Source organism: Rhea pennata, chromosome 8 (assembly GCF_028389875.1).
Source record: "Rhea pennata isolate bPtePen1 chromosome 8, bPtePen1.pri, whole genome shotgun sequence".
NCBI lineage: Eukaryota > Metazoa > Chordata > Aves > Rheiformes > Rheidae > Rhea > Rhea pennata.
The window spans coordinates 36,698,075-36,768,672 of record NC_084670.1 but is presented as its reverse complement, the minus strand read 5'-3'; the positions used below and the strand labels follow the sequence as shown (position 1 = coordinate 36,768,672).

Genomic DNA, 70,598 nt, shown 5'->3' with positions numbered 1-70,598 from the left:
TTGTTGACGAACCAGCTGTACCTGAAAAGCATGTGATGTGCAATATTCTTGTAAATGTTTTGCTTTCAGCGGAGTTGGGAGAAGCTAAGACATTTTGTTCAGGGCCGTCTTCTTCTCCCACACAAGGAGCTACATCTACATGTGCTCGGTCACAAAGCCCTGTCGGCAAAAGACCAAACAGGTTGGTGGGCGTACAGCTAGTGACAGCTCTTGTTTATCGGCAGTGGTGTCACTCCCAGCACCGAGTAATGGAACAACCGTAACCCTTGTAACCGTGCCAGCCCGACCTCAGTGTAGAGGCGGCAAGATTCTTTTCTTTGGGAGAGGTGATCCTCAGCCTTAGAGAGACTTCCACTAGCCAGCAGTTTTCAGGAAGGCATGCTTTGGGGGCCAGTGATGAGACGATTCTGGAGGGAGTGGCTGAGATTCTGCAGCTGAAATCATAGAATCACAGAATCAGTAATGTTGGAAGGGCCCTCCAGAGATCATCTAGTCCAACCTCCCCGCTCAGCAGGTCACCTAGAGCATGTAACCCTTGTGTTCTGCACTTGAAGCCAGAATCCCCTTCCAGAAACCGTCACTAGACGATTTCATTGTGAAGTACAGAAATGATTTTCTTGACGCATGTAGGCAACTTACTTAGAGGGAGAGTCTGTGGATAAATGTTCATGTATTTTTAGTTGCTTCTGGCACAGGATTCAAAGTAGCTTCATTTCATTCAACATACAAGTGGAGGTGAGTTCTTGTTCCTATGGGAAATTCCACACAGCTGTGTTCTGCTTAGTGTAAATGAAGATGTTGGGAGCAATTGTGATTGTAAAGACAGCGCTGGCTATGATGCTCCGTATTCCCATGGTCCGTAGGGCATTAAATCGTCTGTATTTGTATCCAGTTTTGAATGCTGCCCGTTGTGTAGTCTGCGCTGATTTTAAAGAAGACTGAGAACTTATGTCTAGATAGTCTTTTCCGTCGGCAGGCTGCTTGACGCAGGCGGTCCAGCCTGCTGAAAGCTCTGCATTTGCTTTCCAAGCTCTGCGTGACGCTGCGTGGTCTGCCTATGGCAGGGGGCAGAAGTCTACGGGAAGCAAAGGCAGGTGTGCTGGCCAGTCATGCTGGCCATTCCTTGTGCGGCTGCTTTGGGCAGCAGCTTTGAACATTAAGTGCAGAGGAAAGCAGGGGGCATAAGGGGGGCACTCCTAGACTATGGTGACTTTGCACTGCTCTGGCAAGCCATATGAAAATAAATCAGACTTGTTAGAAGCACTGTGGTGGGGGTTTTTCAGTCACTCAACTCCTGACACGTCTTTCCTCTTGGAACTGAGATCACTAGTTCTGCCTGGAAGCGTTCCAAAACAAGGAAGCTTCCCAACCAAGTGTTCATGGCCTTATTGCTGACAAAGGCTCCTTGGATTCTGTGAGCAGCTAGAGCACAGAGAATGACGGCTATTGCTGGGTCTGAGCACTTAGGGATGTAAAAATGATCACTCAGCTAGTCTAATGCCACACAGGCCCACCCGTCTTTCTTTACTCTTGGCTATTGAAGACAAATCAATTCCCATGACTATTTTACTTTCTGGGAAGTTTATGCAAGTTTGTAAGTGCTCCTGCCCTCCCTTGCCAACATGAAAGAAACCGGAATCCCTCCAGCTGCATGTTCATTCAGAAGACGCCTTTCCCTTTCTCCTTCATTCACACCAGGTGTCTTCCCCAGAACTCTGGGGGAAAGGGATTTGAGAGAAATGGCAAGGATCCAAAGAAAACTGGAACAGATGTGGCTGATCCAGTCGATCCAGTGCAAATAGATGGCTCAGTAAGTATTTGTCACTTATGGCTTTGGTGGGGACTTTTCCAGGGCTGATGAAATCTTTGCGTGCTGGGCTGTCTATGGCTGCCTCGGGTCACAGTTTTCTCTGAAGGAACTTCAAAGCTGTCCTCAGCATCTCCTTTCTGCTGGCAGATGACAATTTCTGATGAAGCCTTTCCTCGGGGGCAGCTTTCTCTAACCTACGAACTGTGTTCTGTTGAATTTCTCTTCAGGTGTGGTTTGATGGCGTGGGGGGTCTCTCTGACCACATTTCAGCTTTGAAAGAGATGGTCATTTTCCCGTTACTTTATCCGGAGTTCTTTGAGAGATTCAAACTGCGACCCCCAAGTTGGAATCTTGCAGGTGTGCTGGCAAAGACGTATCAATAAGCATTATTAATCAGTAATTGATCACTAGATCAAAGATTCCCTCCTCCTCCTGCTCCCCTGCCATTATACACAGACACATACACAAAACAAAAAAAACCACCCTCACCCCACCCCACCCCACCCCCCAAAAAAAAGAAACCCAGCACATGGTCATTGAATCATTGCACTGGCAGCTTGCCTCCAGAGCCTGTAATTGAGTTACTGAAGGCCTGACTCTGCTCTCTGGTTGCCCAGCAGCTGTGCAAATTCCTGGAGCCATCTGTTCCCAGGAGCAGTCACAGCTGCTTGGCGCAGGCTGCTGGCTTCTGTTACTTGTGCCACTTACCCCTTTGTCTCAGAGAGCAGAGGTCCCTGATGGTGCTCTGAAAGTCCAGGGCTGGTGACTTTGCAGCCACAGTGTTTTTTCATGCCTGTCCCCTTTGAGTAGTGCTGTGTTCTACCTAGGCCACAGTTGCAGTGTCTGCACTTTCCTTCCAGGCCTACAAGATGCGGCCTTCAATTATTTTCTTTGATGAGATAGATGGTCTTGCCCCTGTGCGGTCCAGTCGCCAGGATCAAATTCATAGGTATGGCACTTTTCTTTCTTCTTTTCTCTTTCTTTTCTTCTGCATTTACACACAATCTGTTTGATTTCTGCAAAAAGAAGACCAGCCTGGTGCCTTTACATGACACACTAATTCATGCTGAAATCTTAGAGCACCATGATGCTCAGCCTCAGGTGATTTTACACACCAGAGCTGAAAAGCACGTGCTAAGCTGGGTGTCAGCACAAGGTCTCTGGTTACCCTGTGTGCTGTTTGTTTGTCTTGACGTGAGTCCTTCCACTAACCAACATCTCATCCAGAAGAGCTTATCCTTTGGAGTGGCCACTGGAGAAAGTCATGCCGAATGGAGCAGCACTTCCCAAACCAGTGAATCAACCCTTGTTCTTTTGTTAGTTCTCTTGTCACAACGCTTCTGGCGCTTATGGATGGCTTAGAGAGCAGAGGAGAGATTGTGGTCATTGGAGCCACCAACAGACTCGACTCCCTAGACCCTGCTTTGCGGAGGCCGGGTCGTTTTGACAGAGAGTTCCTTTTCGCCTTGCCCAATAAAGAGGTAAGACCCCGTTTAGTCACCCTCCTGCTAATGTGGCCAAGTCTTTCTTTGCAAGACAACCGTGCACCCACGCAGTACCACAGAGCAGGGAAGAAGGGAAGAAATGGTGCCCACGTGTTTGTCTGCTCTCATGAGCAGCAGAGAGGGTAGCATGAAACAGAGTTATCGTATGATTCGCTCCTGTAGAAGTCATCTCAAAATCCCTCCTGTGATTAGTCCTTGTAGCAGGGAACACTTGAGTGCATCTCTGGCAAAGATCGGAGGTGAAACACAGGCAAAGCCTGACATTTTCTGGGCTAGCGCTTTGAGCCACAGTTTTCGTTCCTCTTGGTAGGACTTGTAGCAACTTGAAAGGGAGCGCTGGCACTACTTTGCAAAACAACCTGTGAGAACGGCAGACTTGATTAACTGATGAGTCCGTCACCATGAAGTTTTGCTGAATTGGAGAGGGTCTTCTCTGAGGATTTGAGAATCTTCTCTGAGGAATCTCTTTCTACCTAAGCTTTAGACTACCTTTTTTTCCCCAAGAGCATTCAGTCTCATACCTGTGGAGACTCGCTTCTTTACAGATGCCGGAAATGCCTTTCGTTTGCTTCCTGCCCCTCACAAAGAGCTGAACATGGCAAACTGAGAATCACTGAACTTGGGAGAGCAAGCAGTGCGTTAAGAGAACTCTAAAGTTCCTGCCTTTCTAGCAGTGTAAAACTGGCAGTTATATGAATGGGAGGGTGTTTGTGGGGTTGTTTGTTTGTTTTTCCCTGAGAGACGAACGTAAAGCAAAACGCCATCATTTTGTATGTAGGCTCGAAAAGAGATTCTCAAGATCCACACGAGAGCCTGGAGCCCTAAGCCGCTGGATGCATTTCTTGAGGAGCTGGCTGAAAAATGTGTTGGTAAGATCAAAAATGCATTGAGCACCTGCACGTGACTGCATGCTGAAAGAGTCCAAGCTTGTACCAGGCAGTAAGCAAGCCCCTGTGCCTTGCCACAGAATTTGCCCCTGAGCCGGCTGGCAGGACTTGGTTGCTACCACGGTGGCAGGTTCCTGTCCACTTGCCTTGTTTTGTCTCTCAGAACACCAAAGGGTTTGGGGGGCATCTTCCTCAGCAGCAAAAAGTTTGCTCTCACAGGGGCTTCCTAAGCACAGGATATCCAGCTGCAAACCCCATAAAGGAACTGCTCTGCAGAGCGGTAACTCTTTTCAAATCACCCGCTGAACAGTTCCTGTTTGGGCCGCAGACAGAGACTTGACAAGCTGCCCTTTGGCAGCCATGTCCCTGACTTCTTTGTGCTGCCTGAGACTGACATGACACTGCATTCTTGTCTTGCTCATTAGGATACTGTGGAGCTGACATTCAGTCTCTCTGTGCTGAAGCTGCCCTCTGTGCTTTGCGCCGACACTACCCACGGATATACACGAGTCGACAGAAGCTGCAGATAGACATCGCTGCCATTGAAGTAGCAGCAAGAGATTTTGCGGAGGCTCTGCGGAAGATTGCACCAGCTTCGCAGAGGGCTGTGGCTTCGCCCACGCAACCGCTGTCAGCTGTTTGTAAGCCACTGCTTCAGAGGACTCTGGAGAGACTCCTAAAAGCGTTACAGAGAGTGTTTCCCCAGGCAGCGCTTGCACTAAAGAAGGACCAGCAGCCAGGTAGAACAGTAACATCACTGCCTTCAAATTCTGCCACAGCAAACACTTCCAGCTGGTGCAGGCAGCAGAAACCAATCTTTCAGTCATGGTGGGATTTTGCTCAAACGGTAGAAACTTCTCATTTGCCTATGCATGCCTTTACCTCATGAATATCTGGAACAGAGTGCTGCCTAGCTTGTACTGCGGCTTCTGAAGCGCTCCATGCTTTGATCAATGGAGGTCGCTGACTGGTTCTATGCTGATTGCTTGAGGCTGTCCTACCGCTACTATGAACTAGTGGAACTAAGGAGAGCTGCTAGATTCTTTCCTCTGGGTAAAAGAGAGGCAGAAAAGCACTGAGGAAAGGCAGGTGGAGAGGCGAGGGGGTTGGCAGAAACATGCCGCCTGAGTTGTCCACCTTCCGCTACCTCCTCCTCGAGTGACCTTTGAGAGGCTGCATTTAGAAGACACCCTGGTCTCTATATGCCAGCTCTGCAGTCCTCGGACAAATGGGCGTTTGCTGCCGCCCCGTTCCCTTAGTTGCCACTCGCTTACTGTGGGCTCCGGCTCCAGAAAGAAGTGACCTTGTTGGGTGCTTTAGGTGTCTAGCGTTCAGTGTGTGCCCGCCCAATGAAGGAAGACAAGACCCTGGCTTTCAGCACTCATTTCAAAGCTGTAGGAGTGCAAGGGAGGCAGGTGTGGGCTCTTCTGGACAGTTAACAAACCTCTCTTGTCTTTCAGACGGTGCAAATCCTATCTTAGGAAACGGCTGCATGTATAGTCATGAGGCGTCACCTTCAGGTTTTGCAGAGGAGCTGTTTCATCAAACGGCCAGTCCTCAAAAGGAAACGTTCCTTCACTTGAACAGGTAAATGTCTGTGTGCTTTGGATTGCAGTTCTTTGGCTTGCTGCGTCCTTGCCGGCGGTCTCGGCTGTGGAACTGGGAGGGGGGTAGACCCAAATGCTTCTGACAGGCGTGTTTCGTAAGAATAAAGCAAGAATCACTAACAGCCCATGGGGGAAGGGGTGCCTCAATGAGAATAACTGAATTAAAAAAGTGTCTTGCAGTTCCATGTCCTTCCTGATCACAGAGCAGTTTCTCACCTCCTGTAGTGTGGAGAGTATTTGAGGAGGAAAAAGCAAAAAGCAAGGAAAAAGGAGGAGGGACTGAACAGCTGTGTCTTTACTGATTACTTTGTTTTCAGAGTGCTTGCTTTCTTCTTGTTGTTCTAGAGATGCTTACTGCCAGCCCACGTGTTACAGGCCAAGGTTCTTAATAGCTGGAGAGCCCGGATGCGGGCAAAGTTCTCACCTGGCTCCTGCAGTAATACACGCGCTGGAGGAGTTTGCAGCTTACACGCTGGACCTGCCGGCTCTCTTTGTTAGTAGCACGTCGCCTGAAGAAGGCAGAAAGTTCTTTGAGGACTTGCTTTTAAATCAAGCTGCTCAACCTGCTGCCTACAAAAGGAAAGCAAGTGAGGAGCGTTTACAAGGAGGGCTTTGCTTACTGTTATGGGAGCAGCCATTTGGCATTTGTCTGGGCAACAGATTGTCGAGCAATAACTTTTAGAAGGCTTGCATGCTTTAGTGTGCTTTGAGTACTGCTGTCTAAAACACCTTCTGGCTGACTGCAGCTTGTCAGGAACAGGGCGTACAGCCTGCAGCATCTCCACCGGAGCCTCGACTGCCAGCAGAGAAGCAAATGAAACAGTTTGAGGAGCAAGCAGAGGAGACATTGCCAGCGGGGCCTCTACCTTCCCATACACCCTTCCCAAGTGGCAAGTGGCATTTTTTTTTGCCTTTCCTGCATAAGCTGCTAATGCCATTGCTACCCTCCCTGTTCTCACTGCAAACTCCCTCTTTCCCATGATGCTTTTGCTTCCTTTTCCTCTTCCTTTCCTTCCGACCTGCCTCCCCTGCGCCCAGACAGAGAGCAGTGTCTCGCCCTGTGATTTCCAGTTCAAAGGATTAGACCTGCCAACTCAAGTGGCAAAAAGAGGGGAGCAAGAGTAATAACTATCTGAAGACAAGACCATTGTTTCTTCCCTGCCCTCTGCTTTTCCCATGAGAAGGACAGCAGGGAACAAGGGGCTGGGCTTTCTCCCCGCTAAGGCCCAGGGTATGACATTGTGTGACAGCTCCTTATCCTGCTGGCAGGACTGGGAATTCCGTCACTGGTTTCATCCATGAGTTTTGGGCAATGTTCAGTGAATGCCAGCATTGGTGTCTTATCCTGGAAGGCATAAGCACAAGGTTGGTTGTAAAGCAAGTGAATTGAATCTGCAAGCATACATACGAGCAGTAAGTGCTTAAGGAGCATTTCCCCTTCTCCAGCAAGTATTCCCTTAAGACTGCCTCTTTAACTCTTCCCACCGTTGAAAAAGAGCTTGCGTGCAGTGGCTCTTCAGCTTCTCCTCTACATTAGTTCCTGCAGTAAGACAGTAAGCAACCTGTCCTGCTGAGATAAGCTTCCTTTGTGGTATAGCGTTCTGCCTGAAGTTTGAGTTGTGCATAAAATCCTGCAGCTGACTATTCTGTGAATGACATTCTGTAATCCGTTCCTCTTCTTTTAAAATCAAAAGGCCAAATGACCCCCTTCCCTTGCTCCCCCTTCTTTCTCAAGGTGCCTATGTAGTGGGACAGCACAGGGCTACTTCAGTGCCCTTGGTCCCTCTCCTGGTACTCCACGTCAGGTGACGATGCTAGAATTGAAGGAAGGACTGCATCGGTAATGTTTTGGTTTGTGCTTTCTGATGTCCCTGTGCAGCCGTATCAAGCAGAAAACGCAGAAGCAACGCATCACCGTCAGTCAGCGTAGCAGAGAAGAGGAGGAGATTCCCATCCAGCGAGGAGAATGAGACTCATGTCTGTTTAAGCGTAGGTTGGAGCTGACCGCTCTGCCTTTGCTTCCTGATCTGCTTCAGACACTTGAGCTGTTCTGCCAGCACGGCTGTACACATGTAGGCAGCTCCTGGGTCAAGAGAAGGAGCTGGGGAGGCTCCTGTTTGCAGCTGTCCGCAGCATTTCCAGGAGACCTGTGGCCTCTCTCCCAAACAGTGCCTCGTACTGCAGCAGTACGATCTAATCAAATGCAGTCGTGACTTTGCTGCGGCAGCCTCTACCCCTTACTGTGCACTGGGCCACAGCAGTTGCTGCTGTTCTGGAAGAAGTTGCTTTGCCGTTAGGATCGTTCATGGGATAGACTGGGAAGTAACACAATGCTAGGCTTGTAACACAGCCTAAGGCTTGCTTTTTCCCTCGGAGGTAGGACCAATTCACCCATTTCTTTCCCCCCAAAATCCAGTGCAATCTGTAGTTTTGTTCTTGAAGTTTCACTCGTATTGTATTTTGCAGAAAAAGAAAGCAGGATGCGAGTTGTGTTAGACTGTCCTGGTTTAGTTACTGACGACACCCAGAGCCTGTTTGAAAGAGCTCATGCGCTCTTGCACTTGTCTTGTCTCCCTTCCTCCTTCAGCAACTGCTGAGTGCTGCTGCTGGGATAACAAAGAAGTTCAGCATCTTTCACCGGGAAAAACTACATGTTATGCTCAGCCAGTGTATTTACCGGCATCGACAAGACGACGACAAGACTCAGTTAATAGAGGTAGTATTTCTCACGGCACTTCCGATCGCTGTTACACCGCTCCTGCACGGGTACAGTGTGGGTATCGTGTCTTCATCTCAATCTTTGTCTCTTTACCGCATAGTAGTCCGTGTAATATCGGAGTGGTTCATCTCTGCCTGGGAGAACTCGGTGCATGCTGCAAAGCCGTTGTTGCGTTTGGCATGGCTGTTAGCAGTTTCAGCAGGGCTAAGACCGAGCCGGAAGACAAGGGATTGCACGCACACAGCCCTTTCAAAGCAGTTCACCCTGGAGTCTGTGAACAGCTTTTCTGTCGGGCCTCTCCTTGGGGAGGGGGCTGTGAAAGAAGGGCCCTGGTCTCCGTTTGTCACTACCCCTTCCTCCCCTTGCAGGCAGGCAAGCATGGTAAGGAGCTGGGAAGAGATTTTTCTTTAGTGCCGCCACCATAACTCTTCTAGACTAGCACGTGCGAGCATCTTGAATTGCGCACAAAGGGAGATTTCTGCCTCGGCTGGTGCTAGATAGGCCAGAAATTCCGGCTTCACATTCAAGAGCCAGGAGGCAAAATTGGTTGTGCCTCTGCAGTTTGCCTTGAGAAGAGGAGGTCCCTTCTCCTAAGCCCTGCTCGTCTCCATCCCGTCTCGCACACCTGACAAAGAGGATGTCTCTCTTCAGCACACTTTTTGCAAGCACTGCTGATCCAGGCTCCCTCTCTTCCTCTGCTTGGGACACGTGGGGGTGCCTCTAAAGCCAGAGGGGCTAAAAAGACATTGTGATGGTTTCAGCACACCTAGTTGCCCTGTATTCTTTCCTTTTTAGGAAATGAAGAAGGAAATTGGAACGTTCCTTGGTGCCAACTAGTGTGAGCTTCTGAAGACTGACTCCAGCTCCGTGATGTTTTGTTTTAGTTGTATGCTGCCTGCTTCTCTGGGCCTGATTCTGTCACGAGAGCTTTGGCTCCATCTGAACATAAGGAAAGACTTGTTTATTGTGAGGGCATCAGCACACTGGAGCAGATTGCCCAGAGACGTTGCGTAGTCTCTACCCTTGAAGCTGTCTGGATGGGGTGCAGGGCAACGTGCCTGGTGTGACCCTGCTTGAGCAGGGGGGTTGGACTAGCTGATCTCCAGAGGTCCCTTCCAACCGCAACCACTCTGTGCTGCAGTGATTCTGTTTATATATATATATATAACATGTATATATGTATGTGTGTGTTTGTATGTCCAACTTTCACCAGTGTATCTCCTATTACTTACAAAGTCTAATTTATTAAAAGGGGTTGGTAACATTTATATTCGTAAAGGTGTGTCCTACCTTCAAAGTGATAAATAGGAACTCTAGAACATCACTGTGTATACGCAATACATTGTACAGTCAAAATAGTCCTCTTTTGACGGAAATGTAGACAAATAACTTGTTGCTGGGAGACTAGCTCTGTGTGAATACTGAGTAATGTAAAATCAGCTAGTCTAAGGAAAATAAAAATAATCTGGAACAAGCCCAATACGTGAAATGTGTGATCCTAGAAGGTATTCTAAAGGACTGTACCTATTCTCAGACAAACTTCATTGCTTTAAAACTGGAATTTTATGTGCTAGAATAAAAGAGCAGAAGAACCTCTGGAGAGCAGTAGTGGATTATGGTAGGGACTATGAGCCCCTGTTGTACCGGTGGAAAAGCAAGCACGTGCATTAGCACAGGACCTTAGCAATGTTTTGCCTGAAATGCACTGTGCAATACTAATCATCTAGACTCCGGTTTGCAAAACTCCAGCACATGAGCTGAGAGTGACTCCTAGCATAGTCTTGCTTTCACCAATCTATGATGCAGACAAACTTTGTCCTTTTAGTTTAGAAAGACAAGAGTTAAGATGGGATATGCCTATTATCAATCAATATATCAGCGGCTGAAGAGAAGAGCTGAAATTTAAAATATGCAAAAGATCAGCAGATGCTTCAGTTTAAAATGTAACCTGCAGATGTAGTGATTGAAGTAGTGGGAAATAAGTGATGGTTTCAAACATTTGAGAAAAGCCTGGATTTACTCATTAATGAGCTGCTGAAAGACCGCCCGGAGGAGAACTGTTCTGAGAGAGCAAGTCTATCCTGCACCTTTTAAAGACAGCCATTTTCCTTTAAAATGTGCCTCTAAAATGGAGCGCCAAGAGGGAGGGAAGACTGTTCATTTCCCCCTGTTTATCTACCTGTTTAATTTCTTTTTTTAATCTCGTGATGTATCCTTTTATCAAAGATTGATTTACCTCGAGAGGTAGGAAGGCCCAGCGTTGCTAATACGTGTACATATGACTAGGCGCAGGCTGAGAAGACTCAACACAGTTGCGGTTCTTACAAACATACACTGATTTTTCTAATGGTGTTGAGACACTGAAGTTCAGCTTCCACTGAAATGTTTTTGAAATTTATATTAATAATTTAAAATAGAGAGAACTCTAAATATGGAACCATAAAACACAGATAAATAGAAGACCATTACATTAGCCATATTTGGAAGGTTATGTAGAGAGCACAAAACTCTAATCACAACAAAATCTAACTGTTTCAATGCTGTTTTGAAGCATATATTTCATATAACCTCAATGCTATCAAAAAGGCTGCCACAAGATGGCACCACAGTATTTTGGGTGATGACATTACCGTGTCATAATAATGATTTTTTTTCTTCGTGTAAGTATAAAATAAAATAGCTGTGGATATAAGAAATGACCTTATTTGAAGACAATGTGTACAAGAAAGAATCTTTAATGCATTTTACTTATGGATTTTCTGCATTTCTATACAATTAAATACTTCATTCTGGACGAAGCTCTAGCCTGGGATGTGTTTCATTCTGTCGTTTCTCTTTCTGTGGTGTGGACTACTTACAAAGGATTGTTTTCTTGGATACGTTCATCAGAATAATTTTGATTTATATTTAAATCAAATAAGGTTGACTTCAAGTACCAATACATGAGGAACAAGAATTGTGTTTCAGTGAGGACAGTAAAATATGAGTTTGTTCCAATTTCAATCTATTTTAATAGGGGAGGAACCCAACTTTTGTTAAGAAACTAAACTTTTTATTTTAATCGTTACTGAATTGAGTTCGGCCAGGAACCCCCAAAGCACCCTTACTTAGCCAGGCATCCCAGCCAGAGCTCCTGGGGTTTCAGTCAGCGCGCAACCGACGGATGAGACAGTAATCTGAAATTGAGACTTGTCAGTGGCTTTCCAGGGCTGCCAAGAAACTAGGTGGGCAAGCCAGCATGAAACGGGCAAACGTCCAGGGAAAACCTGCCTGACAAGTCAGGCTCTTGCATAGCCTGCCTGGGCTCTCCAGAATTTTTTTAACATCTGCCTCTGCAGTATTTTTCAGTTTTACAGGTCTACATTCTCCGAAGAAAAACTGTGAAGTCAGGGAGTCTTTGGAGCGTGCTTCATCCCTAGGAATATTAAATAATAGCAAATAACAAATAAACTCTCTGCGACATGGCTTCCTTGCTATTTAGAACAGCTTTGAGTCTAGGTCTGTAAGACACAAGATCTGGAAATAAGTTATAAAGCTCTTGTACTGTAAAAGGAATGATAAAGAGTACATAATGTTTACAAGCTTATTTTCCTTTTTCGTTGGTATTGGTTTTTTGTGACAGGGTAATTTCACATTTATTTCCAAATACTGTAAGAAGTCTGTTGCTGAAAATGGGTTGTGCCACGCACCAGGCGTATATTTCACTGGGAATGGGAAAATCACACTCCGCAAGATCAATGTTTTAGATAATTCCATCAGATTATAAATGGCCAACTCAAGAAACACACTGGGTATGGAAATATATATACATATATATATACATAGCTGATTTTACATTACTCAGTATTCACACAGAGCTAGTCTCCCAGCAACAAGTTATTTGTCTACATTTCCGTCAAAAGAGGACTATTTTGACTGTACAATGTATTGCGTATACACAGTGATGTTCTAGAGTTCCTATTTATCACTTTGAAGGTAGGACACACCTTTACGAATATAAATGTTACCAACCCCTTTTAATAAATTAGACTTTGTAAGTAATAGGAGATACACTGGTGAAAGTTGGACATACAAACACACACATACATATATACATGTTATATATATATATAAACAGAATCGCTGCAGCACAGAGTGGTTGCGGTTGGAAGGGACCTCTGGAGATCAGCTAGTCCAACCCCCCTGCTCAAGCAGGGTCACACCAGGCACGTTGCCCTGCACCCCATCCAGACAGCTTCAAGGGTAGAGACTACGCAACGTCTCTGGGCAATCTGCTCCAGTGTGCTGATGCCCTCACAATAAACAAGTCTTTCCTTATGTTCAGATGGAGCCAAAGCTCTCGTGACAGAATCAGGCCCAGAGAAGCAGGCAGCATACAACTAAAACAAAACATCACGGAGCTGGAGTCAGTCTTCAGAAGCTCACACTAGTTGGCACCAAGGAACGTTCCAATTTCCTTCTTCATTTCCTAAAAAGGAAAGAATACAGGGCAACTAGGTGTGCTGAAACCATCACAATGTCTTTTTAGCCCCTCTGGCTTTAGAGGCACCCCCACGTGTCCCAAGCAGAGGAAGAGAGGGAGCCTGGATCAGCAGTGCTTGCAAAAAGTGTGCTGAAGAGAGACATCCTCTTTGTCAGGTGTGCGAGACGGGATGGAGACGAGCAGGGCTTAGGAGAAGGGACCTCCTCTTCTCAAGGCAAACTGCAGAGGCACAACCAATTTTGCCTCCTGGCTCTTGAATGTGAAGCCGGAATTTCTGGCCTATCTAGCACCAGCCGAGGCAGAAATCTCCCTTTGTGCGCAATTCAAGACGCTCGCACGTGCTAGTCTAGAAGAGTTATGGTGGTGGCACTAAAGAAAAATCTCTTCCCAGCTCCTTACCATGCTTGCCTGCCTGCAAGGGGAGGAAGGGGTAGTGACAAACGGAGACCAGGGCCCTTCTTTCACAGCCCCCTCCCCAAGGAGAGGCCCGACAGAAAAGCTGTTCACAGACTCCAGGGTGAACTGCTTTGAAAGGGCTGTGTGCGTGCAATCCCTTGTCTTCCGGCTCGGTCTTAGCCCTGCTGAAACTGCCAACAGCCATGCCAAACGCAACAACGGCTTTGCAGCATGCACCGAGTTCTCCCAGGCAGAGATGAACCACTCCGATATTACACGGACTACTATGCGGTAAAGAGACGAAGATTGAGATGAAGACACGATACCCACACTGTACCCGTGCAGGAGCGGTGTAACAGCGATCGGAAGTGCCGTGAGAAATACTACCTCTATTAACTGAGTCTTGTCGTCGTCTTGTCGATGCCGGTAAATACACTGGCTGAGCATAACATGTAGTTTTTCCCGGTGAAAGATGCTGAACTTCTTTGTTATCCCAGCAGCAGCACTCAGCAGTTGCTGAAGGAGGAAGGGAGACAAGACAAGTGCAAGAGCGCATGAGCTCTTTCAAACAGGCTCTGGGTGTCGTCAGTAACTAAACCAGGACAGTCTAACACAACTCGCATCCTGCTTTCTTTTTCTGCAAAATACAATACGAGTGAAACTTCAAGAACAAAACTACAGATTGCACTGGATTTTGGGGGGAAAGAAATGGGTGAATTGGTCCTACCTCCGAGGGAAAAAGCAAGCCTTAGGCTGTGTTACAAGCCTAGCATTGTGTTACTTCCCAGTCTATCCCATGAACGATCCTAACGGCAAAGCAACTTCTTCCAGAACAGCAGCAACTGCTGTGGCCCAGTGCACAGTAAGGGGTAGAGGCTGCCGCAGCAAAGTCACGACTGCATTTGATTAGATCGTACTGCTGCAGTACGAGGCACTGTTTGGGAGAGAGGCCACAGGTCTCCTGGAAATGCTGCGGACAGCTGCAAACAGGAGCCTCCCCAGCTCCTTCTCTTGACCCAGGAGCTGCCTACATGTGTACAGCCGTGCTGGCAGAACAGCTCAAGTGTCTGAAGCAGATCAGGAAGCAAAGGCAGAGCGGTCAGCTCCAACCTACGCTTAAACAGACATGAGTCTCATTCTCCTCGCTGGATGGGAATCTCCTCCTCTTCTCTGCTACGCTGACTGACGGTGATGCGTTGCTTCTGCGTTTTCTGCTTGATACGGCTGCACAGGGACATCAGAAAGCACAAACCAAAACATTACCGATGCAGTCCTTCCTTCAATTCTAGCATCGTCACCTGACGTGGAGTACCAGGAGAGGGACCAAGGGCACTGAAGTAGCCCTGTGCTGTCCCACTACATAGGCACCTTGAGAAAGAAGGGGGAGCAAGGGAAGGGGGTCATTTGGCCTTTTGATTTTAAAAGAAGAGGAATGGATTACAGAATGTCATTCACAGAATAGTCAGCTGCAGGATTTTATGCACAACTCAAACTTCAGGCAGAACGCTATACCACAAAGGAAGCTTATCTCAGCAGGACAGGTTGCTTACTGTCTTACTGCAGGAACTAATGTAGAGGAGAAGCTGAAGAGCCACTGCACGCAAGCTCTTTTTCAACGGTGGGAAGAGTTAAAGAGGCAGTCTTAAGGGAATACTTGCTGGAGAAGGGGAAATGCTCCTTAAGCACTTACTGCTCGTATGCTTGCAGATTCAGTTCACTTGCTTTACAACCAACCTTGTGCTTATGCCTTCCAGGATAAGACACCAATGCTGGCATTCACTGAACATTGCCCAAAACTCATGGATGAAACCAGTGACGGAATTCCCAGTCCTGCCAGCAGGATAAGGAGCTGTCACACAATGTCATACCCTGGGCCTTAGCGGGGAGAAAGCCCAGCCCCTTGTTCCCTGCTGTCCTTCTCATGGGAAAAGCAGAGGGCAGGGAAGAAACAATGGTCTTGTCTTCAGATAGTTATTACTCTTGCTCCCCTCTTTTTGCCACTTGAGTTGGCAGGTCTAATCCTTTGAACTGGAAATCACAGGGCGAGACACTGCTCTCTGTCTGGGCGCAGGGGAGGCAGGTCGGAAGGAAAGGAAGAGGAAAAGGAAGCAAAAGCATCATGGGAAAGAGGGAGTTTGCAGTGAGAACAGGGAGGGTAGCAATGGCATTAGCAGCTTATGCAGGAAAGGCAAAAAAAAATGCCACTTGCCACTTGGGAAGGGTGTATGGGAAGGTAGAGGCCCCGCTGGCAATGTCTCCTCTGCTTGCTCCTCAAACTGTTTCATTTGCTCCTCTGCTGGCAGTCGAGGCTCCGGTGGAGATGCTGCAGGCTGTACGCCCTGTTCCTGACAAGCTGCAGTCAGCCAGAAGGTGTTTTAGACAGCAGTACTCAAAGCACACTAAAGCATGCAAGCCTTCTAAAAGTTATTGCTCGACAATCTGTTGCCCAGACAAATGCCAAATGGCTGCTCCCGTAACAGTAAGCAAAGCCCTCCTTGTAAACGCTCCTCACCTGCTTTCCTTTTGGAGGCAGCAGGTTGAGCAGCTTGATTTAAAAGCAAGTCCTCAAAGAACTTTCTGCCTTCTTCCTCGTCCGGCAACTGGACATGGAAAACTTCTCCATAAGCCTCAGAAAATAAATCTCGAACCTTAGGTGGGAGGAGGAAAGACATTGCAGGCCATAGGGGTGGAGAAGGCTGGGTCAAAGGGAAGCTCTTGACTTCAAAAGTCTGGTAGACAAACATGTTCAGTCGTGATTACTGCCTAAGCAAATTTCCAAAGATTCAGGCAGGCTGCCCTGGTAACATCAGGATCCCTCTGCTCTGGGCAGCGCAGTAGCCAGGTGCTTACTGGAGAGGCAAGTTCCACCGAGACAGAAAAAAGCAGGAAAAGCAGCAATCGAAATACCTCTTGGGCGAGCTCTGCGTGACGTACATCTGACGTTGCAAGCAACAAAACTGGAGCATATGCTGGAATGTTCTCCAATAACGTTGTAAACATAGCTCTCAGTGTGACACCAGCAGCCTCCCACCATACGTGGATACGAGGCACATAAAGGATGCTTGGCGCTGTCCTCTGGGCTTCTCGGATCAACTAGTAAAATGGGAGTTTGCATAAGAATTCTGAACCACACAGAATAAGCTGCTAAGAAGCAACACCGTTATCAGTCAACACATGCTACAAAATACCAGTGCCTGATGGGAAAAGGTCGGAAGAAAGCCACAAGACTAGAAAGAGACCTGATTTCCAAGCTGCTTAGACGTAAGGTGACTCCTTACAGCCCAGTCCACGTGGCAGTGCATCTACCCCATGAACAGAGCGGCAAGCATCCTTTCTGGGCTTGAATACCTTTGGGCACCTGATCAGGTGACCAGCACTCAGGCAGTTGCTGTTCCAGGATGGAACGCACCAGCAGTATATCCGGGCACTAGTTAGGCACTGCGGCTCGGTGGCCACGGATGCCAGTGTCACATAACCCAGAAGGAGATGTTGCCTTTCTGTGACTGATGAGCCCCCAGCCACGGAACACGTCTATTCTCCCTTGCACGGTTCTCAAGTGCTTCTGCTAAGGGTTAACCTGTGAAAATACAGCGATGCCAAACAACAGAGTCGGCTCCCTGCCCAAGAGGCAAAAGGAATAAAACGGCACTCAGCCTGTATGTTGCATTCTACTCTCACCTTGAGCTAAACACAACTAACTCTAGCTCAGTTTCTCCAGGTAAACAAAAGACACAGGTGTCGGAGCCCTGTGTCGGGGCCCTGGCTATTTTACAGGAGTATGAAGAGCTGAAATAAGCAACAGGCTGTTCAAGGTTACCGAAGAAGAAGTCCTTGAAGGCAAGAAGAGTGAGAAACCAAGATAAGCAGAAGTATGTGCACCTGGGAAGGGAGTCAACACAGCAGCCTATTCAGAACTGAGCAGATGCGCGTGGACAATACTAGAAAACCAATAGAAATGCTTTGTGAGGCAGATGGACGCATGAGCTTGCTGGAAAGGTTATATAAGCTAGATAGGCAGAATAATAAAGTGGATTGAACTTGCATCACATTGATGTGTGTGTTCTTTCCCGTCTTGCCAAGAATGGGCTGCAGCATCTGGTGACCCCGACGTGATCCTCAGAGACCAACTGGGGTAGGAGTGGAGCCGTAAGCGGGCAAGGATCCTGCATAGCCAGCGACCGTAGCTGGGCGCCCGAAGAAAGGTGGATTGTGGCCACGACTGACCGGTGAGTCAGGGAAGCAGGATGGGGGTCGCTGCATCAGCGGTAGAGCAAGCAGTAATAGAGAGCCTGTTGAGATTGGCTCGGAAAACAGACACACAGATAACGAAGTCGGACTTAACTGATATGTTACTGTGGTGTCGAAGAAAAGGGCTTATAGTAGAAGCCCCGCAAGTATACAAGCTGGAAGTATGGGAACGAGTCGGAAAGGAACAGTGGGAGAGCGTGCAAGTGGGATCTAAGGAGGCGTGGTCGTTAGCAAAGATTTACCGACCGGTTCGACTGATGCTGGAACAGCTGCACGGGCAAGCGGCTGTTGCTGCTGCCATTCGCAGTGCCGTACAAAGTACTGACGAGGAGCAGGAGGGCTCGGGAGACTCAGAATGGACAGCTGTGAGTGGCTCGGGACCTCAGTATGAGGGGGTGCCTGACAATGATAACCTCAAGTGTTCCCTGCGTGCCTGTCCTGTCTCCATAGCCGAAAAGGAGGCTTGGGGGGGAATAGACGATGATCTGCCACCCTGGGAAGGGGAGGAGCGTTCGGCACCTACCGCTCCCCTGGCAGATATGGACATTGATCCAGTAAAGGTCCCGCTGCTGGATGATGAGTCAGGGGACCAAGAGCAGCTGAGAGAGATTCGTCAAGAGTTCCGCGGCCAAGCCAACAGGATGACTGCCTTGTTGGACCAGATGAAGCGTCTCGATTGGGGATCGAGACGAAGGGACATACAAGCAGCGTATAAGGCTGCCCATAACTCAATCGTAAAGGGGGTAGAGAACATTGAACGACAGATTGACAAATTTGAGTCGGGTCGGGCGGTCGGCTGTGGGGTGGGCTGCGGGACAAAAGGGATAAATCTGGACGGGGTGAATCGGCAGAAACGTTGGTTGCGAAGAATGGTAGAGGAGGGAGAAATGACGCTGAATGAGGCACAGAATTATTTGCAATCTAAGCTCGGGGCGGATGGGTGTTTCAGCGGGCAGGAAAGAGAAGAAATGCTTGAGATACAGCGGCAGCTTGGAGGCACGGGGGAGGAGGCCCAAGAAGGCGAAGGGGTGTCGTCATGGTTGCAATCGGTGGTGCGTGGCAAGGAGAGGGAACTGTTCGGCTCTGCAGGAAAGGGAGGCAAAGATGAGGGTGCGGCGCCACCTCATGACCCAAATTTTAACCCTGTTACGAGTTACAAGGGCCTTATAGAGAATGCTAAATTGGAGGGAGAGTTTCTGTTCACTCCTATAGCCATGCCAGTTATACAAAGAGCGGACGGACCAACATGGGAACCAATAGATTGGAAACTAGTTCAGAGGCTGCAGGAAACAGTTTTGAAATATGGGCATGAGAATAAGTTAGTAAGAAATCAAATCACTGTGCTGTTTAAGTATACCACACTTGTGCCGGCAGACACCAGAGCAATGATGGAGCTTATTTTGTCATCAACCACTTTCATGTTGTGGATAGCAAAATGGCAGGAAAAGCTGGAGGAAAAGCAAATGAATAATTTGGACCTACAAGGAGATGATCCTCTGCGGGCTGCCAGCTTGGATCAATTAATGGGAAATGGTCAATATAGGGATCCAGCAGCGCAGGCGGCTTTACATCCTAGAATCTTGCAGCAATCTAAGAACGCGGCCTTGGCGGCATTCTTAGCACTGCCACAAGTGGGTACCCCGCAACTACCATACACTAAGATTACGCAGAAACCTGATGAGGCGTTTTTTGGATTTGTTGATCGTTTGAAGGATGCTCTTGACCTCGCGCCAAATGTTCCCCCAGACATGAAAATGCTGTTGGTAAAAGAATTGGCGGTGCAGAATGCCAATAGGGCATGTAAGCAGTTGCTTGCGGCATTGCCCCCTGGGGCATCCATCACTCAGATGATAGAGACCTGTGCCAGAGCACCATTAGTCGAAGAAGAGCAAAAGGCAAAAATACATGCCACTGCATTAGCAGCAGCATTGAAAGAAGGAAGAGTGATGGGTAGGGGAGGCAGGAGCCCAAAAGGTGCTTGTTATCAGTGCGGGAAAGTGGGTCATGTGAAGAGAAACTGTCCTAAAAGATCAAAAGGCCATGGTGGAGTGCAGACCGGGAGCCCAAAGGGATTTAATGGGAACTGCGGCAGATGCCAAAAATTTGGGCACAAGGCAATTGAGTGCCATTCTAAGTTTAAAAAGGATGGAACTCCGTTGCAGGGAAACGGGAGCAGCCGCATAGTGAGGGACGCGGCAAACAAATATCCCCCGCCCTACCAGACCATGGCTGCCTCCACGAGCTGGCCTCAGCCACAAGAGGCAGCGCAGGAGTCGATCTGGCCATGGCAGAATCCACAGTAATTAAAGATGAAGGGGTGCACGTATTAAGATCAACGTGCAACGGGCCACTCGGGGGTGGGTTATCACCTTTGCTAATTGGTCGATCATCGGCATCAAGGATGGGAATTTTTGTTTTACCAGGATGCATTGATGCAGATTATATGGGAAATATTGGAATTATGGTGAAGGTGTTTGCACCCCCAATCACCATACCAGCATTAAGTAAAATTGCTCAGTTGATTCCGTTTCAGGCCGCAGTTTTCAATCCCGGACAGGCAAACCGTGACATGGGAGGATTTGGTTCAACCGGGATGCCTCAGGTTGCGTTTTGTGAAAAGATTACCGCTCAGTGTCCAAAAAGGACCGTGAGTATAAGAGGGCCTGGGAATATTTGTATTCAAAATGTTGAAATGTTGTTGGACACAGGGTCAGATCTTACCATAATACCACAAACCTGTTGGCCGATAAGCTGGGATCTACAGGAAGTGTCAACACCTGTAACAGGTATTGGAGGGCAGTCAGCAATCAAGGTTAGTCAATCATTTGTAACAATTACTGACAAAGAAGGGAACGCGGCACAGGTACGGCCTTATATAATGTGTACACCATTGTGGATTTTGGGGAGAGATGTCCTTAGTCAATGGGGCGTGGTGATGCAGTCACATTTCTGATAGCGGCCATGGTCGGCAGCTCTCACCCAACACTAAAATTAAAGTGGAAAACTAAAAATCAGGTATGGATTGACCAATGGCCGCTGACAGAAGAGAAGCTGCAACACGTCAAGGAGCTGGTAAAGGAGCAATTAAGGGAGGGTCACATTAAACCTTCTACTAGCCCTTGGAATACGCCTATTTTCACTATTCAGAAAAAATCAGGGAAGTGGAGATTATTGCATGACCTTAGGACGGTGAATGCCTGTATGGAGGATATGGGTCCATTACAGCCTGGTTTGCCGTCACCAGTAATGCTACCACGAAATTGGAATTTACTCGTGGTTGATCTTAAAGATTGTTTTTTTACAATACCGCTACATCCTGAGGACAGTGAGAAGTTTGCTTTTACAGTACCCTCCATTAATAGGGCCGCCCCAGCTCAACGCTTTGAGTGGGTAGTCTTACCTCAGGGAATGAAAAATTCCCCCACCATCTGCCAATGGTTTGTAGACCTAGCTCTGCAACCGTGGCGGAGGAGGCATCCAGAATTGCTCACATATCATTATATGGACAATATCTTAGTCGCGAGCAAAGAGCCCTTGAGGGACAATCAAGAGCAGGAACTAATGGGACTTTTGCATCATTATGGTCTGGTAATAGCTCCTGAAAAAATTCAGAGGCAGTCTCCATGGAATTATTTGGGCGTGACCGTTATGGAGTCGAGAATTCATCCCCAAAAGTTAAAAATTAGAGCCGACATCAAAACAGTGAATTCTGTACAGAAGTTGGTAGGGGATATCCAATGGATTTGGAATTTCTGCGGTATTACTAATGAGGACATGGAACCCCTATTTGGCCTGTTAAAAGGCGCAACAGAGCCGACAGAAGAGAGGTTAGTGACCCCGGAAGTGAAAAAAGCCATAAAAAGGATAGAACAGAAGATAGCCAGCACTGGGGCTTATCGGTACCAAGAAAATCTACCAGTGAGTATAGTTGTTTATAACAAGCATAGGGAGGTCGCAGCCATTATAGCGCAGGTGAATGATCAGGGTCACTTACAGATTCTAGAATGGGTATTTTCAGCAAGCCATCTGAGAAACACCATTACACAAAGGTTTGAAGCTATAGGAACTATCTTGCTTAAGGCCAGGAAGCATCTTTGCACCATAGCAGGCAGGGAACCGGATAGGATTGTGTTGCCAGTGAAGTCCTTAGAATTAATGGAAGAATGGTGTCAAGAAAGTGTAGTGTTTGCACTATCAACAGTAGGAATACCTGTGGATAATCATTATCCAAAACATCCACTGTTTAACACAGCCCTAGTAATGGAGGAAAGAACCCTGATTAGTCAGGAGCCTTTGAAAGGAGCAGTGACTGTCTTTACAGATGCTAGTAGCAAAACGGGGAAATACAGGTATGCGATAAGGAAGAAAGAGCAGTGGGAAACCCAGGTAAGATGGGAACAAGCCTCAGCACAATTATTAGAATTGAAAGCAGTGATCTGGGCATTTGTGGAATTTGATGAGCAGGAAATTAACATCATAGCAGACTCACTCTATGTCGTGGGAGTTGTCACACGCATTTCGAGGTCCATTATTGGCCAAATAACAAACGAGGCCCTGCAGGGATGTTTTATCCAACTGTGGAACCTAGTGCAGCAGCGTAGACACCGATTCTGGTGCACGCACATTCGAAGTCACACCACATTACCAGGACCAATAACAGAGGGCAATGCTATTATTGATGGGGCCGTATCAGCGGTTTGTGAGTCGAACCCCTTTTTGGAAAAAAGGGCTGCAGAATCGCACAATTTTTTTCATCAGTCTGCACGCACACTACAAAGAGAATTCAAGTTGCCCTGGTCTACAGTGAGGGCCATCATTGCCGCTTGTCCCGACTGTGCAAAATTAGTACCCCTTCAGGTGGAGGGAGTTAATCCACGAGGCCTTCAACCCAGACAGGTTTGGCAGACAGACGTAACTGAATTTTCGCCTTTTGGGCGACTGAAATTTTTGCATGTCACAGTAGACACGTGCTCTAAGGCCATTTGGGCAACCCTGGCCACTTCAACCAGTGCTAAGGCCGCAATTCATCATTGGGCGCAGGCCATTGCTGTATTAGGGCGACCAAATACGATAAAAACGGATAATGCACCTGGATATAAAAGTGTAGTGTGCCAAAGGTTTTTCCAACAGTGGGATATAACCCACATCACCGGGATACCGCACAATTCAGGCGGACAAGCAATAATTGAATGACATCATCAGGACTTAAAACGCCTTTTGGCTGTTTTGAAAAAAGAGGGGGAGTTCAGCCCCTATGATGTAACCTGTAAAGCATGTTATGTTCTAAACTGGCTGAACCCCCGTACAGATGACAAAATACCCATTTTTGCACATTTTTCCGAAAATACCACTGATTTTTCGGAAAAACAGGTTCCGGTGGAGGTTTTCAATTCGCAGACGCAACAATGGGAAGGTCCCAGGGAATTCGTAACCTGGGGAAGGGGATATGCTTGTGTCATTGCAGGGGATAGAACTACGTGGATACCAGCCAAGTGGGTGTGGCCGTGGCTGACAAAGGAGAGAGCTGAGACAACAAAGGCATTACAGGGTGCTGAGGGAAATCCAGAAGTGTTGCCTATAGAAAAATGAAGGCGCAGTGGGCTTGGTGGTTGGGATTAATTGGCGTGATTCATGTGTGGTCGTTAACGAATATCAATGGGAGAGAAAACTTATGGGTAACCGTAGCTAATACAAGAGGTCTGACATTCTAGATCAATTATCTCAAGACGTAGCCAGCGTAAATCATGCAGTATTACAAAATAGAGTAGCTATAGATTTTTTATTATTAGCGCATGGGCATGGGTGTGAAGAGTTTGAGGGAACGTGTTGTATGAATTTGTCTGATCATTCGGAATCGATTCATAAGAGAATAAAGGATCTAAAGGATGGGATGAGTAAACTGAAGAAGGAGAGTTGGGGCTTGGAAAGTTGGTTAAAATCGCTAGGCTTAAGCTCTTGGCTTGTTTCTCTTGTTCATCAATTTATTACTGTGGGGTTAGTTGTGCTACTATTACTTGTATGTCTACCTTGTATATTGCAATGTCTGCAGCAGTCCATGCAGAGGATAGCTGACTCTGTTTTTGAAAAAAGAGGGAGAGGTGTCGGGGCCCTGTGTCGGGGCCCTGGCTATTTTACAGGAGTATGAAGAGCTGAAATAAGCAACAGGCTGTTCAAGGTTACCGAAGAAGAAGTCCTTGAAGGCAAGAAGAGTGAGAAACCAAGATAAGCAGAAGTATGTGCACCTGGGAAGGGAGTCAACACAGCAGCCTATTCAGAACTGAGCAGATGCGCGTGGACAATACTAGAAAACCAATAGAAATGCTTTGTGAGGCGGGTGGACGCATGAGCTTGCTGGAAAGGTTATATAAGCTAGATAGGCAGAATAATAAAGTAGATTGACCTTGCATCACATTGATGTGTGTGTTCTTTCCCGTCTTGCCAAAAATGGGCTGCGGCACACAGGTGCACAAGTATAAAGCGTTCTGGGAGTCCTTGCCTTTACGACATAGACTGCAGTGCTACCGGCTCAGTATTAGCTGCATTTTGTAACTGTACCCAGCTAGAAGAGTACTCCTGTTAATGCAAGAGAGAAGAGATACCTGTGCACATCTTTCTTCAGGCGACGTGCTACTAACAAAGAGAGCCGGCAGGTCCAGCATGTAAGCTGCAAACTCCTCCAGCGCGTGTATTACTGCAGGAGCCAGGTGAGAACTTTGCCCGCATCCGGGCTCTCCAGCTATTAAGAACCTTGGCCTGTAACACGTGGGCTGGCAGTAAGCATCTCTAGAACAACAAGAAGAAAGCAAGCACTCTGAAAACAAAGTAATCAGTAAAGACACAGCTGTTCAGTCCCTCCTCCTTATTCCTTGCTTTTTGCTTTTTCCTCCTCAAATACTCTCCACACTACAGGAGGTGAGAAACTGCTCTGTGATCAGGAAGGACATGGAACTGCAAGACATTTTTTTAATTCAGTTACTCTCATTGAGGCACCCCTTCCCCCATGGGCTGTTAGTGATTCTTGCTTTATTCTTACGAAACACGCCTGTCAGAAGCATTTGGGTCTACCCCCCTCCCAGTTCCACAGCCGAGACCGCCGGCAAGGATGCAGCAAGCCAAAGAACTGCAATCCAAAGCACACAGACATTTACCTGTTCAAGTGAAGGAACGTTTCCTTTTGAGGACTGGCCGTTTGATGAAACAGCTCCTCTGCAAAACCTGAAGGTGACGCCTCATGACTATACATGCAGCCATTTCCTAAGATAGGATTTGCACCGTCTGAAAGACAAGAGAGGTTTGTTAACTGTCCAGAAGAGCCCACACCTGCCTCCCTTGCACTCCTACAGCTTTGAAATGAGTGCTGAAAGCCAGGGTCTTGTCTTCCTTCATTGGGCAGGCACACACTGAACGCTAGACACCTAAAGCACCCAACAAGGTCACTTCTTTCTGGAGCCGGAGCCCACAGTAAGCGAGTGGCAACTAAGGGAACGGGGCGGCAGCAAACGCCCATTTGTCCGAGGACTGTTGGGCTGGCATATAGAGACCAGGGTGTCTTCTAAATGCAGCCTCTCAAAGGTCACTCGAGGAGGAGGTAGCGGAAGGTGGACAACTCAGGCGGCATGTTTCTGCCAACCCCCTCGCCTCTCCAATTGCCTTTCCTCAGCGCTTTTCTGCCTCTCTTTCAAGTTGCTACAAGTCCTACCAAGAGGAACGAAAACTGTGGCTCAAAGCGCTAGCCCAGAAAATGTCAGGCTTTGCCTGTGTTTCACCTCCGATCTTTGCCAGAGATGCACTCAAGTGTTCCCTGCTACAAGGACTAATCACAGGAGGGATTTTGAGATGACTTCTACAGGAGCGAATCATACGATAACTCTGTTTCATGCTACCCTCTCTGCTGCTCATGAGAGCAGACAAACACGTGGGCACCATTTCTTCCCTTCTTCCCTGCTCTGTGGTACTGCGTGGGTGCACGGTTGTCTTGCAAAGAAAGACTTGGCCACATTAGCAGGAGGGTGACTAAACGGGGTCTTACCTCTTTATTGGGCAAGGCGAAAAGGAACTCTCTGTCAAAACGACCCGGCCTCCACAAAGCAGGGTCTAGGGAGTCAAGTCTGTTGGTGGCTCCAATGACCACAATCTCTCCTCTGCTCTCTAAGCCATCCATAAGCGCCAGAAGTGTTGTGACAAGAGAACTAACAAAAGAACAAGGGTTGATTCACTGGTTTGGGAAGTGCTGCTCCATTCGGCATGACTTTCTCCAGTGGCCACTCCAAAGGATAAGCTCTTCTGGATGAGATGTTGGTTAGTGGAAGGACTCACGTCAAGACAAACAAACAGCACACAGGGTAACCAGAGACCTTGTGCTGACACCCAGCTTAGCACGAGCTTTTCAGCTCTGGTGTGTAAAATCACCTGAGGCTGAGCATCATGGTGCTCTAAGATTTCAGCATGAATTAGTGTGTCATGTAAAGGCACCAGGCTGGTCTTCTTTTTGCAGAAATCAAACAGATTGTGTGTAAATGCAGAAGAAAAGAAAGAGAAAAGAAGAAAGAAAAGTGCCATACCTATGAATTTGATCCTGGCGACTGGACCGCACAGGGGCAAGACCATCTATCTCATCAAAGAAAATAATTGAAGGCCACATCTTGTAGGCCTGGAAGGAAAGTGCAGACACTGCAACTGTGGCCTAGGTAGAACACAGCACTACTCAAAGGGGACAGGCATGAAAAAACACTGTGGCTGCAAAGTCACCAGCCCTGGACTTTCAGAGCACCATCAGGGACCTCTGCTCTCTGAGACAAAGGGGTAAGTGGCACAAGTAACAGAAGCCAGCAGCCTGCGCCAAGCAGCTGTGACTGCTCCTGGGAACAGATGGCTCCAGGAATTTGCACAGCTGCTGGGCAACCAGAGAGCAGAGTCAGGCCTTCAGTAACTCAATTACAGGCTCTGGAGGCAAGCTGCCAGTGCAATGATTCAATGACCATGTGCTGGGTTTCTTTTTTTTTTTTTTTTTTTTTTTTTTGGGGGGGGGTGGGGTGGGGTGGATTGAGGGTGTTTTTTTTGTTTGTTTGTTTTGTGTGTGTGTCTATGTAGTATGGCAGGGGAGCAGGAGGAGGAGGGAATCTTTGATCTAGTGAATTCTCCTGCTTATTGATACGTCTTTGCCAGCACACCTGCAAGATTCCAAGCCGCTGATCCAAAGCAGGATGACACTGAGAAAGGAAACACTAACATTCCCACTTCAGTGGGAGACACCAACCAAATACGCAGAAGACCGAGTTCTCCGGGAAGACATCCAGCACAGAACTACTCCAGCACCGCTCTGACACAACAGAGTGCACATTTCCACCTTACCTGCTCAAATAATAAACGGAGCTGGCGCTCAGATTCTCCCACCCATTCACTCAGGCAGTCAGCGCCTTTCCTCATGAAGAAGGAAATTCTCCTGTCGCCTTGGCTGCATTCGTTAGCAAGTGCCCGAGCTACCAGGGTCTTTCCAGTCCCTGGTGGGCCATAGAATAGACAGCCTCTGTAACGAAAAATGAAAATATAAATAAATAAATAATGAAAAAGGAGAGAGTTGCATGGCTCTGACCAAAACACCAAAAAGTGCCTACTACAAGCCCCACCCCTAAAGCAAACAAGCCTTTCCTCCTAACTAAAACACTTCCAGTACTTCCAGGAGTAGCAGCAGGCAGAGCTCAAGTGGCAGAAAAGTCAAAACAGGTGCAAGCTCTCACAAGAGGCAAGACTTGACACTAACAGCCTTCTCTTAGCCATTAAATCAATGAACACTACCCCTCCTCCCAAAGAGAAGAACACATTCATGTTAAAAAGAATGCACCCCAACAGTAAGCTCTCTGTGAGTGATTGCATCTCACAGCACAGAACCAATATAACTATGTAAGAAGCAGACTATTTTTATTTTAGTCTAAGCATCACAGGCGCAGCACGTTTCAGTTGGAAGTCCTAAGGCTTACAGGACTGATTCTCATTGTAAGAGAGCAGCCACCAAGCCTTTAACTATGGCAAGGCATTGCCTGCAGTTGGAGTCTGCCTAATACAGTCCAGATTTGTTCCATTTTTAAGACATCACTTCTTAACACCCCTGCAAAATCTCAGCAGGGGTGACCACAACTTTTCAAGCACCCAGCTGTACGAACACCTCGGGTTCCTATTCTCCTGAGCACGGCGGCGTTAGCTCGTGCACTTCTAATGCGCCTTCCGTTACCTTGGGGGTCGCAGTTTGAATCTCTCAAAGAACTCCGGATAAAGTAACGGGAAAATGACCATCTCTTTCAAAGCTGAAATGTGGTCAGAGAGACCCCCCACGCCATCAAACCGCACCTGAAGAGAAATTCAACAGAACACAGTTCGTAGGTTAGAGAAAGCTGCCCCCGAGGAAAGGCTTCATCAGAAATTGTCATCTGCCAGCAGAAAGGAGATGCTGAGGACAGCTTTGAAGTTCCTTCAGAGAAAACTGTGACCCGAGGCAGCCATAGACAGCCCAGCACGCAAAGATTTCATCAGCCCTGGAAAAGTCCCCACCAAAGCCATAAGTGACAAATACTTACTGAGCCATCTATTTGCACTGGATCGACTGGATCAGCCACATCTGTTCCAGTTTTCTTTGGATCCTTGCCATTTCTCTCAAATCCCTTTCCCCCAGAGTTCTGGGGAAGACACCTGGTGTGAATGAAGGAGAAAGGGAAAGGCGCCTTCTGAATGAACATGCAGCTGGAGGGATTCCGGTTTCTTTCATGTTGGCAAGGGAGGGCAGGAGCACTTACAAACTTGCATAAACTTCCCAGAAAGTAAAATAGTCATGGGAATTGATTTGTCTTCAATAGCCAAGAGTAAAGAAAGACGGGTGGGCCTGTGTGGCATTAGACTAGCTGAGTGATCATTTTTACATCCCTAAGTGCTCAGACCCAGCAATAGCCGTCATTCTCCGTGCTCTAGCTGCTCACAGAATCCAAGGAGCCTTTGTCAGCAATAGGGCCATGAACACTTGGTTGGGAAGCTTCCTTGTTTTGGAACGCTTCCAGGCAGAACTAGTGATCTCAGTTCCAAGAGGAAAGACGTGTCAGGAGTTGAGTGACTGAAAAACCCCCACCACAGTGCTTCTAACAAGTCTGATTTATTTTCATATGGCTTGCCAGAGCAGTGCAAAGTCACCATAGTCTAGGAGTGCCCCCCTTATGCCCCCTGCTTTCCTCTGCACTTAATGTTCAAAGCTGCTGCCCAAAGCAGCCGCACAAGGAATGGCCAGCATGACTGGCCAGCACACCTGCCTTTGCTTCCCTTAGACTTCTGCCCCCTGCCATAGGCAGACCACGCAGCGTCACGCAGAGCTTGGAAAGCAAATGCAGAGCTTTCAGCAGGCTGGACCGCCTGCGTCAAGCAGCCTGCCGACGGAAAAGACTATCTAGACATAAGTTCTCAGTCTTCTTTAAAATCAGTGCAGACTACACAACGGGCAGCATTCAAAACTGGATACAAATACAGACGATTTAATGCCCTACGGACCATGGGAATACGGAGCGTCATAGCCAGCGCTGTCTTTACAATCACAATTGCTCCCAACATCTTCATTTACACTAAGCAGAACACAGCTGTGTGGAATTTCCCATAGGAACAAGAACTCACCTCCACTTGTATGTTGAATGAAAGGAAGCTACTTTGAATCCTGTGCCAGAAGCAACTAAAAATACATGAACATTTATCCACAGACTCTCCCTCTAAGTAAGTTGCCTACATGTGTCAAGAAAATCATTTCTGTACTTCACAATGAAATCGTCTAGTGACGGTTTCTGGAAGGGGATTCTGGCTTCAAGTGCAGAACACAAGGGTTACATGCTCTAGGTGACCTGCTGAGCGGGGAGGTTGGACTAGATGATCTCTGGAGGGCCCTTCCAACATTACTGATTCTGTGATTCTATGATTTCAGCTGCAGAATCTCAGCCACTCCCTCCAGAATCGTCTCATCACTGGCCCCCAAAGCATGCCTTCCTGAAAACTGCTGGCTAGTGGAAGTCTCTCTAAGGCTGAGGATCACCTCTCCCAAAGAAAAGAATCTTGCCGCCTCTACACTGAGGTCGGACTGGCACGGTTACAAGGGTTACGGTTGTTCCATTACTCGGTGCTGGGAGTGACACCACTGCCGATAAACAAGAGCTGTCACTAGCTGTACGCCCACCAACCTGTTTGGTCTTTTGCCGACAGGGCTTTGTGACCGAGCACATGTAGACGTAGCTCCTTGTGTGGGAGAAGAAGACGGCCCTGAACAAAATGTCTTAGCTTCTCCCAACTCCGCTGAAAGCAAAACATTTACAAGAATATTGCACATCACATGCTTTTCAGGTACAGCTGGTTCGTCAACAAGGCAGGAAGTGGGATGGGTTTCACCATCTTGAACTCCAGACCAGAGGAAAGTTCTCAGTGTTTTTTACCAAGGCACAGGGCAAGTGAACTAAATGCACACCTGCTTCTGAAGGAGAACTGAAAGTCAGAACAGAGCACAAAAAGCAAGCGGGCTCTGCTACTATGCTTTTGAGGACACACAGGTCATTTGTTTTACTTCTGCGTGGACATCTTTCTTTTAAACTTGGGAAGTTCAGCTACAGAAAGAGCAAAGCTTATTCTGTGAAACCTTGATAAGAGCAGAGCAGTGAAACCCCAAGAAGGTACTGCAAGCTGTAAACAACAAGTAGAGGAAGAAACTGAGTTCTAACCAGGCATCTACGAAAAACCGTGGGGGTTTTTACTTGCAGAATGAAGGCAAGGAATTGAAATAACCGTGGTGCGCAGGTGTATAGATTTTTGTTCACAAAATTATGCCCCACCTATACACAAGAAACTGGCCCTTCAGAGAGGCTCTGTGAATATCGCACTTTGCAATGCAGCTTGATCCTGCACCACGGTTTTGCTTGGGTGAAGGTTATGCTGCTTCCGAGTATCCTTGCCACTTTCGCCTTCTGGGTGTTCACCCCCTTTGGACAACCCTGTACTTCCAGAACCTAGATAACATTTCTTATTTGTGTGCACACATCTACACTGTCATTCAAGAACTGATATCCACCTTAAATGCAAAAAAATCAGCCCTGCAGAGACACTGTGCCCATAACCTACATTCCAATCGTTCTTGAGAGCATATGATGGTTTGCCTTAGTCTAAGGCTATACTGCTTCGGAGGGTCTTTGCTAACTGCCTCCTTTTGGTTTTCATCTTCTTCTGTTGACCCTGTAATTACAGTATCTAAGATATCATTCCTGGTGCTTATACGGTATCCTTCAAGAACTTCTGTCCCCTCTATGCACAAGAAATCAGCCCTGCAGAGAAACTGTGCCCATAACCTACATTCCAGTGGCTCTCGACAGCATATGGCAGTTTGCCTTGGTCGAAGGCTATACTGCTTTGGAGGGTCTTTGCCATCTGCCGCCTTTCGGTTTTCATCTTCTTCTGGTGACCCTGTAATTGCAATATCTAAGATATCATTCCTGGTGCCTATACAGTTTCCTTCAAGAACTTCTGTCCCCCCTATACACAAGAAATCAACCCTGCAGAGAAACTGCACATATAACCTACTGAGAGCATACAAGATCCTTCCTTTCTCTAAGCCTATAGCCCCTGCACGTATCTTTGCCTTCTTCATCTTCTTGCTCTTCACCTTCTTCTGATGAGCTGGTTAGAGCAGAACCTTTACAACGTCGCCAACACTGAACTCTTCAAACACTGCTGCAAGTTGTATTACTCCCAAAAGGTACCACACAGATAGCGATGGGTTTTATTGTTACCAGCATGGGTATGACACGCAAGATGTGAAACGCTGCCAAAGCTCCGGAGCCATTTGTGCATGACACATTCCAGAAACTCAGAATCAGCAGAGAGGAGCGTGCGTATAGGTCATGGGCAAAGGTCTGGCCTTGGTGGAATTGCTGGGTGACTTGCCACCAGCCTCCATGAGCATAACAAGGGGCCACATTCTGCTGTCACCTTGCTTAGCAACGAGGCAGCTACCATGAGAAGAGCTATTTCAGAAAGTTCCCTCTCAATATTGCGAGGTAGTGCTTCCGGGACATTTTTGGAATGTCCTGACAGCAGCAAGACTTTATCTGCTTCTGTGGTTTCAGATCTTGCCTCTGCCATAGCTCTGCCACGGGCAATATCAGGGAAGTTCCCCAACGAGAAAAAAGGAGTCTGATGCCTACAGAGAAAGTTTATGCCAGGAGCTTCTGTTTAGGAACTGGAAATTCTTCTGTGAAAGATGGTCGGAATGCCAAACATGGAGCATCCCTACCTAGCAAGCTCTTACTAATACCCTCTCACATTAATAGCTGGATGCCAGGTAAGGAATGGACGTGGCCTCTTCAATGGCCAGCTTACCCACTCCGAGTAATTTCATTCTATTCCTTGGCTAGCATTGCCTTTTCCTTGTCTGAACCAAAACAGTAGTTCTGCTTTCTGAATGACGGAGATAAAAATTGCATGGGGCACACAGGCAGAGCACAAGGAAAACAGGGAAAGGAGTCTGGGGTCTCTACCAGCCCCCCTCCCTCACCCTCTAGCGCTCTCCTCTTTCATCAGAGATGCAGGAATGTCTTGCCCTTAGAATCCCAGAGTTTTCACTTTGCCCATGAAAGAATTGCCTCATACTCTCACCTCCCAGTCAACGCACGCTTTTCAGCAGCTTTCTACAAGCAACTGCCTTCTCCTGAAAACCTTCAAGTGTCCTCTGGCTCATCCAATGCAAAGTTACTAAGGCCCTTCATGACTTATCCTCGTTCCTCATCCCATTTCCCACTGCATACGACAGCCCCCGATTCCAAACGGGCCCTCACAACAGCTTCCATCAGCTACCTGTGCAACACACAAACGCAGAAGCGCTACATTCGTCCGATCTCTGTACTCGGCAGGAGCTTTTCCTACACATCCAGTGGTCTACCTTGCTTCCTGAAAATTCCCGTGATGCTGCTCAAAAGCCATGAACCCTGATGAACAGGCTAGTGCTGACATCATCCCTGCTTACCACTCGGAGTCAGACTCTCCCTTTCTTTGCGTTCCCCGCCTGTCTAGAGCCAGCTGCTGACTTCTGCCCTGCCTTAGCTCGTAAGCATTTGGGGAAAGGACCCGTTCTCTTTGCTGACCATCTGCACAGAGTTCACAAGGGCAGGGAGGCCCATGTGGAGGCCATGCCTACGGCTTGCAAGCTCTGCGGCAATAGGGAATTATGAAGAGCAGAACAAGAGGCAGTAGTTCAGCTCGTTTCCCTTTTAGGTGAGGCTCTGGGCTGCAACACGGGGGAGAAAACGGAAAGCCAGAACTAACCGACAATTTCTGCCTCGGGTTCTTGAGTTTCTTCCTGTTGCTTTCCTTGGCAGTACGTATCCAGATTTTCCTGATCAAAAGGAACAAGAACAATCAGTCCCAATTATGCTGCAGCTTGGTGCCTACCTAGTAACTTCATCCAAATGAGGCATATACACAAAACAGTAGAGTCAGATACAGTTCTTCTACTTCACAAATAGCAAGGAAGGATCGGTGGAGTACAACCACCGAGTGTTCCTTAGTTTCACAGGAGGTGCGGACTGTGTCAGCTTGCCCTTTTGCAGGCAAAAACATACCAGAAAGTGGGATGAGAAACGGAAAGTCTTTCAACAGAAGAACTGTAAATGTGTATTTAGTTCGGGGCTCCCTTGCCTCTCCGTGTTCAGTATTATTCATGGCCCAGGAAATGTTGAGATGTTTCTCAAATGTTTTTGTTTCTCAAAAAATGAAATGCCTAGCAGGCAACGGGAGACCAGAAGAATTCCGTTTAGCAAATCAAAGCTGAGGGAGAGGAAACACGGTTGCTGGCTCTAATCCTAACAGAAGTTACTGTAGTGGCAGAGGACCACGGGCTAAGCTCACGGGCAATGCTGGCCCAGGAACAGACACACCTGAAGTAGCCAACAGGAAAGTTATCATTAGAGAGCAATAATGCAAGTTCTTTTAGACAGCAGTAGGCTTTGGAAGAAGTTATTTCAGCTAAGTTAAAACTGCCACGGCATCATTTTGCTGAGTGAAATACGTTACTTACACAGAAAGGGTAAGATAAGTGCAGCTGTACTCCTTCTGCAATGCGAGAAGCCTGGAAGCATGTCGAGTCCATCATCTTCTCCATGCACACAGAACAGCAAAGGGAAGCAGGCACGAGAAAGTGTTTGAAACAATACATATAATCAGCATGACATTCTAGTACAAAATGATGGAGTCAAATGGACACTTAGCTTCGGAACGTCACCAAACCACCTCTTGCTCTGTCTCACGACCTCCCCTCGCCTTCTCCTGCTCAGGGCACAGCAGCCCCTCCAGAGCAGAGCGGTGGCGAGAGCAGCCCCCAAGACCTGGGCTCAACTCAGGCTCGCTGGGAAATCTGGGGAGAGGCCAGAGGTGCCTGCAGAGAGGGGAGTTGTACCTGTGCCAGTGTCCTGTACCCTATCTCCGTGCAGGTCCCTTCAGTCCCTCCATAGCCTTGGTATCTCCTCTCTACTGGTTCTCCTGTGTCCTTTCTGTCCCTACATATACCCCTTCTCTCCCATCCCCTCTATCCTTCCATGCGCCTTCTCTCCCACCGTATCCTTTGTATCTCCTGTCCCCTACATCCTCCCATGTCCCTGCTGTCACTCCATCTCTTGTCTATCTTCAGTACACTCCATCCTCCTGTGTCCCTTCTGTCTTAACTCTTCCTCTGTGACCCCTCTTTTCCCCCTTCTCCTCCCTTGCCCCCAGCAAACTAGGGCTGCTCACTGGGCAGCTGCCCCCTCCTGGACGCCTGGGTCCCTGGGAGCAGTCCAGCTGCCCAGAGCTGACGGGGGAGTTTGGGGTGTCCCCACACCCTTTCCCCATTCCCCAGGACTGCAACCCTGTGGGGCCTTGCCCTACTGCCTGGACCTCCACACTGACACAGACCCTGTCCCGGCCCCCGACCCCTGCCCAGTCCCCGACCCGGTCCGTAATCTGGGCCCGAATCCAATCTGGGCCCAATCTCTGACCTGGATTTGGACTCTGGACCAGTCCTCGACCTGTCCCCCAACCCAGACCAGGACCCCAGACCGGTCCCCGACCCAGACCTGGTTTCCAGACCAGTCCCTTACTCAGCTCCCAACCTGGACCCAGACTCCACACCAGTCCCCAGCCTGGACCCTTACCTTGGACCATTCCACGACCTGGACCAGGTCCCCTGCCTCGTGCCCGATCCAGACCCGGTTCCATACCCTCACTCGGCCCCCAACCTGGCCCTTGATCCAAACCCCGACCACAGCCCCATCCCCGACCTGGTCACAGTCCTGTATCCCCACCTGGACCCCAACTGAAATCTCGTCTGCACTCCAATCTCCGACCAGGACCCGGCCCCAGCCCCGGCCCGGCCCCAGCCCCATCCCAAGCGCCACCCCGGCCCCAGGCCCGGCCCCGGCTCCGACTCGCCCCATCCCCGGCCCCACCCGCTGCCGCCAGCGCCCTCCCGCTACCGACCCGGGACCCCGCTGCTGGCCCCGGCCCGAGCCCCGCGAGCAGCCGCGAGCAGCCCCTGCCCGTGGCAGGCGCCGCCCGGACACCTCCGCTCCTCCCAAGCCGCGCTGCCTCTGGGCCCTCCGACGGCTCCGTGTCTGTCGCCTCCCGCTCTCGCCACCTGCGTCCCCCGACGACAGGCCTCCTCCTCGCTCGCCGGCTCCATCGGATGACACCGGTAGGGACACAGCTGCCTCAGACGACGCTGCCGTTACAGACACAGCTGCGTGCTCTGAAACCGCCGTAACGGACACAGCTGCCTGCTCGAAACCGCCGTTGCCACGACATCTGCGTTCTGCGAGGCCGCCGTTGCCGGGACACCTGGGCCCCTCGGAGGCCTGGCCTCGGCCCCCTCCTGGGCAGCGCGGGCAGAGCACAGGGCGCATCTCGACACACGCTGCCAAGCAGCTGCCGCTGCCGCTCCCGGGGCTGCAGCCCAAGGCAGACGGCAGGGCCGATGCTGCGGCGCGGGGCAGGGCAGATCCCACGGCAGGATCCCAAGGCAGATTCTGCGGCAAGGGCCAGGGCAGGATCCTGCAGCACATCCTGGCGCAGTAGCCCAGGCATCATCCCACTGCAGTTCCCAGAGCACATCCCAGGGCAGGGTCCTGGGGCAGATGCCCAGGGCAGCATCCTGCTGCATGTCCCAGAGCACATCCCAGGGCACGATCCCGCTGTAGCAGCCTGGGGCAGGTTCCCACAGCTCTTTCTGCTGGAGTGACTCCCAGGCCCCATACCTGAGGAAGCGTACGCTCCCCCGCCTGGAAACATGGGCCCCTTCCTTGCTCCCTCCTGTGCAAAGCACTGCACACAGCGCTGCCTCTCTTAGCTGCACTCGCCCAGGGACCCCGGCCTCCGGGGCCCCTTAACTGCAGGCACCCAGGCACCCAGACCACACTCCCCCCACGGATCCAGGCATCCGCTGCCCCCAGGGAACCAGGTGTCTGGGGACCCTGCGTCAGAGGCCAATACCCTCTCACCAGGTTTGTTTAGATAGTCCACACACGGAGAGTGCAACGCTTAATAGCAAAATGTGCAATCGCAACATTTACTTCTCTGAAGAGGTCTGATATTACATGGGGTTCTTGATTCAGCAAAGCGAGGCAGCAATATACGGAGACCACACTACAAAACCTGGGGCTATGTGCGGTGTAAATGAGTGCATAGGGTGGCTGGGACCCACAGGCTGGGAAGTCACAATCTCCTCTTTTCAAACAGTTAATGCTGCCCAATACTTCCGTTCCCAGCTCCGTACTGCTTTTTTCTTCAGCCGATCCTACAGAGGTCTTGCTAGGACCCTGGCTCCAGGAACGCGTGCGCTCCAAAACCCCCACCGTCCTCCAACAGCTCGCAATTCCGTGTTATCAGAAGGTGCCGGCTTATTTTGTAGCTCTGTTAATACAGATTCTGGCGCAGACTCCCATCCTCCTAGCCATCGGCTACCTAAAAATAAAGGACCTCTTTGGCAAAAATCGCACAGGCAACAGTGGCACTAGGTCTAAAACTTTGGGGTGGGCCATTAAAAGTGTATTGGATTCTACCCCAAGTCGAAGCAAAATTGCGGTTGTCCTGCTCTTGTATTGCGATTAGAAAGAGCATAGCTTTTCTATCTAACACGCCCATCCACGGAAAAACACGTTCATTTATTGTACTAGCTAGCTCTACTACATTAAGGAATGGTGGCTCTTAAAGGGCCACTTGCTTTAATTAAGGTCCTATAGTCAAGAGTCACGTGGCATGTACCATCTGTCTATTTATCTATCTGTCTATCCATCCTTTCTTTAAACAGGCCATACTGGGCTGTTAGATGGTGAGTGTTTTTTTTTTTTTTTTTTTTTTTTTTTCTGTAATACCCCATTGCTCTAATTGTTTGACTAATGTGCCACAGGTTTCATGGCAGGAGCAGGGAGCTTACACTGAGGAACCTTAACTGCTTTGCTGTTAGGCAGGAGCGGGGCTAGTTGTAGGAGATTCCTCGGCTTAATCGTGCGGAGATGATTTTTTCCTGCAGTTGGAGGACTCCTAGTTTCCTACTTCCCTAGCTCTCTATCCAAGACTGTCCTTTCAGGAACCCCATTCCCAGAAGATTCATTTTGCCCAGTAACAACCACGGTCCTGTGGTACAGCCACCAGACAATATTAATTTAGCCCCTACAACTGGGTAAGTGCTAAATGCACCATTACCACCTACAGCTGCAACTGACGGCTTCCTTGCAAGCACTTCCCCTTGGTAGGGACGCTCAGCTGTGCCTGCAACCCATCCTCCTGCGCCAGTCACAGGTTGGGGTACACCTAGCACTTACAAGCTGGGAAAGCTCCACTTTCTTCTGCTCCTTGTTCAGCATGCCCTCTCCCCGGGGACACAGGCGTTTGGGCCGTACTCCTCCCTCCCAGGGACCCAAGAGTTCAGGACCCTGCTCCCCCAGGTCAGAGACCAATACCCTCCGACCAGCTTCTTTTGACAGTCCACACATGCAGGCCGTGATGCTTCCAAGCAAAATAGGTAACAGCAACACTTACTTCTCGGAAGATGTTTGATGTTACACAGGTTCTTGATGCAGCAGAGCGATACAGCAACCTGCGCTAACCACACTACAAGTGTAAGTTACCCTTAGCAAAATAGAGCAAGTGCAATATACAGTTCAGCCCCCATCCCTCTGTGATCCCCGTTACCGGTCTCTAGCACATGATCACCATCACAACGCTGGGCTTCCCCAGGCACTGGGAGGGAAGACGGGGGGGGGGAGGTTGACTAAGGTGGGGGTCAGCCACCCTCCTCAGATGACCTCAGGGAGAAGCATTTACCACAGCTGATCCACTCAGCCAAGGGAGAGTCTGCTGACCCTCCCTCTGCCAGACCAAAGGCTGCCCTTCGCTCCTGCTTTATGGGTCAGTCACACCCCACCCCTTGGCTCAGACCCACATTGACGGATTCCTGGGGTGGTGCACTGAGCTTAAGCCATTCCTCCTGAGCAGGACCAGCCCTCTCGCCTGCACACACTGTGGCAGGGAGAGCTGTGAAACCTGTAGTTGACAAGAGGTTGGTAGGTGATTAAACTTGAGTTTTTAAGGTAACAGGTCAATATCGAGCTCCCAACAAGTAACAAGACAGTGACTCTGAACAGTAGGAACACAGGATGCATCACTAGTTGCAGCACATTGGTGGCTTCTAGTGGCCAGGGTTTCAAGATGTCGTACCAATGTGGTTCAGGAGCCTGGGAACTTTGGCAACGGGAGGTGCCGCCTGGAGACTCTTAAAACCTCTGCTGTAAATTCTGGTCAGGAAATGGGAACTAGACCTGGTGTGAAAAAGGCGATGCCCTTAGCCAAGGTATTGGAAAACTGGAAGAAGATAACTGGGGTTGTAGGCTTGTCAAGGAAACGAGCAGTAACGTTATGTCAGGAAGATTGGCCAGCACTGATCTGTCTAGGAGGGCTTGCCCAGTGAAGGGGCTTTTAATCAAAAGAAATTGGCACTACTACAAAAGTATCCTGGAGGACAAAAAGCCTCAACAAATGGATTATTGGTATGCATGGGATAATTGGGCGTATGATCAGCATAAGGAAAACAGTTGAAGAAATTTGCCTAAATCTCAGGTTGCGACTTCAGCATCAATTTTAAATCATCCAACCAATTCAACTAGTTTGCCCGTGGAATCCATTCCACCCTGCACCTCCTTCCTCTGCCTCTCCCATAACCCCTCCCATATTAGCTCCTGTTGCTCCCACTGGCAGCGATCCAATGGTTCCTAATGTTGTTCCTAATCCAGCTGCAATGCAACCAGAGCAGATGGCCGGGGAGGGGGGGGGTGAGGGAGCAGGAGGAGGCTGATGCACCTCCCCCAGTACTGCACAGCTATACAAAACAACCCTGGGATAACAACCCTGGAATCCCAGAGACTTGGCTAGATGGCACAGTAAAATGCCAATGGTTAAGGGAGGATGCACAAAAATGTGCTCGGGGGTTTCCCAATATATGCACTGGGTATAACTCATCATGGGGAGATGTTCAAATTATGTTAAAAGAGTTGTTTTGATCAGATGAGAAAGAAAAAATACTGGAAAAAGACACAGAACTGCCAAGGCAAACGGGAGGAAAGAGGGCCACGCGGCCGGCCAGCGACCCCACCTGGGACTACAAGAAGGCAGGAGAGAGGGCTGCCTGCAAAAGAACAATCAGAAATTTGGTGGAAGCTAATAGAGCTTACAGAGGAGGAGGAGGAGGAGTGAATTGGTCTACGGCACAGCAACGCAGGCAGAGGCCAAAGGAACAGCCCAGTGATTACTGGGGAAGACTGCAACAAGCCCTGTTAAAATACGGGGGAATGACACAACAGAACTTCAGTCATGAGTTAGCGTATCTGTAGACCAGGTGGCTTCTGATATAAGGGAGTACTTTACGGAATGTATGCCCGGACGGCAAGGGGAAACTCCACAGAAAGTTTTGAGTGTAGCTGTTCATACATACGATGGAAGAGAAGAGCGACAAACCACAGAACTAGCAAAAGAAAGGAGGCAAGAGAAGCAGCAAGAGACTACTCTGCTGGCAGCAGCGTTGTTGTCATTGCAATGATTATAAGGAAAAGGGACTGGAAGAAGGCTTCCTCCTTGAAGAGGATGAGGCAGAGGCCGGGGAGGATTCAATTACAGAGTCGAGGAAGCAGCGCGAAGACCAAGGGGAGACTGGGAGAAGAGATGTAACTGTTGTGGAGAGGCTGGGCATTGAAAAAGGGAATGTCACTTCAGCCTAGAGGATTTGGGAGAGAAATGGATACGAGAGATTTGAGACGAGAATTCAGGCACGGTGATCAGCACCACCAATGACTGGAGGCGTGGGACTTGGAAAACTCAGTGGAGGCTGAGGTCTATGGGATGTGGAACACTCAATTAGACCATAAAGGGCATGTAACTGGGAAAACAGGGAAACAGAAGGTCGAGTTTTTCATTGATACAGGGGCAACTTTGTCACTTCTAAACTTTGTTCTGCAGGGTGCTCTATTGTAAGATTAAATATTGATACAAGGGGTAACTGGAAAGGGGGAACAGGCCTTACGTAAACCATTACGACTGGCCACAGGTAAGAAGGGAGCATGGCAAAGATTTGTGATAGCAGAAGACTTACCGGCTTGTTTTCAAGGGAGACATCTTCTCCAGGCTCCAGATGTACAAAAGTGCATCTTTTGCCAAAGGGCGCTGATCTAATAATTGCGGCGGGGATGTACAGCTTCTGGCCATACGGGTCTGAACCAGAAACACCGAGAGCCCTACAAGACATACCCAAGGAACTATGGTATGGAGCAGGTCAGGGACAGAGGTGGGATTACTGAAATCAGCACAGCCAATAGGCAGAAAAGCAAAGCGGGGAGGGGAGCGCCCCCAGCAGTAAAACACTATCCCATCCCTCGCAGATGGATGCTTCTGCAGGTGTTCTAGTTAGATTCCCAGGGGCCAAACATCCGGTTTGGCCAGCCAGCACAAACTCACACACACACGCACAAACACTCTTCAGTAGCAAGCAGTTTATTAGTAGATACTTACAAACAGACCGACCTGATGGTAATCTTGAGAAGGACCACCTCAATGCTTGTCCCGATCGTCTGCATGGTGAGAGGGAGAGTCGGCAGGCACAATCTTTTCGGGCGTCCCCGAGGAGGCAACGTGGTCCTCTGTTGTGTAGCAGCCTCACCCTCCTTCGGAAAACTCCGGCATTTATGATTACTTGCGGTAGGCGGGAGTCCCGGCACCTGGGGCCAGCAAGTGCGGGGAGTCTAGCCCAACTCCGCCCCGGTTGCATAACGGGGCTATGATACTGCACACGCGTGCAGACTTATTTCGAGGGCCACATTTGGCTTTGGGGGTCGCTATTTCACTACTCTTCAGCTTCTGACCTTCCTGTTGACTGCTTCTCATGGTGATTCTGTGGCTTCCAGACCACATATGTGACCAACCGCTGTTCTTTCTCACAGATTTCCATGACCTTGTTAGTTACTTGTTTGTATCCTGCTTAACACAGCGGTATTGTTCTAGGCACTAAAAAGTTACAGCACTAGACTATTCTCACCAAATAGCAGGTGGTACAGATACAAAAGTTGCAACACGGACCATTCCCATCAAGTATCACGTAGCACGGATACAGCAGGGAAGCAGAAAAAAAGGCATTCTAAAGCAAATTAAAGAAAATATCTTGTTCAAGGAATTCTAAAAGCATGTGAATCCCTGTACAACATGTCAATTCTACGAGGAAGTAAAAACAGCTTAGACAAAGACGGGCCTGCAGACTTTTGGTTGGTACAGGATTGGAGAGCAATTAATCAGTGTGTTAGAGTTCCGCACCCAGTGGCAACCGACAGCTCTACTACACTTTTTCAAATACCACACTGGGCTGGATATCCTACTGTGATTGACTGGACTGCCGCATTATTTAGCGTTCCAATAGATGAAGAGAGCCCACCCTTACTTGCCTGTGCTTGGAAAAGACAGTAGTTAATGTGGACTTCCACAAGCATTTACTGGGTCTTCTACCATATTCACTTGAATATTGAAGGAAGATTGAAAAGATACTGAGTTACCTGGTGGATTAGCTTGAATACAATATGTGGATGGACTTACTGAAAGCAAGTAAAAACTATGATGATTGTTTAAAGGATACTATACATTTATGCACTGCATTAGCAACTAAAGGGCATTGCGCATCTCCATCTAAGCTCCACCTGTGTTGTACAGAGGTGAAGTATTTGGGATTCATTCAGAAGGAGCGGCAGGAAATAACTGATCCAGAAAGGGTAAGAGCCATCGCTGAATTTCCTTAACCAGTTACAAAAAAAACTGTTACGAGGATTTTAGAAGCAGATGGGTTTTGCCCACCATGGACACCAGGGTTAGGAGAGATGAGAAAATTTTAACTGCCACTTGACAGAGGCAATTAAAAAGGACGAAGTAGAAGCTACCAAATGGGGACCGGAATGAGAAAAGGCTTTTCAAGCTATAAAAGGCGCCCTAGCTTCTGCCCCAGCCTCAGGACTTCCAGGCTACACAAAACCTTTTAACCTACAGAGACATGAACAAAAGCAGGGAGCCAGTGGGGCTTTAACTCAAAAAGCAGGTCCCCATCAAAGGCTGGTGGCACACTACCCTGCTCACTTGGATCCAGCTGCACAAGGAGCTCCCACATGCATCAGATCAGCTGCAGCAGCAGCTACCATCCCAGAAAAAGGTCGACCATTGGTACTAGGACATTCAGTAACTAGCTGTGTGCCACAGGAGGTTGAATTGCTCCCCAAACAACATGCAACACAGGCCTTGTCTCCCCAGCATGCCCACAAGCCCATCAGCTGACCCACCTGAATGCTGATAACATGACTTTCAAGAAATGGAACACAAAACCCTGCAACGTTACTACTGATACACTACTCAACAGTCCCGCAGGTATCCAATGATACTGCGTAATGCCTACGGTAGCAGGTGGTGACTGTGTAATTCCTGCAACAATCTCAGGTGGGAACAGCACAATTCCTATGGTAAAAGGTGGCAACTACATAATCCTGCAACGAGCAGAGGGTGCCGCATCCACCCGAGACCCAGGATCCGCAACCCTGCAGCACAGCAATCCATGCTGCTGCACTCCCCTGGGCCTTGGCAGGAGCTGGCATAAACTTACACTTGTTGTGGCATCTCCAGCCTCTGGGTCACTTTCTTCTCCTTCTCTGTGTGGGCAAGGCAGAGAGAAACCGCAGTTTTTGCCAGTTGCTCTTGTGCCGTTTTCCTCTTCATTTGGAACTTGTCTGGACAAAAGCCACCATTTTTCTCTGACACTCTTCCTCCTCAAGTGGCAACTACAGCGCAAGACAAACAGAGAGGAGGCATTTCAGATGGACCGGAGATCAGAGGAAACCCCACGCAACAGCCCAGGAGGCATCCGCTGACTGGACAGTCAGTCACACGACATTCAACTCCAGCGCCTGCTTTTCCCAACCAAGCCTACATTAACAGCTCCATTCCTCGGCCACGGCAGGCAACAGGCTGTTTTCTTTCTTCTTCTTTACACCAGCATGCTTGGGAGTCAATCCTAATCCTTCAGGCAACAAAACTGACTTACAAAACCGTGTCTTAGTTATGCATCAAAACAATGCTACTGCTCAAGCTAATAGAACTAATTCATGCTACTAGAGGTACAGCACATCAAGGAACACCACCGCTGTGAGCTCCCCACTACAACTGCCTCCAGCCACTGGACTCAAAGAGCCTGACCCTGACCTCTGTACAGGCACTGCCAGCAAAGTCTGCCCAACTCACAGGGCGACCATTAGTCTAGGCCCTCCCCACAGCACAGCACAGCACAGCACAGCACAGCACAGCACAGCCCCTCTTCTGTCCTTTGGCTTTATTGACAACTTCTCCCTGCAAGGTCATGGGCTGGCAAGCAGGAAAGACATGCGGAAAAGCATGGAGTCATTTGCAAGACTCCATCAAAGGCAACGAACACACTGGAAGCTGTCCTTGAAGCCTCCACGGCCGTACAGCTGTGCTTTTTGACACTCAACTGAGGGACCAGCACTACGTAAATCTGTCACACGAATCCAGTTCTCTCATCTGCCTGTCCCCTGCAGGGACTCTGGCTTCAGGTGATTCCTTCTGCACACATTTTCCTCCTTTCTGCGCACAGTGCCCCGCACTTGGTGGCAGCCCTCTGCAAATGCACCACCCAGGCAGTTTGCAGGAGTGTGCTCAGGAGCCAAGCCCGCGAGGAGCAGGAGGTTCCGCAATCTGTTTCTCCTGCCGCCTCACCTCACCGCACCCTCTGCAGATCCTCACTGCTGCAGCATTTCTCCCAGCACCTCCACAGCATTGGTGTGCTCGGGAGAGCAGGCGCTGGCCTGAAATGCAGCTCTTCACAACTGCATCTCGGGGACAGGGCTCACAAGAGGGACAGCTCAGCATCCTCACACATGGGCTACTACGGACTAAGTCCAGCCTCCTCGTGGCCCCTTCCGACTCCCTCAAGTGTGCAGCTCTCCCTTTCTAGGGCACCACCTTCTCCCCACTCACCGAGATTTCCTGTCCTACCGCTTCCTTGCCTCCAGAGTCTCAACAGCAGGGTCTGCTGTTACATCACCTCTCACATCGCTCAGCTCCTCAGAGCTGCCTTCTCCCTTCTATTGCCGGGCAAGCTCTTCAGATTGGTTTGGCAACAGCTCCTTTTGTGGCTTTGCCCAGGTCTTGCTCATTTAAAAACCTAGAAGCCAGAAGGAGACATCAGGTGAGAGACTCACCAAAAGCTGCCACACGCCTCCCACCCAAGCAGAAGACTTAAGCCCAGGGGGCACACAAGCATAATCTCTCAGTGTTAATACATGCAACACAGCCAAGCAAAATAGCTGCCTCGCATTCATCCTGGAGCACAGGCTTACCCAAAGTCACTTCTCCAGGAGCCCCATCTCAGGTCTGCTAGCTGTCAGCAGGGCTGTTAGCAGAGAACCTTACCGCAACACAAGGACTGGTGGGTGACACACAAGCAGAGAAAAACCCCGGGGACTCAGAAGGCCCAAGCAGGGACAACACTGGGCATTAGCCCTTCACAGTGTACCACCTCCACGTTCTCAGGTCAATCTGCCCTGCCATAGGTGTTCCGAAAAAGTGGAAAACAAAACTCCTTAACACCACTGTAGCATTAAGGAGCAGGCATTCCTTTAACAGGCGCTAGGGACGTAGTGGATCCTTCCACGCTTGTCAGAGTTACCTTACCCTCCCTTGCTTTAGCTACCTTTAGAGGCCAATCCTGCAAGGCTTTCACTGCCACATCCTACGGACAGGTATCCTGCCTCAGGATCTCCCTTCTTTTTTTCCCTTTTCTTTCTTTTAAGAGGAATGCCTTTACCTTTCAGCAGGGGACCTTGCTCGGAGGTCTCGGGTCCGGGGATCAGAGGTTCTCCCTGACAATCCCTCAGTGCCAGCTGGAGATGCAGCAATCCCATGGATCCATCGAGACTCAGAAGCAATGTCCCATCTGGGGTGCCAGAAAAGGTTACCCAAAAGAATGGAAAATAAAACTCCTTAACACCAAGGTAGCATGAAAAAGCAGGCATTCCTTTAATAGGTGCCGGGGGCATAGCGGATCCTTCCACCTAATACGCCCCCTGAGACCACGATTTGTTGAGCTTTTAGCCGATACCCCTCATACATATTCATTACAATTCCTGGAATTAATTTGGGTATTCATTACTTTTCCAAGAATTCGCTTTTATACTTACATATCATTACGTGTGTGCATTGAGTCCACGAGGGGCTGTTTTTCGGAGTCACGGGGGTCTCTAGAGGCAGATAGGTGTCATACCAGGATGACCAGGATTAATATCACAAACATCATCATCAAAATAATCCCTGCATCCTGATGCTCAGTCCTTCAGAGGTTCACCCTCTGGAGTTTTAGTTTGAGCGGGTCCTTAGTTGCAACTGTGGGCCACTGAACAGGGCGTGGAGACAATTTTACTTGCGTACAGTGGACCCAGGGCTCCACTCCCTCTAATCTGAGGGAGGCATATGTTGTCAAAAGTACCTGTCGCAGGCCTTTCCACTTTTCCTGGAGGGTTTCTGAGTTCCAGGATTTCAGGTAAAGCCAATCACCTGGCTGATACAGGTGGACCCGAGTGTCCAAAGCGAGTGGTCCAGCGAGAATGACGTATCTCCTCTAAGGGCGGGCTACCACTGCCTTTTCTAGGGAGATCAAATATAAGCGTAAGTCTGCCTCACCCACTATATGGGGTTCCCCAGGTATTAAGGGGACCTGGTACGGTTTTCCGTACAGCACCTCGTAAGGGATGATCCTAGTTCTTGTCCTGGGCTGTATCTGAATCCTCAAAAGCGCTATTGGAAAAGCTACTGGCCACTTTAGAGATGTTTCTTGACAAATTTTACTAAGCTGCGCTGCCGTTCTACGGTCTGAGTGCGTAAAAACTCTCATGTTCCCTGAACTACATCCCAGATGTCCTCAGACAATGGACCTCATTTTATACCTTCAGGCATCCCAAATCGAGGAATTATTTCTTGTAGTAAAATCCCAATCACTTCTTTTGCGCCACTGGTGGAGCATGGGAAAGCTTCCCAGCCAGAAAAGGTATCTACCAAAACAAATCAGTATGACCACATTTAGGCAATTCAGAGAAATCTATCTGCCACTGTTCCCCTGGGGTTAATCCTCTTCTTACTTCTCCCATTGGTGGCTTCTTCTAAATTTGGGGGTTACCTGCACAACAGCTGCGGCATCTTTTTACAATAAGGTCAGCATTAGATTGCATCTTTGACTCCACAGCGTATCTTTTTGCACTGCTTATCGTAGCATCTGCTCCCACCTGAGTTTCCTCGTGCAGTCTCTTAAGGAGCACTTCCATCATTTTGCCAGTAGTTAAAACTTGTCCATTTGGAGTGAGCCACTACCCTTCAGCATTTTTTGTACATTTCAGCCTTCCTGACAATTCATTTTCATTGTCTGAATATTCAGCAGGTCTCAGTCTCAGTTGTATCTTTCCACTGGGTATTAGAGCTCCAATCACTTGTCCCGCTAACACTGCTCTTCCCGGCTACTGTATCTGCTCTCCTTTTACCTTGTGCCACTTCCCTACTTCCTTGCTGGTGGGCTTTGCAATGCATTATCGCTACTTCTTTGGGTTCCATTATTGCCTGTAACAATCTTAACAGCTCTTGTCCATACTTTACATTGCTTCCTTCTTCGCAATCTGAGCCTTCTTCTTTGAAGCACAACACCCGGCAAGTCCCTCCCCCACAAAAATTTAACAGACTCACTGTCGCTTCTAGCCATAGTTGCTCTGAGTCAGCTCCAATCAAGATGCCATCCACAGACCGTAAAAGAGTGGCATTTGACTACCTTCCCGCCACTGGGCCAAGATCTCACCAGACAGGGTAGGACTATTCTTGAATCCTTGAAGAACCACCGTCCAGCATAACTGCTCCTTCCTCCTCGTAGTGGGACATTCCCATTCAAAGGCAAAAATTGTCTGGCTTTGCTCTTCTACGGGAATACAGGAAAAAAGCATCTTTTAAATCTAGCACCGTAAAACAAGTGTTAGTCTCAGGCACCAAGGCTAAAAGAATATATGGGTTTGGCATGGTTGCGTGTATATCTTTTGTTACCTGGTTCACTGCCCTTAGGCCCTGGACCAGCTGATATTCTTGCAAACGCGATTTTCTTACTGGCAGGATTGGTGTGTTGAATTCAGATCAACACTCTCTAAGCAAGCCATTTTGCAAGAAGGTATTAATTAGGGGTTCCAATCCTCTATGTGCTCCTAGCTTGGCAGGGTCCTGATGCACCCTAAACTGGCTTTGCTCCCAGCTGTAGCTCTATTTTGACTAGGGTCGCGTTCTTCCCTTTCCCCGGCTTTGTCGAAGCCCAGAGCAGGGGAATCACTGCAACCAATACACTTGAAGGGATACTTGCACCGTTATTCCACAGAGCCGACTCCATCAAAAGGCAGATTTGCACTCCCCATGCCAGTTCTGGAGGGCTGTGGAGCTGCACGGAACTCTTGGAAAAGCTTATCTGCACATGAATTTGCATAGTAAATCCCGTCCTAATAAAGGCAGGGAACACTGGCAGCTAGAGAAACTCATGAGTCCGTTTAGTACCTCCAATTGTACATTCCACTGCTTGCAAAAATGGCCTCCAGGTTTTCCTCCCCATAGCCCCAACCGTGGTAGTAGTAGTCGTCTTACTTAAGGGTCCTTTACAACTCGTTATCACTGAATGAGCGGCTCCACTATCTAATAAAAAAATCTACAGTTTCATTCCCCAGCTTTAATGGAACCAGGGGATCAGCTGCGCAAATTCTGGTTTTCTCCCCCGCTCCCCTTCGTTCCATATTTGACTCCTCTAACATATTCAGGTTGGTGTTTTCTGGGCTCTGGGGCTTTGTCATCCTTCTTCGGATGACCAGAATTATTGCTTTTATATACCTTCTATTGACCAGTATTACAGTTCAAGGTCACATTTTCTGGCCATTGCTCATCACATTCCAACTTAGCCATTCCAACTTACACATATTAATCACAGTAGCTTCTACAAAGATATCCCAGTGTTTCAAAATGCACCCCCCAAAGGGCTACGGGGAGGAATGGTGGATTGGCTTGACCCCAGGCCAGCTACCTAGAAACTCCAGCCTCCACCTTTATACCTGCACCTTTGTGCGCACTCGGCTCTGACCCCTCTGGTCAATTAAGGCAACCCTTGCCGAGCCTCTGCCTGCGACTTTATCCCTTTATGCGCACTTCGTACCCTTGTGCGCACTTCATCCCACTACCCTTCCCTGCAGCAAAATAATGTAAGTTGCTACGAGCTGTTTCTCTGATAGGAGGTCCACCCTCCATTTGACACCTACGCCTCATAATGCGCCCTAATTCGGAAGGCCTTAAATTTCCTCTTTCAGGTGCAGAACATTTCCCACCCCGTAATAAACATAACAACCGGAACTAGCAACTGGAACAACCGTACTAACCGCAGCAACAGCGCAACACGCGGAGCAACAGAGGAAAGAAGGAACAGAAAGAAGAGAAGACGAGAAGACAGTGCGGCCGCCCAATACCAGATACCTTTAAATCAATCTGCAGGCTTAGGCCTGACAGAGTTACCTTATCCTCCCTTCTTTTAGGTACCTTCAGAGCCCAATCCTGCAAGGCTTTCACCACGTCTTATGGACAGACAACCTGCCTCAGGATTCACCCCATCCCTCCCCCCCCCCTTTTTTTTTCAAAAAAAAAAGAAAAAAAAAAGAGAGAGAGAGAGAGAGAGAGAGAGGAATGCCTTTACCTTTCAGCTTGGGACCTTGCTCGGAGCTCTTGGGTCTCAGGATCAGAGGTTCTCCCCGAAAATCCTTCGGTGCCAGCTGGAGACGCTGCGAGCCGACGGATCTGTCAAGACTCAGAAGCTGTATCCCATTCAGGGTGCCAGAGAAGATACCGAAAACCGGAAAATAAAGTTCCTTAACACCAATGTAGCATTCAAAAGCAGGCATTCCTTTAATAGGCGCTGGAGACGTAGGGGGTCCTTCTACCTAATATGCCTCCCAACAGCATGATTCATTGAGCTTATTTCTGAATACCCCTCATACACGTTCATTACCATTCTTGGAATTAATTTGGGTATTCATTAGTTTTCCAGGAATTTGCTTGTATTTTTACATATTATTACGCGTGCGCATTGAGTCCATGAGGGGCTGTCTTTTGGGGTTTCAGGTGCCTCTAGTAGGGGTGTATACATATGCCTTCTTGACTTAGCCTAACACCTGGCATCAAGCATGACCAAGAATCTAGCTGAGAAGAGTTAATGCAAAACAAGTGCCTTTATCCTTTGAGCAAACACTGTCAACAAAAGAGGAAGTGGTGTCCTCTCTTTGAGCATGGGTGTGGTAAAACACATTCGGTGACCTGGTTCCAATTAGTCTGGTTTTAACCCCCACCCCACCCTATCCCCCCCCCCACCGCCATCCTTCCCTCTATCCTCTTGCCCTTCCCACCCCCCATGCCCCCCCAAGAAAAAAAGAAAAAATAAAGAAGTCAAAAGACATTTTAACTCAGATCAGTTCCCCAGTCTGCTCTGATATGCAAACATCTACACTGGTAGAAGTGGGTGGAAGAAAAATGCTCCTTTCTACAGCAGGGCTGGCTCCAAGCCCAAATAGAACCAAGCCCGTATGGCATCAGCAGATTGTCTTGACAAAGTTAGCAAAGCAGAAGGGAGACTGGAAAACAGACTAGAGGCTAAATTCAAAATTGGAGCTAGACATCAGATGAGAGGCAGCTAGATTAGCTCTACGTTCAGGTAAACTCTTCATAAGCTTGCCTCAGTTTTGCCCCAACCCCAAGCTACTAGTCTCAAAATGAAGTGTGCTTTGGGAACAAGTCTAGTTTAGAACTCATTAGTGGCTGCAAGAAATGCTGATCTCTTCTAAAACCCATAAAGCTGAGGAAGGCTGCACACACAAGAACAGGCTGATAAGAAGGTGCAAAAACAAAGCCTTCCCATTACAGAAACAAACTCTCTCGGAACACTCCAAGGAAAAGGGTGTGAGCTAGTGAGGTGAGGCTCTGGAAGCATCAGGTCTGCAATACACTGATGACCTCATTCCCTAGCTTTCCTCTACAGTACAGACATGAGAACAAAAATGCTGCAGAAATCTCCTCTCCCACCACCTTTTGCTATGCTCCCTTCGTCTGAAGCATCGCCTAATGGCATACCAGCTGCCTTCAGAAAGGCTCCTGCTCCGGTCCTTTTCTCAAAGCCGCTCCCCTTTTACCACTCCATTCTTAGGGTGAAAGGCTCAGGCTCAACACCATTCATCCTCTGCTGCAGTACAGATACCTTTGGATTGTCCCCACAGCTCGAACTAGTTGAGCAGCATCAGCCCATTCTGCCACCTTCATTTGTCAGCTCCTTTCAGCGCTGAAGCCAGCAGAGCAGACTGCGCAGGGACCAGGCAGCTGTTGCTGGGAATACCTGCAGGCAACCAGCACCTTCCCCTGCTCTACAACACTTCCAAGTGCAGAGAAATACAGGGGAGAATGGAGCACTTCTTCAGATTTTACACACTGATGCTCAAGTATTTGGCCACACTACCGCAACAGATTTAAAGCCTATGTAGGGCCTGACCCAGTCAACAAGGGGGGACATTTTTCATGCCACGTCCTTTTCACCCCAGCCTTCTAGGCAGGAGCATGAGGACTACAAATACAGAAAATACATTTCTCTAAGCACTTCACTGCATTGTGCCCTTTACAGGCAGATCGTGCTCCCCAAACTAATGCCAAATCCGCCACTAACCTGCAGAGTCACCTCCGGAAGGGCTCCTTCCCCCTAGTTGTGCCAGGGAGCTGAGGCATAAGGACACACTAAGTAGGATTCCTGTTGCCAGAATTTGACTCGGAAAAAGAAGGAAGAAAGGTGCCATGCCTGACTGAGGACTACAGAAAGAAGTGCAAAGATTCAAACGGGCACGGAAGCAGGATCGTAGGGGAAAAAACATCTCCAGACCAAATGACAGTGGGCCCTGGCTAACACAAACCTTTGGGACCTTGCTTTTCAGCAAAGGAAAAGCCCCCTTTGCTGAAATGGGATCGTTTCTAACATAAATACATGCGCTGTGGGTTACGCTGTCCCTTTCCTCTGTGAGAGAGTGTTTGACCAGGAGACAAAACAAGGCTAAAGGCGAGCTGGGATCCGATGGATTTTGCCCCCCAATTCTTCCCCAGGCAAAGGCTGCAGCAGCAACGGCGGCTGCTAAAGGCAGAGTTTGGCTCTCGGGGGTCATTGGAAGCGGAAAAGGCCAGAGGAAAGGCCTCGCGCGGCGCTTTGAAGATGGGGCTTGCCCCAAGCAGGGGAAGGGCTGTGCTACTTGCCTGCGGTAACCGGCATCGCGCTCTGGCTCCAGGGCTTCCCTCCCGCCGTTCCTGCGGGGCCAGGTTCACACTCCTGCTGCTTCATGCTCTGCTCAGGCTCCGCCGAGCAGCAAGGCGCTTGCAGCGACGCAGATGCGGGTGCCAAGAGGCATTCTCGACGAGGGGCATTCCAGGTCCCGCGGTGCTTTCGCACGCTGGTTACACAGCCCATTCGCCGACGCCGAGGGAGCGAACGGCTCGTTTTAAACTCGGCCCGGTGGGAGCTGCGGCCCGCAGGCCCCGGCCGGGGAGCCGCCGCCGTGCCGGGAGGGCTCCGCCGGCGCGGGGCAGCGGGGGCGCCGCGCCGAGGCGCGTGTGCTGGGCCCGGGGCCGGGCTGAGGCGCCGGCGGCGCGGCGGCGGCGGCGGGCGGGAGGCTCCCCTCAGGCCGGCGCGGCCCCGGGCGCCGCGGGGGCCCCGGCGGGGCGGGGGGGCCGAGCCCGGGGCCCTCGCCCGCGGGGCTCCGGGAGCTCCGAGGAGCGCCGCCGCCGCCGCCGCGGGGGCCGGGCCCTGCCGGCTCGGCGCCTGCCCTCGCCTCCGCGGCCGCGCCAGGGCCCAGGCTGGGGCTCCCTGCCGGGCGCCGCCGCCGCCCCCCTTCAGCCGGGCGGCGAGAGCGCGGGGCCTCCCCGCCGCTGCAGCCGCTGCAGCCGCCGCCGCCGCCGCCGCCGCCGCCCCGGCGCTTCCTCGGCCCGCGGCGGGGGGCGGTGCCGTGGGGCGGCCCGAGCTCCCCGAGGCGGCCTCTGCGCTCGGGCGGGGTCTTTCCCTCCGCGGCGAGAAAGGCGGGTGTCAGCGGCTCCCGCGTGCGCGGAGCTTCGCGCAGCTGCCGCGAGTCCCGGCCCGGCGCTGCCGTGTCCGCGGGTCTGTTCTCCGCGGAGGCGGCGGGCGGGTCGCGGCTTCCGCGCGCTGCGAGTTCCCGCGGGGGTGCCGGGAGCCGGCGCTTGCTCCCAGCACGTCTCTGCTGCGCGAGGGGAAGGCTCCTGCGCCGCGAGCGAGCGGGGAAAACGTTGGTGCTTGCTCGGAGCAGCGCTGGGTGCGGCCTCCCGGCAGCGGCGGCCTCTGGAAAGCCGCGGCTGCAGCCTGTCCTCGCTGCTGCCAGAAGCCCTTCGGCAGGCGTCAGGCAGCTGATCCTGTGTTCCAGGCGTGAAGCGCAGCGTGCTGTTTCCCTTGGAAAATATGCTGGTTGTCTCGGGGTTCGGCACGGAGTATTTTCAGCCGAGGAAGGGAGAGGAATGACCTCCTCCCGACAGCGAGGGCCCGGTGCCCGGGGGGTGAAGCACCACCCTTGCTGCGTCCCCGTGTGAGAAAGCTCTCGCCGCGCCGCCTGCCCGTGAGAAGACTTGTGAGCAGCCGCGGTGTCCGACTGCCTTCTCTTCTGCCGAGACTCTGCCTTCCTTTGCTTTCTTCCTTAATAGCGCCCGTAAGTTCCCAAGGGAAAGGACGATTAGCTTAGGGAGTGTTTTAGCTGCCTCTGGTTTATGTTTGTGGCCCGCGTTTCACAGCCCGGGGGAAGCTCTGCGTGCGCGAGTGGGGTAGTTGTGGTGAGCCCAGGGAGCTGCGAGCGCTTCTTCCCAGGCGCCGGTGGAGCCTGCGTTGCGGTATGCGTTTGGGAGTGTTTCAGAGCAAGCCAAGCCCGAGAAGCTGCTTTTTGAAGTAAACCGAGACCAGGCAGTTCTCGGTTGCTTTTCGCTTTCGCTTTCTCTACAGTCCAGCGGAGTGTGAAATATTTCTGCTGATGCATTCACAGTCGCTCTTTTGAGTCATGCTAAATTGCCGCGGGACGGAAGGCGAACGAGTGCGCGGAGACTCGGGAATGGCTGTTGCTTAGAGCAGTTGGGCGCGGGTTTGTAAGCAGTCTGGCGCAGCAGGCTGCTGCTGCTGCTCAGCAGAGATGGCCCTTTCTCCACGCGTGGGAACCAAGCGGCTGCGGGAGGCTTCATGGTGCCGCCGTGACAGGAGCTCGCCTTCAGCACATTCACATTCCGTGCTTCTCTTTGCTTGTGGGCTGAGAAAGCTTCCTCGGTGCAGTTTCGGGAGGATTTCCCTGAGGTCTTGCTCCCCCGCAGCCTGTTGTTTTTCCTCGGGGGAAGCTCCCAGCACTGTTAGTGCGCGTGGGGCAGTCCGAAAGGGCGCAGCCGCTGGACTGTGCCCCTGTCCGGGGCGCGAGTTTGGTAGCTGAATTTCAGCAGAGTGCGGGGACGATATTTTCCTTCTGTGTTGCAGGGTACCCGGAGAAGAATTGTACTTGTTCACAGAAAATAGGAATATTTACGTAACCAAAGCTTTCCTTCTCCCTGCCGGCGGAACAGACTGCTAGGTGTGGCGAATTGCTTGCCTGTAGCTAAATCATGACATTGTTGTTAACGTTTGTATAGCTTCGGGCTTGTGTTTATCTTCGAGAGCTTGCAAACACTTTCTTTTTGCTCTCCTTGTGTCCTCCTAATGGCTCTGGCAGCCTGACTGATGCTTAGTTATCTCTTAGTTTGTCCCTGCGCTGTGCTCCCGGTTGGTCTTTGAAGGTCGCAGTTCTGGTGCTTCAGCAGAGGAAGACATTGCCTCTTGCCTGCTGACGGGCATTTCTTCTCTCTTTGCCTTTGGCCAAGGAACTTCCTTGTTTCTTTAGTAATGAGATGGGGGGTGGGGGTGACAGGAACTGCCCTGGCTGGCCGCAGAATGTACCCCAGACCTCTGCGGTGCAGTGTAGCTGCATGATAGCAGTGCAATGTTGAGAGCCTTAATGAAATGACTAAAAAAGGGCTTGGTGCCAGTCGTGCCGTAGGCAGCACTTTGCTTATGCTGAAGGGAGGAACAAGCTCTGAGGCCGAAGACGCCTTTGCATCGTGGATGGGAGCATGCCCTTGTCCAAAGCCCGTCTGGTGTCTTCATTTCAGCTGCAGCCCTCTGGCGGGGTCAGCGGAGGGCTTCTACTTGGAAGTCAGTTAAAATCTCAGCTCTGCAGCGCCCTCCTGCAAGGATATTTTGGGGGGTGGTGGCAGTGTTATAAGCTCAACGAATCATGGTCTCAGGGGGCGTATTAGGTAGAAGGATCTCCACTGTCCCCGGCGCCTGTTAAAGGAATGCCTGCTTCTTAATGCTACCTCGGTGTTAAGGAGTTTTATTTTCCGTTTTTTCAGTACCTTTTCCGGCACCCTGAATGGGATACAGCTTCTGAGTCTCGACAGATCCGTCAGCTCGCAGCGTCTCCAGCTGGCACCGAAGGATTTTCGGGGAGAACCTCTGATCCTGAGACCCAAGAGCTCCGAGCAAGGTCCCAAGCTGAAAGGTAAAGGCATTCCTCTCTCTTTCTTTTTTTTTTTTTTTTTTGAAAAAAAAGGGGGGGAGGGATGGGGGTGAATCCTGAGGCAGGTTGTCTGTCCATAAGACGTGGTGAAAGCCTTGCAGGATTGGGCTCTGAAGGTACCTAAAGGAAGGGAGGGTAAGGTAACTCTGTCAGGCCTAAGCCTGCAGATTGATTTAAAGGTATCTGGTATTGGGCGGCCGCACTGTCTTCTCGTCTTCTCTTCTTTCTGTTCCTTCTTTCCTCTGTTGCTCCGCGTGTTGTGCTGTTGCTGCGGTTAGTACGGTTGTTCCAGTTGCTAGTTCCGGTTGTTATGTTTATTACGGGGTGGGAAATGTTCTGCGCCTGAAAGAGGAAATTTAAGGCCTTCCGAATTAGGGCGCATTATGAGGCGTAGGTGTCAAATGGAGGGTGGACCTCCTATCAGAGAAACAGCTCGTAGCAACTTACATTATTTTGCTGCAGGGAAGGGTAGTGGGATGAAGTGCGCATAAAGGGATAAAGTCGCAGGCAGAGGCTCGGCAAGGGTTGCCTTAATTGACCAGAGGGGTCAGAGCTGAGTGTGCACAAAGGTGCAGGTATAAAGGTGGAGGCTGGAGTTTCTAGGTAGCTGGCCTGGGGTCAAGCCAATCCACCATTCCTCCCCGTAGCCCTTTGGGGGGTGCATTTTGAAACACTGGGATATCTTTGTAGAAGCTACTGTGATTAATATGTGTAAGTTGGAATGGCTAAGTTGGAATGTGATGAGCAATGGCCAGAAAATGTGACCTTGAACTGTAATACTGGTCAATAGAAGGTATATAAAAGCAATAATTCTGGTCATCCGAAGAAGGATGACAAAGCCCCAGAGCCCAGAAAACACCAACCTGAATATGTTAGAGGAGTCAAATATGGAACGAAGGGGAGCGGGGGAGAAAACCAGAATTTGCGCAGCTGATCCCCTGGTTCCATTAAAGCTGGGGAATGAAACTGTAGATTTTTTTATTAGATAGTGGAGCCGCTCATTCAGTGATAACGAGTTGTAAAGGACCCTTAAGTAAGACGACTACTACTACCACGGTTGGGGCTATGGGGAGGAAAACCTGGAGGCCATTTTTGCAAGCAGTGGAATGTACAATTGGAGGTACTAAACGGACTCATGAGTTTCTCTAGCTGCCAGTGTTCCCTGCCTTTATTAGGACGGGATTTACTATGCAAATTCATGTGCAGATAAGCTTTTCCAAGAGTTCCGTGCAGCTCCACAGCCCTCCAGAACTGGCATGGGGAGTGCAAATCTGCCTTTTGATGGAGTCGGCTCTGTGGAATAACGGTGCAAGTATCCCTTCAAGTGTATTGGTTGCAGTGATTCCCCTGCTCTGGGCTTCGACAAAGCCGGGGAAAGGGAAGAACGCGACCCTAGTCAAAATAGAGCTACAGCTGGGAGCAAAGCCAGTTTAGGGTGCATCAGGACCCTGCCAAGCTAGGAGCACATAGAGGATTGGAACCCCTAATTAATACCTTCTTGCAAAATGGCTTGCTTAGAGAGTGTTGATCTGAATTCAACACACCAATCCTGCCAGTAAGAAAATCGCATTTGCAAGAATATCAGCTGGTCCAGGGCCTAAGGGCAGTGAACCAGGCAACAAGAGATATACACGCAACCATGCCAAACCCATATATTCTTTTAGCCTTGGTGCCTGAGACTAACACTTGTTTTACGGTGCTAGATTTAAAAGATGCTTTTTTCCTGTATTCCCGTAGAAGAGCAAAGCCAGACAATTTTTGCCTTTGAATGGGAATGTCCCACTACGAGGAGGAAGGAGCAGTTATGCTGGACGGTGGTTCTTCAAGGATTCAAGAATAGTCCTACCCTGTCTGGTGAGATCTTGGCCCAGTGGCGGGAAGGTAGTCAAATGCCACTCTTTTACGGTCTGTGGATGGCATCTTGATTGGAGCTGACTCAGAGCAACTATGGCTAGAAGCGACAGTGAGTCTGTTAAATTTTTGTGGGGGAGGGACTTGCCGGGTGTTGTGCTTCAAAGAAGAAGGCTCAGATTGCGAAGAAGGAAGCAATGTAAAGTATGGACAAGAGCTGTTAAGATTGTTACAGGCAATAATGGAACCCAAAGAAGTAGCGATAATGCATTGCAAAGCCCACCAGCAAGGAAGTAGGGAAGTGGCACAAGGTAAAAGGAGAGCAGATACAGTAGCCGGGAAGAGCAGTGTTAGCGGGACAAGTGATTGGAGCTCTAATACCCAGTGGAAAGATACAACTGAGACTGAGACCTGCTGAATATTCAGACAATGAAAATGAATTGTCAGGAAGGCTGAAATGTACAAAAAATGCTGAAGGGTAGTGGCTCACTCCAAATGGACAAGTTTTAACTACTGGCAAAATGATGGAAGTGCTCCTTAAGAGACTGCACGAGGAAACTCAGGTGGGAGCAGATGCTACGATAAGCAGTGCAAAAAGATACGCTGTGGAGTCAAAGATGCAATCTAATGCTGACCTTATTGTAAAAAGATGCCGCAGCTGTTGTGCAGGTAACCCCCAAATTTAGAAGAAGCCACCAATGGGAGAAGTAAGAAGAGGATTAACCCCAGGGGAACAGTGGCAGATAGATTTCTCTGAATTGCCTAAATGTGGTCATACTGATTTGTTTTGGTAGATACCTTTTCTGGCTGGGAAGCTTTCCCATGCTCCACCAGTGGCGCAAAAGAAGTGATTGGGATTTTACTACAAGAAATAATTCCTCGATTTGGGATGCCTGAAGGTATAAAATGAGGTCCATTGTCTGAGGACATCTGGGATGTAGTTCAGGGAACATGAGAGTTTTTACGCACTCAGACCGTAGAACGGCAGCACAGCTTAGTAAAATTTGTCAAGAAACATCTCTAAAGTGGCCAGTAGCTTTTCCAATAGCGCTTTTGAGGATTCAGATACAGCCCAGGACAAGAACTAGGATCATCCCTTACGAGGTGCTGTACGGAAAACCGTACCAGGTCCCCTTAATACCTGGGGAACCCCATACAGTGGGTGAGGCAGACTTACGCTTATATTTGATCTCCCTAGAAAAGGCTGTGGTAGCCCGTCCTTAGAGGAGATACATCATTCTCGCTGGACCACTCGCTTTGGACACTCGGGTCCACCTGTATCAGCCAGGTGATTGGCTTTACCTGAAATCCTGGAACTCAGAAACCCTCCAGGAAAAGTGGAAAGGCCTGCGACAGGTACTTTTGACAACATATGCCTCCCTCAGATTAGAGGGAGTGGAGCCCTGGGTCCACTGTACGCAAGTAAAATTGTCTCCACGCCCTGTTCAGTGGCCCACAGTTGCAACTAAGGACCTGCTCAAACTAAAACTCCAGAGGGTGAACCTCTGAAGGACTGAGCATCAGGATGCAGGGATTATTTTGATGATGATGTTTGTGATATTAATCCTGGTCATCCTGGTATGACACCTATCTGCCTCTAGAGACCCCCGTGACTCTGAAAAACAGCCCCTCGTGGACTCAATGCACACACGTAATGATATGTAAGTATAAAAGCGAATTCTTGGAAAAGTAATGAATACCCAAATTAATTCCAGGAATTGTAATGAATATGTATGAGGGGTATCGGCTAAAAGCTCAACAAATCATGGTCTCAGGGGGCGTATTAGGTGGAAGGATCCGCTATGCCCCCGGCACCTATTAAAGGAATGCCTGCTTTTTCATGCTACCTTGGTGTTAAGGAGTTTTATTTTCCATTCTTTTGGGTAACCTTTTCTGGCACCCCAGATGGGACATTGCTTCTGAGTCTCGATGGATCCATGGGATCGCTGCATCTCCAGCTGGCACTGAGGGATTGTCAGGGAGAACCTCTGATCCCCGGACCCGAGACCTCCGAGCAAGGTCCCCTGCTGAAAGGTAAAGGCATTCCTCTTAAAAGAAAGAAAAGGGAAAAAAAGAAGGGAGATCCTGAGGCAGGATATCTGTCCGTAGGATGTGGCAGTGAAAGCCTTGCAGGATTGGCCTCTAAAGGTAGCTAAAGCAAGGGAGGGTAAGGTAACTCTGACAAGCGTGGAAGGATCCACTACGTCCCTAGCGCCTGTTAAAGGAATGCCTGCTCCTTAATGCTACAGTGGTGTTAAGGAGTTTTGTTTTCCACTTTTTCGGAACACCTATGGCAGGGCAGATTGACCTGAGAACGTGGAGGTGGTACACTGTGAAGGGCTAATGCCCAGTGTTGTCCCTGCTTGGGCCTTCTGAGTCCCCGGGGTTTTTCTCTGCTTGTGTGTCACCCACCAGTCCTTGTGTTGCGGTAAGGTTCTCTGCTAACAGCCCTGCTGACAGCTAGCAGACCTGAGATGGGGCTCCTGGAGAAGTGACTTTGGGTAAGCCTGTGCTCCAGGATGAATGCGAGGCAGCTATTTTGCTTGGCTGTGTTGCATGTATTAACACTGAGAGATTATGCTTGTGTGCCCCCTGGGCTTAAGTCTTCTGCTTGGGTGGGAGGCGTGTGGCAGCTTTTGGTGAGTCTCTCACCTGATGTCTCCTTCTGGCTTCTAGGTTTTTAAATGAGCAAGACCTGGGCAAAGCCACAAAAGGAGCTGTTGCCAAACCAATCTGAAGAGCTTGCCCAGCAATAGAAGGGAGAAGGCAGCTCTGAGGAGCTGAGCGATGTGAGAGGTGATGTAACAGCAGACCCTGCTGTTGAGACTCTGGAGGCAAGGAAGCGGTAGGACAGGAAATCTCGGTGAGTGGGGAGAAGGTGGTGCCCTAGAAAGGGAGAGCTGCACACTTGAGGGAGTCGGAAGGGGCCACGAGGAGGCTGGACTTAGTCCGTAGTAGCCCATGTGTGAGGATGCTGAGCTGTCCCTCTTGTGAGCCCTGTCCCCGAGATGCAGTTGTGAAGAGCTGCATTTCAGGCCAGCGCCTGCTCTCCCGAGCACACCAATGCTGTGGAGGTGCTGGGAGAAATGCTGCAGCAGTGAGGATCTGCAGAGGGTGCGGTGAGGTGAGGCTGCAGGAGAAACAGATTACGGAACCTCCCGCTCCTCGCGGGCTTGGCTCCTGAGCACACTCCTGCAAACTGCCTGGGTGGTGCATTTGCAGAGGGCTGCCACCAAGTGCGGGGCACTATGCGCAGAAAGGAGGAAAATGTGTGCAGAAGGAATCACCTGAAGCCAGAGTCCCTGCAGGGGACAGGCAGATGAGAGAACTGGATTCGTGTGACAGATTTACGTAGTGCTGGTCCCTCAGTTGAGTGTCAAAAAGCACAGCTGTACGGCCGTGGAGGCTTCAAGGACAGCTTCCAGTGTGTTCGTTGCCTTTGATGGAGTCTTGCAAATGACTCCATGCTTTTCCGCATGTCTTTCCTGCTTGCCAGCCCATGACCTTGCAGGGAGAAGTTGTCAATAAAGCCAAAGGACAGAAGAGGGGCTGTGCTGTGCTGTGCTGTGCTGTGCTGTGCTGTGCTGTGCTGTGCTGTGGGGAGGGCCTAGACTAATGGTCGCCCTGTGAGTTGGGTAGACTTTGCTGGCAGTGCCTGTACAGAGGTCAGGGTCAGGCTCTTTGAGTCCAGTGGCTGGAGGCAGTTGTAGTGGGGAGCTCACAGCGGTGGTGTTCCTTGATGTGCTGTACCTCTAGTAGCATGAATTAGTTCTATTAGCTTGAGCAGTAGCATTGTTTTGATGCATAACTAAGACACGGTTTTGTAAGTCAGTTTTGTTGCCTGAAGGATTAGGATTGACTCCCAAGCATGCTGGTGTAAAGAAGAAGAAAGAAAACAGCCTGTTGCCTGCCGTGGCCGAGGAATGGAGCTGTTAATGTAGGCTTGGTTGGGAAAAGCAGGCGCTGGAGTTGAATGTCGTGTGACTGACTGTCCAGTCAGCGGATGCCTCCTGGGCTGTTGCGTGGGGTTTCCTCTGATCTCCGGTCCATCTGAAATGCCTCCTCTCTGTTTGTCTTGCGCTGTAGTTGCCACTTGAGGAGGAAGAGTGTCAGAGAAAAATGGTGGCTTTTGTCCAGACGGCACAAGAGCAACTGGCAAAAACTGCGGTTTCTCTCTGCCTTGCCCACACAGAGAAGGAGAAGAAAGTGACCCAGAGGCTGGAGATGCCACAACAAGTGTAAGTTTATGCCAGCTCCTGCCAAGGCCCAGGGGAGTGCAGCAGCATGGATTGCTGTGCTGCAGGGTTGCGGATCCTGGGTCTCGGGTGGATGCGGCACCCTCTGCTCGTTGCAGGATTATGTAGTTGCCACCTTTTACCATAGGAATTGTGCTGTTCCCACCTGAGATTGTTGCAGGAATTACACAGTCACCACCTGCTACCGTAGGCATTACGCAGTATCATTGGATACCTGCGGGACTGTTGAGTAGTGTATCAGTAGTAACGTTGCAGGGTTTTGTGTTCCATTTCTTGAAAGTCATGTTATCAGCATTCAGGTGGGTCAGCTGATGGGCTTGTGGGCATGCTGGGGAGACAAGGCCTGTGTTGCATGTTGTTTGGGGAGCAATTCAACCTCCTGTGGCACACAGCTAGGTCGGTAGCGGGAGGGCGCTGGTGGCAGCGGCTGGGGCCGGGGCCAGGGCCGGGGCCGGCGGCAGCGGCTGGGGCCGGGACCAGGGCCGGGGATGGGACCGGGGCCGGGCCTTGGGCTGGGGCCGGGGCCGGGGCTGGGGCCGGGTCCTGGTCAGAGATTGGAGTGCAGACGAGATTTCAGTTGGGGTCCAGGCGGGGATACAGGACTGTGACCAGGTCGGGGATGGGGCTGTGGTCGGGGTTTGGATCAAGGGCCAGGTTGGGGGCCGAGTGAGGGTATGGAACCGGGTCTGGATCGGGCACGAGGCAGGGGACCTGGTCCAGGTCGTGGAACGGTCCAAGGTAAGGGTCCAGGCTGGGGACTGGTGTGGAGTCTGGGTCCAGGTTGGGAGCTGAGTAAGGGACTGGTCTGGAAACCAGGTCTGGGTCGGGGACCGGTCTGGGGTCCTGGTCTGGGTTGGGGGCCAGGTCGAGGACTGGTCCAGAGTCCAAATCCAGGTCAGAGATTGGGCCCAGATTGGATTCGGGCCCAGATTACGGACCGGGTCGGGGACTGGGTAGGGGTCGGGGGCCGGGACAGGGTCTGTGTCAGTGTGGAGGTCCAGGCAGTAGGGCAAGGCCCCACAGGGTTGCAGTCCTGGGGAATGGGGAAAGGGCGTGGGGACACCCCAAACTCCCCTGTCAGCTCTGGGCAGCTGGACTGCTCCCAGGGACCCAGGCGTCCAGGAGGGGGCAGCTGCCCAGTGAGCAGCCCTAGTTTGCTGGGAGCAAGGGAGGAGAAGGGGGAAAAGAGGGGTCACAGAGGAAGAGTTAAGACAGAAGGGACACAGGAGGATGGAGTGTACTGAAGATAGACAAGAGATGGAGTGACAGCAGGGACATGGGAGGATGTAGGGGACAGGAGATACAAAGGATATGGTGGGAGAGAAGGCGCATGGAAGGATAGAGGGGATGGGAGAGAAGGGGTATATGTAGGGACAGAAAGGACACAGGAGAACCAGTAGAGAGGAGATACCAAGGCTATGGAGGGACTGAAGGGACCTGCACGGAGATAGGGTACAGGACACTGGCACAGGTACAACTCCCCTCTCTGCAGGCACCTCTGGCCTCTCCCCAGATTTCCCAGCGAGCCTGAGTTGAGCCCAGGTCTTGGGGGCTGCTCTCGCCACCGCTCTGCTCTGGAGGGGCTGCTGTGCCCTGAGCAGGAGAAGGCGAGGGGAGGTCGTGAGACAGAGCAAGAGGTGGTTTGGTGACGTTCCGAGGCTAAGTGTCCATTTGACTCCATCATTTTGTACTAGAATGTCATGCTGATTATATGTATTGTTTCAAACACTTTCTCTTGCCTGCTTCCCTTTGCTGTTCTGTGTGCATGGAGAAGATGATGGACTCGACATGCTTCCAGGCTTCTCCCATTGCAGAAGGAGTACAGCTGCACTTATCTTACCCTTTCTGTGTAAGTAACGTATTTCACTCAGCAAAATGATGCCGTGGCAGTTTTAACTTAGCTGAAATAACTTCTTCCAAAGCCTACTGCTGTCTAAAAGAACTTGCATTATTGCTCTCTAATGATAACTTTCCTGTTGGCTACTTCAGGTGTGTCTGTTCCTGGGCCAGCATTGCCCGTGAGCTTAGCCCGTGGTCCTCTGCCACTACAGTAACTTCTGTTAGGATTAGAGCCAGCAACCGTGTTTCCTCTCCCTCAGCTTTGATTTGCTAAACGGAATTCTTCTGGTCTCCCGTTGCCCGCTAGGCATTTCATTTTTTGAGAAACAAAAACATTTGAGAAACATCTCAACATTTCCTGGGCCATGAATAATACTGAACACGGAGAGGCAAGGGAGCCCCGAACTAAATACACATTTACAGTTCTTCTGTTGAAAGACTTTCCGTTTCTCATCCCACTTTCTGGTATGTTTTTGCCTGCAAAAGGGCAAGCTGACACAGTCCGCACCTCCTGTGAAACTAAGGAACACTCGGTGGTTGTACTCCACCGATCCTTCCTTGCTATTTGTGAAGTAGAAGAACTGTATCTGACTCTACTGTTTTGTGTATATGCCTCATTTGGATGAAGTTACTAGGTAGGCACCAAGCTGCAGCATAATTGGGACTGATTGTTCTTGTTCCTTTTGATCAGGAAAATCTGGATACGTACTGCCAAGGAAAGCAACAGGAAGAAACTCAAGAACCCGAGGCAGAAATTGTCGGTTAGTTCTGGCTTTCCGTTTTCTCCCCCGTGTTGCAGCCCAGAGCCTCACCTAAAAGGGAAACGAGCTGAACTACTGCCTCTTGTTCTGCTCTTCATAATTCCCTATTGCCGCAGAGCTTGCAAGCCATAGGCATGGCCTCCACATGGGCCTCCCTGCCCTTGTGAACTCTGTGCAGATGGTCAGCAAAGAGAACGGGTCCTTTCCCCAAATGCTTACGAGCTAAGGCAGGGCAGAAGTCAGCAGCTGGCTCTAGACAGGCGGGGAACGCAAAGAAAGGGAGAGTCTGACTCCGAGTGGTAAGCAGGGACGATGTCAGCACTAGCCTGTTCATCAGGGTTCATGGCTTTTGAGCAGCATCACGGGAATTTTCAGGAAGCAAGGTAGACCACTGGATGTGTAGGAAAAGCTCCTGCCGAGTACAGAGATCGGCCGAATGTAGCGCTTCTGCGTTTGTGTGTTGCGCAGGTAGCTGATGGAAGCTGTTGTGAGGGCCCGTTTGGAATCGGGGGCTGTCGTATGCAGTGGGAAATGGGATGAGGAACGAGGATAAGTCATGAAGGGCCTTAGTAACTTTGCATTGGATGAGCCAGAGGACACTTGAAGGTTTTCAGGAGAAGGCAGTTGCTTGTAGAAAGCTGCTGAAAAGCGTGCGTTGACTGGGAGGTGAGAGTATGAGGCAATTCTTTCATGGGCAAAGTGAAAACTCTGGGATTCTAAGGGCAAGACATTCCTGCATCTCTGATGAAAGAGGAGAGTGCTAGAGGGTGAGGGAGGGGGGCTGGTAGAAACCCCAGACTCCTTTCCCTGTTTTCCTTGTGCTCTGCCTGTGTGCCCCATGCAATTTTTATCTCCGTCATTCAGAAAGCAGAACTACTGTTTTGGTTCAGACAAGGAAAAGGCAATGCTAGCCAAGGAATAGAATGAAATTACTCGGAGTGGGTAAGCTGGCCATTGAAGAGGCCACGTCCATTCCTTACCTGGCATCCAGCTATTAATGTGAGAGGGTATTAGTAAGAGCTTGCTAGGTAGGGATGCTCCATGTTTGGCATTCCGACCATCTTTCACAGAAGAATTTCCAGTTCCTAAACAGAAGCTCCTGGCATAAACTTTCTCTGTAGGCATCAGACTCCTTTTTTCTCGTTGGGGAACTTCCCTGTTATTGCCCGTGGCAGAGCTATGGCAGAGGCAAGATCTGAAACCACAGAAGCAGATGAAGTCTTGCTGCTGTCAGGACATTCCAAAAATGTCCCGGAAGCACTACCTCGCAATATTGAGAGGGAACTTTCTGAAATAGCTCTTCTCATGGTAGCTGCCTCGTTGCTAAGCAAGGTGACAGCAGAATGTGGCCCCTTGTTACACTCATGGAGGCTGGTGGCAAGTCACCCAGCAATTCCACCAAGGCCAGACCTTTGCCCATGACCTATACGCACGCTCCTCTCTGCTGATTCCGAGTTTCTGGAATGTGTCATGCACAAATGGCTCCGGAGCTTTGGCAGCGTTTCACATCTTGCGTGTCACATGCATGCTGATAACAATTAAAAAACACCCATCACTATCTGTGTGGTACCTTTTGGGAGTAATACAACTTGCAGCAGTGTTTGAAGAGTTCAGTGTTGGCGACGTTGTAAAGGTTCTGCTCTAACCAGCTCATCAGAAGAAGGTGAAGAGCAAGAAGATGAAGAAGGCAAAGATACGTGCAGGGGCTATAGGCTTAGAGAAAGGAAGGATCTTGTATGCTCTCAGTAGGTTATATGTGCAGTTTCTCTGCAGGGTTGATTTCTTGTGTATAGGGGGGACAGAAGTTCTTGAAGGAAACTGTACAGACACCAGGAATGATATCTTAGATATTGTAATTACAGGGTCACCAGAAGAAGATGAAAACCGAAAGGCGGCAGATGGCAAAGACCCTCCAAAGCAGTATAGCCTTCGACCAAGGCAAACTGCCATATGCTGTCGAGAGCCACTGGAATGTAGGTTATGGGCACAGTTTCTCTGCAGGGCTGATTTCTTGTGTATAGGGGGACAGAAGTTCTTGAAGGAAACTGTATAGGCACCAGGAATGATATCTTAGATACTGTAATTACAGGGTCAACAGAAGAAGATGAAAACCAAAAGGAGGCAGTTAGCAAAGACCCTCCGAAGCAGTATAGCCTTCGACCAAGGCAAACCGTCATACGCTCTCGAGAGCCACTGGAATGTAGGTTATGGGCACAGTGTCTCTGCAGGGCTGATTTTTTGCATTTAAGGGGGATATCAGTTCTTGAATGACAGTGTAGATGTGTGCACACAAATAAGAAATGTTATCTAGGTTCTGGAAGTACAGGGTTGTCCAAAGGGGGTGAACACCCAGAAGGCGAAAGTGGCAAGGATACTCGGAAGCAGCATAACCTTCACCCAAGCAAAACCGTGGTGCAGGATCAAGCTGCATTGCAAAGTGCGATATTCACAGAGCCTCTCTGAAGGGCCAGTTTCTTGTGTATAGGTGGGGCATAATTTTGTGAACAAAAATCTATACACCTGCGCACCACGGTTATTTCAATTCCTTGCCTTCATTCTGCAAGTAAAAACCTCCACGGTTTTTCGTAGATGCCTGGTTAGAACTCAGTTTCTTCCTCTACTTGTTGTTTACAGCTTGCAGTACCTTCTTGGGGTTTCACTGCTCTGCTCTTATCAAGGTTTCACAGAATAAGCTTTGCTCTTTCTGTAGCTGAACTTCCCAAGTTTAAAAGAAAGATGTCCACGCAGAAGTAAAACAAATGACCTGTGTGTCCTCAAAAGCATAGTAGCAGAGCCCGCTTGCTTTTTGTGCTCTGTTCTGACTTTCAGTTCTCCTTCAGAAGCAGGTGTGCATTTAGTTCACTTGCCCTGTGCCTTGGTAAAAAACACTGAGAACTTTCCTCTGGTCTGGAGTTCAAGATGGTGAAACCCATCCCACTTCCTGCCTTGTTGACGAACCAGCTGTACCTGAAAAGCATGTGATGTGCAATATTCTTGTAAATGTTTTGCTTTCAGCGGAGTTGGGAGAAGCTAAGACATTTTGTTCAGGGCCGTCTTCTTCTCCCACACAAGGAGCTACGTCTACATGTGCTCGGTCACAAAGCCCTGTCGGCAAAAGACCAAACAGGTTGGTGGGCGTACAGCTAGTGACAGCTCTTGTTTATCGGCAGTGGTGTCACTCCCAGCACCGAGTAATGGAACAACCGTAACCCTTGTAACCGTGCCAGTCCGACCTCAGTGTAGAGGCGGCAAGATTCTTTTCTTTGGGAGAGGTGATCCTCAGCCTTAGAGAGACTTCCACTAGCCAGCAGTTTTCAGGAAGGCATGCTTTGGGGGCCAGTGATGAGACGATTCTGGAGGGAGTGGCTGAGATTCTGCAGCTGAAATCATAGAATCACAGAATCAGTAATGTTGGAAGGGCCCTCCAGAGATCATCTAGTCCAACCTCCCCGCTCAGCAGGTCACCTAGAGCATGTAACCCTTGTGTTCTGCACTTGAAGCCAGAATCCCCTTCCAGAAACCGTCACTAGACGATTTCATTGTGAAGTACAGAAATGATTTTCTTGACGCATGTAGGCAACTTACTTAGAGGGAGAGTCTGTGGATAAATGTTCATGTATTTTTAGTTGCTTCTGGCACACGATTCAAAGTAGCTTCATTTCATTCAACGTACAAGTGGAGGTGAGTTCTTGTTCCTATGGGAAATTCCACACAGCTGTGTTCTGCTTAGTGTAAATGAAGATGTTGGGAGCAATTGTGATTGTAAAGACAGCGCTGGCTATGACGCTCCGTATTCCCATGGTCCGTAGGGCATTAAATCGTCTGTATTTGTATCCAGTTTTGAATGCTGCCCGTTGTGTAGTCTGCACTGATTTTAAAGAAGACTGAGAACTTATGTCTAGATAGTCTTTTCCGTCGGCAGGCTGCTTGACGCAGGCGGTCCAGCCTGCTGAAAGCTCTGCATTTGCTTTCCAAGCTCTGCGTGACGCTGCGTGGTCTGCCTATGGCAGGGGGCAGAAGTCTAAGGGAAGCAAAGGCAGGTGTGCTGGCCAGTCATGCTGGCCATTCCTTGTGCGGCTGCTTTGGGCAGCAGCTTTGAACATTAAGTGCAGAGGAAAGCAGGGGGCATAAGGGGGGCACTCCTAGACTATGGTGACTTTGCACTGCTCTGGCAAGCCATATGAAAATAAATCAGACTTGTTAGAAGCACTGTGGTGGGGGTTTTTCAGTCACTCAACTCCTGACACGTCTTTCCTCTTGGAACTGAGATCACTAGTTCTGCCTGGAAGCGTTCCAAAACAAGGAAGCTTCCCAACCAAGTGTTCATGGCCCTATTGCTGACAAAGGCTCCTTGGATTCTGTGAGCAGCTAGAGCACGGAGAATGACAGCTATTGCTGGGTCTGAGCACTTAGGGATGTAAAAATGATCACTCAGCTAGTCTAATGCCACACAGGCCCACCCGTCTTTCTTTACTCTTGGCTATTGAAGACAAATCAATTCCCATGACTATTTTACTTTCTGGGAAGTTTATGCAAGTTTGTAAGTGCTCCTGCCCTCCCTTGCCAACATGAAAGAAACCGGAATCCCTCCAGCTGCATGTTCATTCAGAAGGCGCCTTTCCCTTTCTCCTTCATTCACACCAGGTGTCTTCCCCAGAACTCTGGGGGAAAGGGATTTGAGAGAAATGGCAAGGATCCAAAGAAAACTGGAACAGATGTGGCTGATCCAGTCGCTCCAGTGCAAATAGATGGCTCAGTAAGTATTTGTCACTTATGGCTTTGGTGGGGACTTTTCCAGGGCTGATGAAATCTTTGCGTGCTGGGCTGTCTATGGCTGCCTCGGGTCACAGTTTTCTCTGAAGGAACTTCAAAGCTGTCCTCAGCATCTCCTTTCTGCTGGCAGATGACAATTTCTGATGAAGCCTTTCCTCGGGGGCAGCTTTCTCTAACCTACGAACTGTGTTCTGTTGAATTTCTCTTCAGGTGCGGTTTGATGGCGTGGGGGGTCTCTCTGACCACATTTCAGCTTTGAAAGAGATGGTCATTTTCCCGTTACTTTATCCGGAGTTCTTTGAGAGATTCAAACTGCGACCCCCAAGGTAACGGAAGGCGCATTAGAAGTGCACGAGCTAACGCGGCCGTGCTCAGGAGAATAGGAACCCGAGGTGTCCGTACAGCTGGGTGCTTGAAAAGTTGTGGTCACCCCTGCTGAGATTTTGCAGGGGTGTTAAGAAGTGATGTCTTAAAAATGGAACAAATCTGGACTGTATTAGGCAGACTCCAACTGCAGGCAATGCCTTGCCATAGTTAAAGGCTTGGTGGCTGCTCTCTTACAATGAGAATCAGTCCTGTAAGCCTTAGGACTTCCAACTGAAACGTGCTGCGCCTGTGATGCTTAGACTAAAATAAAAATAGTCTGCTTCTTACATAGTTATATTGGTTCTGTGCTGTGAGATGCAATCACTCACAGAGAGCTTACTGTTGGGGTGCATTCTTTTTAACATGAATGTGTTCTTCTCTTTGGGAGGAGGGGTAGTGTTCATTGATTTAATGGCTAAGAGAAGGCTGTTAGTGTCTAGTCTTGCCTCTTGTGAGAGCTTGCACCTGTTTTGACTTTTCTGCCACTTGAGCTCTGCCTGCTGCTACTCCTGGAAGTACTGGAAGTGTTTTAGTTAGGAGGAAAGGCTTGTTTGCTTTAGGGGGTGGGGCTTGCAGTAGGCACTTTTTGGTGTTTTGGTCAGAGCCATGCAACTCTCTCCTTTTTCATTATTTATTTATTTATATTTTCATTTTTCGTTACAGAGGCTGTCTATTCTATGGCCCACCAGGGACTGGAAAGACCCTGGTAGCTCGGGCACTTGCTAACGAATGCAGCCAAGGCGACAGGAGAGTTTCCTTCTTCATGAGGAAAGGCGCTGACTGCCTGAGTGAATGGGTGGGAGAATCTGAGCGCCAGCTCCGTTTATTATTTGAGCAGGTAAGGTGGAAATGTGCACTCTGTTGTGTCAGAGCGGTGCTGGAGTAGTTCTGTGCTGGATGTCTTCCCGGAGAACTCGGTCTTCTGCGTATTTGGTTGGTTTCTCCCACTGAAGTGGGAATGTTAGTGTTTCCTTTCTCAGTGTCATCCTGCTTTGGATCAGCGGCTTGGAATCTTGCAGGTGTGCTGGCAAAGACGTATCAATAAGCAGGAGAATTCACTAGATCAAAGATTCCCTCCTCCTCCTGCTCCCCTGCCATACTACACAGACACACACACAAAACAAAAAATACCACCCTCACCCCACCCCCCAAAAAACAAAAACAAACAAACAAACAAAAAAAAACCCCAGCACATGGTCATTGAATCATTGCACTGGCAGCTTGCCTCCAGAGCCTGTAACTGAGTTACTGAAGGCCTGACTCTGCTCTCTGGTTGCCCAGCAGCTGTGCAAATTCCTGGAGCCATCTGTTCCCAGGAGCAGTCACAGCTGCTTGGCGCAGGCTGCTGGCTTCTGTTACTTGTGCCACTTACCCCTTTGTCTCAGAGAGCAGAGGTCCCTGATGGTGCTCTGAAAGCCCAGGGCTGATGACTTTGCAGCCACAGTGTTTTTTCATGCCTGTCCCCTTTGAGTAGTGCTGTGTTCTACCTAGGCCACAGTTGCAGTGTCTGCACTTTCCTTCCAGGCCTACAAGATGCAGCCTTCAATTATTTTCTTTGATGAGATAGATGGTCTTGCCCCTGTGCGGTCCAGTCGCCAGGATCAAATTCATAGGTATGGCACTTTTCTTTCTTCTTTTCTCTTTCTTTTCTTCTGCATTTACACACAATCTGTTTGATTTCTGCAAAAAGAAGACCAGCCTGGTGCCTTTACATGACACACTAATTCATGCTGAAATCTTAGAGCACCATGATGCTCAGCCTCAGGTGATTTTACACACCGGAGCTGAAAAGCACGTGCTAAGCTGGGTGTCAG

General features: G+C 49.5%; 2 protein-coding genes across 2 annotated transcripts in view; one reads left to right on the top strand and one right to left on the bottom strand.

The window, feature by feature from the left end:
* Positions 1 to 12,954: 12,954 nt before the first annotated feature.
* LOC134143739 (ATPase family AAA domain-containing protein 2-like) lies at positions 12,955 to 28,600 on the bottom strand. The gene is made up of 15 exons (XM_062582030.1): positions 28,566 to 28,600; positions 28,227 to 28,338; positions 27,884 to 27,999; positions 27,007 to 27,181; positions 26,217 to 26,305; positions 25,685 to 25,844; positions 25,080 to 25,131; positions 24,804 to 24,930; positions 24,255 to 24,438; positions 16,315 to 16,500; positions 15,920 to 16,055; positions 15,617 to 15,760; positions 14,522 to 14,631; positions 13,795 to 13,923; positions 12,955 to 12,996 (listed from the first exon to the last, which is right to left on the bottom strand). Exons 1-15 carry the CDS (start codon positions 28,598 to 28,600, stop codon positions 12,955 to 12,957), a joined length of 1,797 nt encoding a protein of 598 aa, XP_062438014.1.
* A 39,194-nt stretch (positions 28,601 to 67,794) lies between these two features.
* The window catches only part of LOC134143738 (ATPase family AAA domain-containing protein 2-like), an 11,330-nt gene continuing 8,526 nt past the window's right edge, over positions 67,795 to 70,598 (top strand). Inside the window, 5 exon segments of the mRNA XM_062582029.1 lie at positions 67,795 to 67,859; positions 68,290 to 68,401; positions 68,629 to 68,744; positions 69,448 to 69,622; positions 70,309 to 70,397. Coding sequence (XP_062438013.1) covers positions 67,795 to 67,859; positions 68,290 to 68,401; positions 68,629 to 68,744; positions 69,448 to 69,622; positions 70,309 to 70,397 — 557 coding nt within the window.

What these genes read in the sequence shown, in the direction of transcription:
- LOC134143739 (XM_062582030.1), bottom strand. Translation starts at nt 28,600, where the DNA reads ATGACGGCTATTGCTGGGTCTGAGCACTTAGGGAT. An exon ending in TGCCTCCAAAAGGAAAGCAG is followed by an intron (nt 15,761 to 15,919) that starts GTGAGGAGCGTT and finishes GGCTGACTGCAG; the next exon opens with CTTGTCAGGAACAGGGCGTA. An exon ending in ACAAGACTCAGTTAATAGAG is followed by an intron (nt 12,997 to 13,794) that starts GTAGTATTTCTC and finishes TTTCCTTTTTAG; the next exon opens with GAAATGAAGAAGGAAATTGG.